Source organism: Loxodonta africana, chromosome 7 (genome assembly GCF_030014295.1).
Source record: "Loxodonta africana isolate mLoxAfr1 chromosome 7, mLoxAfr1.hap2, whole genome shotgun sequence".
In the NCBI taxonomy this organism is placed as follows: domain Eukaryota; kingdom Metazoa; phylum Chordata; class Mammalia; order Proboscidea; family Elephantidae; genus Loxodonta; species Loxodonta africana.
This window is the reverse complement of record NC_087348.1, coordinates 38,483,916-38,554,298: the sequence shown is the minus strand read 5'-3', so window position 1 is coordinate 38,554,298 and position 70,383 is coordinate 38,483,916. Positions and strand designations below refer to the sequence as shown.

Here is a 70,383-nt window from a genome sequence, read left to right as displayed (position 1 = left end):
GCATAGGTGCATGGGCCAGGAATTGAACCTGGTCTCCCACATGGAAGGCGAGAATTCTACCACTGAACCGTCAATGCCCTTCTGCCATTAGAATAACATATCCCAAATAGGGGCTAATTCTTCATCCTGAGTTTAGGAATGGCAAGAATGCATGGAGCAGAGCCTTAACTAACCCACAGCAGTCTTTATCTCCCATTTAACGTAAGTGAGAAACAAGCCTTTGTTGTTGTGAGCCAGCGAGATTTTGAGGTACTTTGTTACTGCTGCATAACCTCACAAAGGCTGACTAATACAGGGCTAAAGAGTAGCACGTCAGGCATAGTTAGGCAGGACTACTTCTTAAGTCCCTTCTAGCCCCTCCTTCTAGACTTTACGGCTCATTCTCAGTAAATGAGGCATGAGTCCTGAAAAGGAGGCACATTAGGGAGGCAATGTAGCGTATTTATTAGATGTTGGGGTCAGGCAGCCCTGGCTTACTCCCAGCTTTGCCACATACTAGCCGTGAAACCTTGATCAAATTCTTTAAATGCCCTGAGCCTTAGTTTCCTTGTCCATAAAATGGGAATAATAATTTTCCTACTTCGGAGTGCCTGTGTGAGGACTAAATGACATTACGCCAGTGCCTGGCTTGTAGTCGCCTCCCATCAGTAGTAGCTGTGCTACTAATGTCATATTCATACTTGTCTTTCACCTTTTGAAGGAAACTCCCCCACTACATGCTCCACCTTCCCACATTAAGCATCAGAACTCTAATTCCCAGCCTCCCGCAAAGCCAGGCTATAAGCAGGCGGCCTAGGCTCCTCCAGTCAGACACTCCCATGTGAGGTTTAGATGCAGATATGAGCACTGCAGGCAACAGAACTTAGAAGAGCTTCCATCCCTTGCTGGTAGGGCAGAGGCAGCTCACTGGTGCTGGTTTTACAAGGGTTGCCAAGTTGGTTTCCTGGGACAGAGAGGAGTGGGATGGAGGATGGTGACAGTGACAGTTGTCTCATTAGGCTGTGTCTTAGACTGGGCTCTCTAGAATAAGCAAAATCAGTAAGACCAAAAGGAAAAAAAAAAACCCAAACCTGTTGCTGTTGATCGATTCTGACTCATAGCGACCCTATAGGACAGAGTAGAACTGCTCCATAGAGTTTCCAAGGAGCGCCTCGTGGATTCAAACCGTGGACCTTTTGGTTAGAAGCCATAGCTCTTAGCCACTACGCCACCAGGGTTTTGCATACAATAAATATATAAAGATTTATATCAAAGAAATGGCTCATATGGTTGTAGAGGCTGGACTGTCCCAAGTCCGTGGGTCAGGATAGAGGCCTCTCCTGATTCACATAGCCACAAGGGCTGGCAAACCCAACATCAGCAGTTCCGGAACAGGGTTACAGGCTGTGAAGATTTACAAATCCCAAGATTGGCAGACAAGACCACAGGTAAGCTGCTAGCTCAAGTCCCCAAAACTGGAGGTCAGATGAACAAGAGCCAGCAGCAGGATCCAGAATGAGCAAAAGCCACAAGCCTTGCCAGAATGTCCACTTATATTCGATGCATCCCACACACCCAAGGAAACTCCCTTTCAACTGACTGGCTACTCACAGCAGATCCCATCATGGAGGTGACCACATTGTATCAGATCTTATCACGGAAGTGATCACAACATCATACGACTGTCAAACAACTGAGAATCATGGCCCAGCCAAGTTGACACACCTTAACCAACACAGGCTGGTTCTGCAGTGTAATTTGGGGCCTTATTCCTGGAAACCAAGCTTGAAGCTGACTCTCCAGCCAAGCCCAACCCCCACTCAGTAATTCAGAGGGCTGTACAGAAGCCTTTTTAATAAATGCGTCTGCTGAAACAACTAGAGTCCACTTCCTGTGCTTATAACTAATGCCTGTGGTTGTTAGTTGCCATCGAGTTGACTCTGACTCACAGTAATCTTACGTATAACAGAACAAAACGTTGCCCAGTCTTGCAACGTGCTCAGAATTGCTGGCATGTTTGAGTCCATGGTCTCAGCTATTGTGCAAGTCCATCTCACTGAGGGTCTCCTTCATCCTCTCTGGCCCTCTGCTTCACCAAACATCATGTCCCCTCCAACAACTGATCTTTCCCTGTGGCATGTCCAAAGTGAGCAAGCTGGGCAATGTTTATTGTGATCATACAAAGTTTTCATTGGTTAATTTTCTGAAGTAGATCACTAGGCCTTTCTTCCTAGTCTGTCTTAGTCTGGAAGCTCTGCTGAAACCTGTCCACCCTGGGTGGCCCTGCTGGTATTTGAAATACTGGTGGTATAGCTTTCAGCATGTAGCTACATGCAAGTCACCACAGCACGACAAACTGACAGACATGATAGCTAATGCCTACGGTAGTAACTATTATTATTTCATCACCATTAGTAAATGAAGAGTCTTCGGACGCGCTGGACCTCCAGGCGCCCAGAAGAACTTTAGGCCAGCTAGCATTGGTGTGTAAATCCTAGTTCTCTTGTCTGAGTCGGGTGCAGTGTCTGCAAATCAGAATGTGGTGTGCAAACCTAGTTCCATATCTGTCCTCGAATGGCCCTTGGGCCTGGCTCCACCTTGACTGGTGCGGTCCCTGTCCTGGGGCCTAAACTGACCTGAGGCCGTGAGGGATGAAGACCAGCCTTCCGTTTCTTGTCTCATTCCATTCTCTTCAGTGGCTGCACTGCATGCTATGGACACCAGAGGGCACTAGATGCTCATTTTGGAGGGAAGGGGCGAGGCGCTTCCCCCCCTCCAGCCCCCATTTCTGTTGGGGAAAGAAATGACTTGGAGACAACTAACTAATCCATTTTATAGCCCTAAACTGGCAGGTGTCCTGGGTGCATTGTCCACAGTTTACAGGTAAGGAAATAGACCCAGAGAGATGAAGGCTCTTGTCCGAGGTCACACGGCTAAACCCTGTCTCACAGAGGAGGGCTGTGCCTACATTTCAGGTTTCAAAGGGAGCATTGTAGAGGAAGGAAAGACAATAGAAGGGTGTGATGTCCCTGCGTTCCTGTCAAGGCCCGTATGGCACGGCTGGCTACTCAGAACACTCTCAGTGTGAATGACAATTCCACCAACATCTGTTGACCCCAGGATACCAAACTCAACTACCCACACAGATCAGGCAGGGAAGCCTGAGGGAAGCAGGTTGAGTGAGACAATAGGGAGTGGTGGGGACTGTGGCCCACTGGAGGGTATATGTTGCATCTGGCGGGGGGCGGGGTGGCCACTACTCAGGTCAGGGTGTTCAGATTTTCCTATTTTCAACAGAAGCTATAGATTTAAACGTTATTGTGAAATATCCTGATTTCTGAATGCTGGAAACCAATTCGAAATTGTTTTCAATTCACCTCCCGGAGCCTTGGTGTCCTCAATTGTACAATGGGGAGAATGTTTGTACAGTTGGCTTATTGGGCTAAGGTAGTGGCTTTTTTTTTTTTTTTTAATTATGTGTGTGTGTGTGTGTGTGTTTTAATCTCAGGCCCAATTCAGGGAAGGACCTCACACTGGTTTTGTGCAGCTCCACCGAATGGCACATGTGGGGGCCCCTCTTTCTGCTACCCAGGCACGCAGCAGATCCCATCCATTGCAGGGGCTTATGAGTATCCGGAGACACTGAAGAAGGCTTGTCCATAGAAGCCTTCTCTGTTTCCTAGTTCTTCTGTTCTAACCACTCTTCCCTGCGGGCGTGGAGGCCGTGGCTAGATGGTCTCCAAGATGATCTACGGGAATTCAAGGAGAAGATGATAGGACTGTTTATATTTACTTTTTTATGTATCAAGCCTTTTTAATAATTATTTTTATATCATCTTTTTAATTTTTTGTGTATGGTTTATGATATACAACAATATTAAAATAGCTAGTAAATAATAATAAAATGCCTAATAAAATAGTGCATACATATCCATTATAAATAAATAAACGAGCATATATTGAGGTATGGAAACCCTGGTGGCGTAGTGATTAAGAGCTACCGCTGCTAACCAAAGCGTCAGCAGTTCGAATCCAGCAGGTGCTCCTTGGAAACCCTATGGGGCAGTTCTACTCTGTCCTATAGGGTCGCTATGAGTCGGAATCGACTCGACAGCACTGGGTTTGGATTTTGGGTTTTTATATTGAGGCGTGGGCTGGTGACTATTTGGGATGTCCAACCCAGCCTTGAGATTGAGCTAATGCCCCAAAGGGGAACAAGACAGACGTTACAGGAATTGTGGAGAAGGGGAAACCATTGACTAGTTTTAAACAGTTACCCAAGTGCTGCAGTCGTAAAAGAAAAGAAGAAAAAAGCTTCATAATATGGAAAGCACTATGCAAATTCTAGTTATCAAATTAGTCAAATACACTTAAACTTAAAGCCATTTAAAAAAATTTCTGCACATAACTGGTAAGAGCTGCTTACTAAACAATGGCTGCTATTATTATTATTATTATTATTATTATTATTATTATTATTATTATAACCCTGGTCTGGTTAAAAGCTTGGTGGCTCGAATCCACCCGGAGGTGCCTTGGGAGACAGACCTGGTGTTCTGCTTCTGAAAAGTCACAGCCTTGAAAATCCAATGGGGCAGTTCTACTCTGCACACATAAGGTCACTGTGGATGAGCGTCAACTTGACAGCAACTAACAATGCCATTATTGTTATTGTCACCATTGTTGGTATTGTAACATTGCAGAGTGCCAAGCGCATTGGTTTACGGATCCACTACTCCTCTGTGCTAAAAGCCCCCTAAGGTTAGCTGGGCTGGAATAACCCCTGGACCTTCAGATGTAGCAGGGGCAGGGTGGGATCAGAGTAGGAGCCTAACAGATCTTGTTAAATGATGAAGATAGGAAGGAATCAATGGCTCTGTCTCTTCCGTGGGAACTTGGGCCCTGCCCCAGCTACAACTCAGCTATAATAGGCTTGTGTTCAGATCCCCCTGAAGTCCTTTTAGAGAAGAAAGGTTGTCTGGTGGCGCTGCTGAGCCCATTCAAATGCAGGAATCACTATGCTTAGGAAAAGACAGAAGCTTGAGAAACTGTTAACCACCTCCTGGCCATACTATAAACCCCACTGCCATTGAGTCAATTCCAACTCATAGTGCCCTCATAGGGTTTCCAAGGTTGCAAATCTCTGCGGAAGTGGAGCTAGATTCTACATCTTTCTCCTTGGAGCAGCTGGTGGTTTCGAACTGCCAACCTATTGGTTAGCAGTCAAACAGTTTAACCACTGCGCTACCAGGGCTCCTCGATATAGGGTCGTTAGGAGTCAGAATTGACTTGACAGCAATGGGTTTGGTTTTTTTGGGTGGCCATAGTATGCTGAGACTCAGTAGAAAGATCAAGTATGGAACAGAGTTGTGCCAAGCATGAACTGGAGCAAACTGGGTCCCTTCAAGACCCAGTGTGGGCCTGTAGGGGCAGACCGTGTGGTTCAGTGTTGGGTGCTCAGAATCAGAAATCTGGGTACCTTGGTCCTGCCCACCTTGGGCCTTTCCCCTGAGGCTCAGTTTCTGCAACTGAAAATTGGGTTGGCTGCAAATTGTCATTTAGTATTCCTCCACCACTGATTAGTTTTGTGACCTCAGGTAAGTTACATAACCTCTCAGTGCCTCCATTTTCTCATCTGGGAAATGGGCATAATAATAGTATGAACTTCATAGAGCTGTTTCGAGGATTAACCCAAGCCATAACCAGACTTTGTCTCAAGTACTTTGGACATGTTATTAGGAGGGACCAGTCCCTGGAGAAGGACATCATGCTTGGTAGAGTGTCGGTGAAAAAAGAGGAAGACCCTCAATGAGATGGATTGACACAGTGGCGGCAACAATGGGCTCAAGCATAACAGTTGTGAGGATGGCATAGGACTAGGCAGTGTCTCCTTCTGTTGTACATAGGGTTGCTATGAATTGGAACCAACTCGACGGCACCTAACAACAACATAGAAGTTTATAACGGTAAGGGAACTGTACAAGTTGAGGGAAGGGAGGTGTTTACTCTGAGGACTCTCTGAAGAAAGAAAATCGTAAACAACCCGCACACTCAGGACAGATTGTCTCCTGCTAGGCTTCTTATTCTTTGTGTACACATGGTGGTATGAGAAAGACCACATACTTTTTTTTTAAGCAACTTTTTTTAATTCAAACACTCAGCTCCCATCAGAGGATATTCTATTCCAGTCATTCTAAGATCCTACTTGTGGCAGATTGTGTTTTCCAAAGATGGCTGCAATGATATCTCCCATACCGCAAGCTTTTCTAGAACTTTCCCACTCCCCCATTAAGAGAGGGAGACTATACCCCTTTCCCTTTGAACTTGGGTGGGTCTTTGTGACTACCTCGACCAAAAGAACCAAGAGAAAGTAATGCTATATGACTACCAAGACTAGGTCATAAAAAGCCATATACTTTTATCTTGTTCTCTGTTTGCTCTTGAAACCCAGCCGCCGTGCTATGAGGAAGCCCAAGCAGCCTGTGGCGGGCCTACATGGAGGAGAACTGAGGTCTCCGGTCCACAGCTGTGGCTGAGCTCCAGGCTGACAGCCAGCATCAACTTGCTAGCCATGTAAATGCGCCATCTTGAAAATGAATCTAACCCCCAACCGAACTGCCCCAACTGCCCCCGCTGCTGCTGCTGCTGCTGTTGTTGTTAGTTGTCCTGCAGTCAGCTCTGACTCATGGTGACCTTATGTATAACAGAATGAAACACTGTCCAGTCCCAGGCCTCTTCATGGTCTTTGATATGTTTGAGCCCATTTTAGTGGTTATTGTGTCAATCCATCTCATTGAGAGTTTCCCTCATTTTTGCTGACCCTCTACCAAATATCAATGTCCTTTTCTAGTGATTGGTCTTTCTGACAATCTGTCCAAAGTAAGAAAGATGAAGCCTCACCATGTTTCCTTCCAAGGAGCATTCCGACTGTACTTCTTCCAAGACTGATTTGCTCTTTTCTTCTGGCAGTCCATAGTATATTCACTCTTCTGCACCAACGCCACAATTCAAACGCATCAATTCATCTTCTGTCTTCTTTTTTCACTGTCCAGCTTTCACAGGCATATGAAGTGATTGAAAATATCATGGCTTGGGTCAGGCGCATCTTAGTCATCAAAGTGACGTCTTTGCTTTTTAGAACTTTAAAGTGGTCCTTTGCAGCAGAGTTGCCCAATGCAATACATCATTTGATTTCTTGACTGCTGCTTCCGTGGGTGTTGATTGTTGATCCGAGTAGAATGAAATTGTAGACAACTTAAATTTTTTTCATTTATCCTGATGTTGCTTATCATCAGTTGTGAAAACTTTCATTTTCTTTGTGTTCAGGTGTAATCTATACTGAAGGCAGTAGTCTTTGACCTTCATCAGTAAGTGCTTCAAGAAGTCTTCATTTTCAGCAAACTCATCATGTATAAATCTTAAGAGTCCAAGAATTTAAATTTGAATGTGGTCTTCTTGGTCATTATAAAGAATACTTGTCAAGGCAGAGGGATAGATATATTTATTTTACAGCCTGTTAAATGTTTAGATGTAAGGTATGTGAACTTATATGTGCACTCTTAACTTGGACTTCACGTGTTAGGTGGGTCTCCCAGGCTATGAGCTCCTATAGGGAGACCCTCTTCCCCGGGCCTGCAGAGGATAGTGGGGAAGCTGCCTGCAGACATGCCCTCCATGTTACCACAGCTGCCTCCATCTCTAAACTGGAGTAGCAGAGGCAGGAATGGGTAACAGATGGGACTACTGTCAGGGCATTTCTGCCCAGGGGGAGGGGTGGCTGATGGGATCCAGCTGTTTTACCAGCTGCAAGGCACCATCACAAATGCCCTCAGCTTGGGGGTGGGAATGTGGAGCAGGGTGGAAGAAGAGGGTATTGTAATGCCCACTTTGCACGGGTTGAGTAGAGTGGGGAGCTGGAACCCAGCCCAGAAGAGTCTAGCACAGTGGTTCTCACTGTGTGGTCTCTGGACCTGTGGCAGCAACATTATACAGGGGCTTGTTAGGATCTTGGGCTTTTAAGGGATAGATGGTGTCCACTGAAGGACTTAAAGCATTCCCCAACCCCACTCCCTTAACTTGGTGTGGAGATTCTACGGAGACTTTACTAGAAAGAGAACGTTTATTGAACATGCACAGTGTCCAAGTACTTGGCCAAACACTTCACAAATACTATCACATTTAACCCTAAACGTCCACCCTCAAACTGGTATTACTATTATTGTGGTTGCTATTGTTATATAAAATTATTATTACTATTCCCTTCTTAAGGGCTCGTTCCAGAGAGGTTAAGTAGCTCGCGTCAGCTCACAAAGCCACCAGAAGGTTTCCTAGGTCTGTGTGATGGCCAGACTTCACCATTATGCTAAGTGGTGTTTCTCAAAGCACTTGGAGGCCTGGTTAGAACAGGTCGTCGGGCTTCTCCCCAAAGTTTCTGATTCAGTACTTCTGGAATGAGGCCCGAAAATACATTCCTAACAAGTTCCCAGATGATGTTGATGCTGCTAGTCCAAGGACCATGATTGGAGAACCACTGTCTGGGCTATGATCCAGCTCTTGCCCTACCTCACCCATTCAACGGGCGTAATCATAGCTTCCCCACAGTGGCGTTGTTGTGAGAAGCCAGCGAGATAATAGAGTGAAAGAGCACTGTCAGCTCTTTTAGGTGAACAGTTCTGCTCATTAACCAGGTAACCTGCCCAAGGTTAGTCCCCAGGGGTCTGGTGGTGCAGAGAGCTGGGATGCAAGGCGGGGGTTCAACAGCCATCTAGAGCTCTTTTGAAAAAAAAAAGCCCACTTTAATTCAGGACCACTTCTCAAAGGAGGAAGCCAGCAGCTCCTGAAGGCTCAGGTCAGCAGCTCCTCTGCCACCTCCTTCTTCCACCCACCCTTTCCTGCCTCACCTCAGGCAGCATGCTGGGCACTGCCCCAACCAGTACAGGCAAGCTGGGCAGCATCAAGCCAGTGATTCAGGGTCTGGGGCTGGATCCCGCTCACCACCTCAAGCGTGAGACTCAGAGCCCGTGATTTCCCTTCTCTAAGCCTTGGGTTGCTCATCAGTAATATGAGTGCAACACTGGTACCATGTGTTGTTGTGGGAGCTAAAAGGTGAGTACTTTTTTACAGTGCTTGACGTAAGGCCTGGCTCCTGGCAAGTGTCCAATAAATAATGTTTTGCTGTTAGGCGCTCCCGAGTCTGTTCCGACTTACAGGTGCCCTACGTACAACACAACAAAACACTGCCTGGTCCTGCACCATCCTCACAATCGTTGCTATGCTTGAGCCCATTGTTGTAGCCACTGTCTCATTCCATCTTGCTGAGGGTCTTCCTCTTTTTCACTGACCCTCTACTTTACCAAGCATCATGTCCTTCTCCAAGGACTGGTCCCTCTTGATAACATGTCCAAAGTATGTAAGACGACGTCCTGCCGTCCTCGCTTCTAATGAGCATTCTGGCTGCACCTCCTCCAAGACAGATTTGTTCATTCTTCTGGAAGTCCATGGTGCATTCATTATTCCTTGTCAACACCATAATGCAAAGGTGTCAATTCTTTTTTGGTCTTCCTTATTCATTGTCCAGCTTTCGCATGCATATGAGGCGACTGAAAACCCCACGGCATGGGTCAGGCACACCTTAGTCCTCAAAGTGACACCTTTGATTTTTAACACTTAAAAGAGGTCTTTTGCAGCACATTTACCCAATGCAGCATGTCATTTGATTTTGTGACTGCTGTTTGCATGGGCATTGACTGTGGATCCAAATAAGATGAAATCCTTGACAACTTCAATCTTTTCTCTGTTTATCATGATGTTGCTTATTGGTCCAGCTGTGAGGATTTTTGTTTTCTTTATGTTGAGGTGTAATCCATACTGAAAGCCAGAAAACCCGTTGCTATTGAGTCGATTCCGACTCATAGTGACCCTATAAGACGGTAGAATTGCCACAGTTTCCAAGGAGCACCTATCTTCCAAATTTCTTGGCATAGACAAATGAGCAATTCCAGTGTTGCATCTGTTTGTTGAAACACCTCAACTGGTATTTTGTCAGTTCCTGGGGACTTGTTTTTCGCCAATGTCTTCAGTGAAGCTTGGACTTCTTCCTTCAGTAACATGGGTTTTTGATCATATGCTACTTTCTGAAATGGTTGAATGGTGACCAATTCTTTTTTGGTACTCTGTGTGTTCCTTCCATCTTCTTTTGATGCTTCCTGCATCATTCAATATATTGCCCATGTAATCCTTCAGTCCCTGACGTGTCTGTCAGTTTGCCATACCGTGGGGGCTTGCGTGTTGCTGTGATGCTGGAAGCTATACTACAGGTATTCAGATACCAACGGGGTCACACATGGCAGACAGGTTTCTGCTGAGCTTACGGACTAGGAAGAAGGACCAGGCAATCTACTTCTAAAAAGCGTTAGCTAGTGAAAACCTTATGAATAGCAGCAGAACATTGTCTGATATAGTGTTGCAAGATGAGCTCCCTAGGTTTGAAGACTGGGGAAGAGCTGCCTCCTCAAAGTAGAGTCGACCTTAATGACGTGGATGGAGTCAAGCTTTCAGGACCTTCATTTGCTGATGTGGCACAACTCAAAATGAGAAGAAACAGCTGCAAACATCCATTAATAATTGGAACCTAGAATGTATGAAGTATGAATCTAGGAAAATTGGAAATCGTCAAAAATGAAATGGAACACATAAACACCCATATCCTAGGCATTAGTGAGCTGAAATGGACTGGTAATGGTCATTTCAAAATGGACACTCATATGGTTTTCTATGACAGGAATGACAACTTGAAGAGGAATGGTGTTGCATTCATCGTCAGAAAGAACATTTCAAGATCTATCCTGAAGTACAAGGCTGTCAGTGACAGAATGATATCCATATGCCTACAAAGAAGACCAGTTAATACGACTATTATTCAAATTTACACACCGACCACTAAGGCCAAAGATGACGAAATTGAAGGTTTTTACCAGCTTCTGCAGTCTGAAATTGATCAAACATGCAATCAGGATGCATTGATAATTACTGGTGATTGAAATGCAAAAAATTGCAAAAGAAGAAGGATTGTTAGTTGGAAAATACGGCCTTGGTGACAGAAACAATGCAAGATATCTATCGCATGATAGAATTTTGCAAGACCAATGACTTTTTCATTGCAAATACCTTTTTTCACCAACATAAACAGCGACTGTACATGTGGAGCTCACCTGATGGAATGCACAGGAATCAAACCGACTACATCTGTGGAAAGAGAAGATGGAAAAGCTCAATATCATCAGTCAGAACAAGGCCAGAGGCTAACTGTGGAAGAGACCAGTAATTGCTCATATGCAAGTTTAAGTTGAAAGTGAAGAGAATTAGAACAAATGGACAAAAGCCAAAGTATGACCTTAAGTATATCCCATCTAAATTTAGAGACCGTCTCAAGAATAGATTTGATGTGTTGAACACTAATGATCGAAGACCAGACAAGTTGTGGATTGACATCAAGGACATTATCCACGAAGAAAGCAAAAGGTCATTAAAAAGACAGGAAAGAAAGAAAAGAGCAAAATGGATGTCAGAAGTGACTCTGAAACTTGCTCTTGAAAGTCAAGTAGCTAAAGCAAAAGGAAAAAATGATGAAGTAAAAGAGCTGAACAGAAGATTTCAAAGGGCTGATCGAGAATACGAAGTGAAGTATTATAAGGACATGTGCAAAGAGCTGGAGATAGAAAACCATAAGGGAAGAAAACCCTCAGCATTTCTCAAGCTGAAAGAACTGAAGAAAAATTCAAGCCTCAAGTTGCAATAGTGAAGGATTCCATGGGAAAAATATTAAATGATGCAGGAAGCATCAAAAGAAGATGGAAAGAATACAGAGTCACTATATCGAAAAGAATTGGTTGATGTTCAACCATTTCAGAAGATAACATATGATCAGGAACCGATGGTACTGAAGGAAGAAGTCCAAGCTGCACTGAAGGCTTGGTGAAAAACAAGACTCTGGGAATTGATGGAATACCAACTGAGATTTTTCAACGAATAGATACAGCGCTGGAAGTGCACACTCATCTATGCCAAGAAATTTAGAAGACAGCTACCTGGTCAAGCGACTGGAAGAGATCCGTATTTATGCCCATCCCCAAGAAAGGGGATCCAACCAAATGCAGAAATTATCGAACAATGTCATTAATGTCACACGCAAGTAAAATTTGTTGAAGATCATTCAAAAGCGTCTGCAGCAGTATATCGACAGGGAACTGCCAGAAATTCAGGCTGGAATCAGAAGAGGACATGGAACCAGGGATATCATTGCTGATGTCAGATGGATCCTGGATGAAAGCAGAGTACCAGAAAGATGTTTACCTGTGTTTTATTGCCTATGCAAAGGCATTCAACTGTGTGGATCATAACGAATTATGGATAACATTGTGAAGAATGGGAATTCCAGAACGCTTAATTGTGCTCATGAGGAACCTGTGCATAGATCAAGAGGCAGTTGTTTGAATAGAACAAGTAGATATTGCGTGGTTTAAAGTCAGGAAAGGTGTGCGTCAGGGTTGTATCCTTTGGCCATACCTGTTCAATCTGTATGCTGAGCAGATAATCTGAGAGGCTGGACTGTATGAAGAAGAGCGGGGCTTCAGGATTGGAGGAAGACTTATTAACAATCTGCATTAAGCAGATGACACAACCTTGCTTGTTGAAAGTGAAGAGGACTTGAAGCACTTGCTGATGAAGATCAAAGACCACAGCCTTCAGTATGAATTAAACCTCAATATAAAGAAAACAAAAATCCTCACAACTGGACCAAAAAGCAACATCATGATAAACAGAGAAAAGATTAAAGTTGTCAAGGATTTCATTTTACTTGGATCCACACCACCACCCATGGAAGCAGCAGTTAAGAAATCAGGAGATGGGTTGCACTGGGCAAATCAGCTGCAAAAGACCTCTTTAAAGTGTTGAAAAGCAAAGATGTCGCCTTGAAGACTAAGGTGTGCCTGACCCAAGCCATGATATTTTCAATCGCATCTTATGCATGCGAAAGCTGGACAATGAATAAGGAAGACCGAAGAAGAATTGATGCCTTTGAGTTGTGGTGTTGGCGAAGGATACCAAATATACCATCGACTGCCAAGAGAATGAACAAATCTGTCTCGGAAGAAGTACAACCAGAATGCTCCTTAGAAGCAAGGATGGTGAGACTGCATCGTACATACTTTGGACATGTTATCAGGAGAGTTCAGGCACTGGAAAAGGACATCATGCTTGGTAGAGTACAGGGCCAGTGAAAAAGAGGTAGACCCTCAGTGAGATGGATTGACACAGTGGCTGCAACAGTAGGTTTAAGCGTTAACAACGGTTGTGAGCATGGCGAAGGAAGGGGCAGTGTTTCATTCTGTGTAGTACATAGGGTCGCTATGAGTTGGAACCAACTCGATGGCACTTAACAACAACAACAACCCTTCAATATTGCAGCTCCAAGATTGTCAATAAATAATAGCTGTGTTTTCGAAAAGCGTCTGCGCCCAGGCCTCCTCCTGATACAGGCCCTGACTTGGAACTCAAACCGTTCCCACGCCGTTCCCCGGATGTACTCGCCCTGGAACGCCAGGGTCGGGGCCTGGGCTGTCGCCAGAGATTGCGCGGGCAGTTTACCGAGGTGCTGAGGCCGAGAAGGGGCGCGCCTGGGGCGTGGCTTCAGCCTAGTCGGGCCAGGGGGCGGATCAGGCCCGGAGGAGAATGCGAGGGTATCGGGAAGGGTGGGCGGACCTGGGGAGCCGGGCCAGGCCAGGCGGAGAATGTGAGGAAGGTGGGGGGCGGTGGGCGGGCCTAAGGGGACAGTGGGGCCTCGGCGTCAGCGGCCTGGGAAGCGGCGGGGAGGTGCAGAGAAGCAGCGGAGGGGCGCGACTGTCAGGCGGGGCCGGGAGTGGGGCCTCCCTCCTAGCAGGGTCCGAGAGCGCGGCCTGGCTGGGCTGGGAGTAAGGCTTCACACCGACACGGCCCGGGGGCGAGGCTGGAGGGGCTGGGGGCGGGCCGGGAAAGCTTGGAGCGGCCACAGGGGGGCGGGGCTGGCGGACCTGAGTGGCGACAGGGGACGTGTCCAGAGCGGGTCTGGGGCGTGGCCTCCTGGGGGCGGGGTCTGGCCGGAGGCCCCTGCGTATCCCCGACGGCCGCCGGGAGGGGGCCTGTGGAGTGACTGAACCCTGCTGCGCAGTCCGACTCAGACTGGCGCGCTAGCGGGTGTCGCTGGGCTTGCAGCGCAGAGCAAAAAGCGGAGCTTACAGGTGAGAAGGGATAGGGGAGGCCAACCGGACAACCAGAAGCTGAGTTAGTTTTCGCTTCTGGGCAGGTTTCTGGGAACAAGTGACAGGTCGGCCGCGGAGGCAGCTGGGGGGCGAAAAAGAGCACTGGCCCTCAAGTTCTGACTCCAGCTCCTCGGCTCCGCCAGGCACCCACTGTGTGGCCCGGGGCGTGGGGAGGGCCGTCCCCGCCCGGTCCTGGAATTCTCGGGTTCCGGTAAAAGGACGAGGTTGAATCAGGTGAACCGTAGGCTCCAGTTGTCTTTTCTCTCTCAAATCCCGGAAGGTGAGAGCTGCCAGGTGAGAGCGGGCTGCAGCGCAGTCACAGGTATCCCGGGGCAGTCGCGCCGCCAGACCTCAGTTTCTCCGTGCGGAATGGGGCTGTGCAAAGCGAACTCTCCGGGACCGTGAAGGGAATTGCTGTAAAGATCATCCTAGTTTTTCGAATGGGGTTGAAATCCCCAAGTCCTGGGGAAGCAGAGCTCAAGCCAGGGAGGTTTCCAGCTCTCCACCCCAAGTCTTGAGAGCTCAGGCGAACTGGCCCCCTAAGACTTCAGGTCGGAAATTATCAGGGGCTTTTGGTTACCTCTAGAGGCTTTTCCTAGGAGGCCAGGGGGGAAACCAGAGGACAGGTTCTTATCAGGGTGAGTGGGGAGGAGAAAGGAAAACCCCACTGAACCTTGGGCCTGTCAAGGCCAGGGCCCAGAGGCTCTTGTCCGTGCCCAGGATTAGTTACTTGGGCTGGAGGGTTCTGTGCCCAGTGATGGTGTGTGGTGGCAGGTACTCCGTGCCAGGCCATAGTAACTGGGCAGCCTAGTTCAGTGGTTAGTGTTTTGCCCTTTGGGGTCAAACTCTTGGGTTCCACTCCCTCTCCAAACTTCAGTTTCCTCATCTGCAAAACAAGGGTAATGGCACTACCCGGTGGTAGTAGCAAAGACTGGATAAAACAGTGTCGTGTACCTCACTACATGACAGCTGCTCCGATGTTGATGGGCAGGTGACAGGCTGGCTTCCTGTTGGAGAATGAGCCCTTTTTTTTTTTTTTTTGGAGGGTGGGAGGTTGGCTGCAGCCTCTCTTGGCTTTGTGAGGGACAGCCAGAAATTGCCATCTGCCACCAGCATCACTCTGTCCATTTGGAGGGTGGGGAGTGTGTCACCTGGACCAAAGAGTGGCTGAGTTTTCTGTAATCTTACCTGAGGCTGGTGAGTGCTCAACTAAATAAACCACAAATGTGTACTGGGTACCTACTGCATACTAGACACAAAAAGAGGGGACACAGAGGTGAACTAGCCAAAGCTGGGCCCTGCCCTTGTCTTGCGTGGCTGACAGTGAGGGCTCCGCCAACCCCACCATGCCCCGCTGAATAGGGTAACTCACACCCTGGGCTTGGAGTCAGGAGGGATTTCATGGGTCTGTACTGCCCTGGTGGCTGGAATCCAGCTATTCCATCACATGCCTGGCTCGGGGTGGAGGTGGGGGTCAGTGTGGGCACCTGTTGTCTGTCTTGAGCGGGGCTAGGCACTGAAAGAGACAGAGGGTGCTGCCAGTCGGCACCCTGTGTCTTCTGGGAGAGGTGAGCCATGCACTTTAGAACCGGCTGGAAAGTACTGTGAAGACTGCCTTGTGGAGGAGACCGTGTGTGTGTTCAGAAGAGGTGAGACACTGGAGAACCAGGGTTGGGGGTGAGGGAGCTTCCTGAAGTCAGTGAGACTTGAGCAGGACTTTCTGCCTGGACCCCAAAGTACTAGTTAGGCTTGGATCAACTTGGGGCACTGAGTCCCCTCTCTGAGCAGCTGTGTGTGTAAGATTAGAGTCTGCTATAGAAGGGAGAGAAAGGGATCAGCAGGTGGGGCATGGGGTGGGGAGGAGAAGCAGTTCATGTCGAACAGTGCTTATTAAACATCTCATGGAGAGTCCCTCCCCACCACACGATGACAAAGGATGATACACTGCCCCCAGCCTCAAGTTGCTTAGCCTGTGGGAAGGGCCTTTGACAAGGAGACCAGTGACTCTTTACGTGATAAATGAAGCAAGGATTGGAGGGCTCTGGAAAGCTTCCTGAGATGGAGTTTTGGATGTGCCTTGAGGATTGGGAGGGTTTCGGCAGCCAAGGGGAAGACGGTGTTTCAGGCAGAGGAAGATACCTCCACAAAAGCAAGGGGGACAGAATGCTCAGGATTTTCAGGAAACTGCTAGGTAGACCAGTCTGGCCGAGAATTGGGGCTGTGCAGGGAATGGGAAATTAGAAGGGTAGGTTGGATCAACTCGTGGAGGGCTTTGAATCCAAGGCGAGGTGTTTGGATTTGGTTCGTGGACAGTGGGGAGTTATTGAAGGTTTTTGAGCAGGGGAGTGATGCAATCTAGATGTGCTAGAGTGAGGATCCAGTGGTCACAGGAAAATAAGCCAGTGGCTTCAGGGATGGGGAAGGAGGGGGCTGGGTGGCTTTGGGGACATCTGCAGCGGGGGGCTGAAGGAAAAGGCACTGGCTGGGGGGCTGGAAAAGGTGCAGTCAGAGGGAAGCCAGGGTGGCACAGGAGAGGAGCGTTCTAGTGTAAGTTCTGTGTTTCCTTCTATTCTGGCACCCAGCCTAGACTGTCACATATTGTGGTTGTTAGCTGCCATCTAGTCAGCCCCGAGTTCACGGTGGCACCATATACAATGGGATTGGACTGTTGTGATCCATGAGGTTGTCATTGGCTAATTATCAGATAGTAGGTCACCAGGCCTTTCTTCCTAGTCTATCTTAGTCTGGAGGCTTCACTGAAACCTGTTCAGCATCACAGCAACACTCAAGCCTCCACTGACAGATGGGTGGTGGCCGTGCATGAGGTGCAATGGCTGGGAATCGAACATGGGTCTCCTGCATGGAAGGCGAGACCTTTACCACTGAACCACCACTGCCATGCCCTGCCCCCCCCCCGCCCCCCGGCCCTGGCATGTGGAAGGGGCTAAAAACAGTGGCTGTGTTTGGAGGGAAGGTGTGCTGAAGACGGTGATGAGTGCTACAGAGTGATGGGGAGAGGAGCTCCAAGAAGGCCCTCAGGCTGGCCCATGAAGGGGAGCATCTTGGTCAAGTGGTGGGAGCTAAACCAGCCAGCAGTGGGTTTGGGAACAGGGTAGGTGGGAAAGTATGCCATAGGGTCTTCTCCCAGGCCTAGTCCAGCGAGGGCAAGGATGAGAGGTTAGCCATGTATTTTTCTCCCAGGGCATTGGGACAGCCAGCAGGGCACAAGTCTCCCACATTGGTGGGCAAAGCGGGATTTCCCATTCAGTTCGCCTGGGCTCTGAAGTTCCTGCAATACAGGGGCAGCCCCTCTCTCTCTTGAGGCCTCAGACCTTTGAGCCACAGCCTGGAAGCTCCTCCTCTCCACTCCCCCCTCACACACACTGGGACACAACCCTTTCCCCCTCCCCCAGGACAAGGTAGACCTCTCTGGTCAGGGCTCAGAGGACTAAAGCACTGAGGGCTTCTTTGGCCCTGGAGCGTCTGGGAACAGCTGGCACCCCCTGGTTTTGGCTTGGCCTCGGCCCCCTGCTCCAAACCGTTACACCCACTTCCTCTGCCCTACGGGAAGCTCTGGAGGGGCGGTTGTGGTTTAATCCGGAGGATCAAACGGTCAGGAGTTAGCTCTGAGAGAAGCAGGAAGGGAGGGAAGAGCCCCATCCCCTTGGCTTCTCCTGCCCCTCTGGGGGACAGGACGGGGCAAGCACTGGGGGACCAGGGTGTCTGTTTAATCTCAGCAGGAGCTGCCCTGCCCACCAGCTTCCCCTCCTCTAAGCCTGGGTCTGAGGAGCTGGCAGGGAAGCCCAGAGGTAAACACGGGCCAAGTGATATGTGCTGCTTCCCCCCTCCCTGACCCCCATGCCGCCAACCACAGACCCAGCAGACAGCCTTTGGAATCAGCCAGTTGACGTGTCTCAGGGGCTGCCTTGTTCCTGACTCACCCCTGGGGTTCCCCCACACCGTGGTTTTCCTGTCAGCAGCTGATTCACTCTGTGCTGACATAGATGAGCAGCTGAGCGCAGGGGAGAGGCCTGTCCTCTGGTTCTCAGAATTAGTTCCCGGCTTTCCTCTGGACTTGCTGTGTGACCTTACACAAATTCCATCTCCTCTCTGGGTTTCTCCTTCTGCTCTACCAGCGGCCCCTTCATTACTTAGCTCTTAGGGGCTTCTGCAACCTGAGCTCCGTCCTGTGTAAAGTGGAGCATGTGCAAGCACGGGTATACACACACACGATACAGTCTCAGCGCTGAGCAGGCAGCTGCCCTCAGACAAGTAGTACTTCGTCCCAACCCCTTACTCTTGCTTACCCTGTTTTTCTGCCCGAAGCACCCTCTCTTACCTTCTGTCTATCCACAGATTAGGAGCTGGCATAGCATGGTGGTGAAGAGCTGGATTCTGGAGTTGGAATCTTGGCCCTGCCAATTCCTAGCTTATGTGACGCTTTCTGGGCCTCGGTTTCTGAGTCTATTAATTGAGGATAACAGTGTAACTCGGTCAGAGGGTGACGTGAAGAAAACATGAAATAAAAAAATACACATGTAACGCTGAGCACTTTTATGCCTACCCAATCAAAACCAAACCCACTGCCATCAAGTTGATTCCAACTCACAGCGACCCTATAGGACAAAGTAGAACTGCCCCAGAAGATTTCTAAGGCTGTAATCTTTACGGGGAAACCCTGGTGGCAGCATAGTGGTTAAGTGCTACGGCTGCTAACCAAAAGGTCGGCAGTTCGAATCCGCCAGGTGCTCCTTGGGAACTCTATGGGGCAGTTCTACTCTGCCCTATAGGGTTGCTATGAGTCGGAATCTACTCGACGGCAGTGGGGTAATCTTTACGGAAGCAGATTGCCACATCCTTCTCCCATGGAGCAGCTGGTAGATTCGAACTGCCGACCTTTCCATTAGCAGCTGAGGGTTTAACCACTGTGCCACGAGAGCTCCTTCTTTTATGCCTAGCACACAGTAAACGCTCAATAAATGGAAGTTATTGTTATTTTTTGCACCTGGCTGGTATTTCAAGACTGCAGCAGTCTGCTTCTCAGGGCCCAGGGACGTTCCCCGGAGCACCCCTCTTCTGCCCAGGCCCTCCACGCCCTCTCCAACATTGTGTGAGTGCGCACACCCCAAGAAACTAGCCACTTCCGGCTGTGTGACCCCTGCTCTTCCTGGGGGTGGCTGGGTCTCTCCAATATGACTCTAAGTTTCCTGAGGGGGAAGTGGGTCTGAATGTGACGGCAGACTTTCCTCACATCCCCCTCCTTTCCCCGACCCTGTCCTCTTCCTCCCCCTCTTTCCCTTGTGGTTGTTTACCCCTTTGGTTGCTGTTTTGTGGTGTATGGAGTGTCTCTGAGAGCCTTCTTGGTAGGGACTGTCCTATCCATCTCTGTATCCTTGATTCCTGGCACAAGGCCTGGCACACAGAAGGCAGAGGGGAAATGATGGTTAAATGAATAAGTGGTTCTCAGGGGGCTCCCAGCAGGACCCAGCTCAGTGCCAGTCACTGGGGGACTCCTTGGGAAAGGCCAGAGGCAGGGTCTGGATGGGCCTGCCTGCCCCACTCCTGGAGACTAGATCCAGGGAAGTTGGAATAGAGTGGATGGCCTAGGATTGCTTCAGACAGCCCCTGGCCTTTCGCTTCCTGAGGGGAACAGCTCAACTTCCTCTAGCCCGTCTGGTGAGGGGCCACTCTGGCCTTTAGTGAACCCTGACTCAGCCAGAAAAGGCACCTTCAAGTCAGCAGTTACGTGTGGAAGATGCTGCAGCCCTGTGGGGCTCTGGCTCAGGGTGCAGGTGTAGATGGGGGAGAATGGGAAGGTGCCCTCTTAGCCTTCCCAGCATTAGCCTTCATGTAGACCACCTGGGGAGCAGCCCTGGCAAGCACCTCCATGTTCCCCCCTGACTTGTTTTGCTGCACTGGGGGCTTCAGCCCTTCTCTACAGCCCAACCCCAACTTTCCCTGCTGTGTTGGGTGATCTGGGCTGGGAGTTGTTCAGCATTCTGGGCCTTTGCCCATAGAGCCAATGTGGAGAAGTGACAAAGCAGTTGAGGCTGGGCGTTAGGAAGTCTGGGTTCAAATCCCGGCTCTGATGGGAGCCTGCAGAGTGGCCTTGGCCAGGGGGGTGACACTTCAGGCGTCATGTGTTCCAGAAACCTCCTTGGGCCCAAGAGAGAGAGGGAAGGAACTTCATGCAGATTTGTATGATGGTTAAGAGGTCAGACTACCTAAGGATTCCTGCCTCTGCTTCTTACTAGCTGAGTGTGACCATGGGCAAGTGCCTTAACCCGTCTGTGCACCAGCTCCAGCAGCTATGTAAGATGGAGGTGAGAACTGTCCTGACCTCATAGGGTTGCTTAAGAATTACATGAGTTAACACATGTGATGCATTTAGGACAGTGCCTGGCACATAAACTCAAACCCAACCCGCTGCTATATGTGGCCCAGTAAGCACTCAATCAATGTTCATTCTTGTTACTATCAAGACACCTTAAAGAAAAACCAAACCCACTGCTGTCAATTCTAATTCAGTGACACTATGGGACAGACTAGAACTGGTCCCATCGGGTTTCTAAGGCCGTATATCTTTACAGAAGCAGACTGCTACAGCTTTCTCCAGTGGAGCGGCTGGTGGGTTTGAGCCACTGACCTTTCGGTTAGCAGGTGAACACTTTAACCACTGTGCCACCAGGGCTGCTCACATAGGGCCCGGCACGTGGTAAGTCCTATATATGTATCAGCTGTTTTAAATCTTTAGGGGCAGAAGAATTCGGTGAATAGCTTGACTCTGGGGGTGGGGCAGGGAGGATGTCAGGAGACCTGAGCTCTGGCCCTAGCTCATCTTATACTCGCCATATGACCTTGGGCAAGTTACAGTCCTTCTCTGGATGTCAGTTTCCTTATCTGACAAGTAAACAAGTCAGGATGGGCCCCTGCTATCTATAACTGGGTAGCAAAACTCTAACTGTTATCCTGCATTTGCTGCACTGGGTTTTTGCAAGCGGGACACCTGGGATGCCACAGTGGATGGCCATAGGGTTTTATCCCGGGAAAGAACTTCTGGGCGCCTGGCCCCTTCTGCACTGACAACCGGGGAGGAAGACTGAATGTGGGCAGGTTGTGGCTGCTCCCTCGGGGGCACTGCAGACACTGAATGGCAGAGCTGCTCCCCCATGACAATACTGGGACTCCACAGGCCAAAAAGTAAGTGAATCAACTTAAAGGCACATATTACAGTGGGTTATGTAGATCAAATTACAGAAGACCTTTGCTATCTCTTTACTTTCTCCTATTTTCTGACTCTTCTGCAGTGAGCTTGTATTATTTTTATGCTCAAGGAAAAAGAACACACGCAGTAAAGCTATAAAAAACTTATTGTACATACTTAAAGATGTTTTATATGAACTGGGGATCATATGGAGATTTTGTTGGTAATAAATCATATTTTTTTTCAAAGGGGGTAAGGGTGTTGGTTTCAAGTGAATATTACTTTGTCAAGCCTCAGAGACTGCTGGAGCGTCTATGGCCATCAGCCTCACAGCCTGGGAGACAGGGGTCAGATACAGATAGATGTGTAATCCAGCTTCCATGATAATGGACACACCCTGAGTCCTGTAGGGGCTAGGGGATGTAGGCTGGAAAACTTTTCAACAGTAGTTGAAACCAAAGGGCTTATTAACCTTTCTGAACCTCAGCTTCCTCAACTGTAAAATGGGGATACTAATAACATCTACCTCAGAGGGGCTGCTGTGATAATAAAATGTGCTTATCATATGCCTTCTCCTTCAGAATTTGGAAGCAAGTGAAAACAAAACAGTTGCCAGAGATGGGCTCCAAACGGAAGCTTCATTCCTGAGAAGGCCAGCTGGAGAACGTGGGTCTAGATCCAGGGCCCAGAGGGCTTGCTAATTGGCAGAGTCCTCCCAGTGACAGGCAGCGCCGCGCCGGGCCAGGCTCCCTGCAGAACCAGCTGGAACAGCGCAGATGGAATGGTCGGGGCAGGCAGCTTGGATCTGAGGGAGGCGGGGCCTCACTGAGCGTGCCCGCGTGTCTCCCAGACCAGCCAATCAGAGAAGCCACTCGGGTTGGGGACGTGAAGTGCGGCAGGAGGGTCGGAGCCATGCCAGAGGTGTTCCAGGGTTGGAACCGAGCGGGAAGTAAAAGATCAAAGATCGTCCTCTTTCATATATGGCCCTTTGGGTGGTGCCTGGTATGCAGTAAAAAAAAAAAAAAAAATGCAGTAGGCGCTCAAAAAATATTCCTTTGCTGATGCTGATAATAATAACAGTAATTAATAATCATACTATTGCACTTGGAAAATCACTCTCCTACTCACTGCCTTAGTGGATTCTTGGGGTTTCCCTGGGAGATGGAGTATTAGAATGTTGTTGCTATGCGACCTGATGAGCCGCCATCATTTATAAGAGGAGAGAGAAAGTCGATGGGGATGGGAGAAGGGGAAGTGATCCATCTGTGCTGGTGTAGTAAGTGAGTTGCTGGCCGGATCTTGGGTTACCCTCAGTCATATAGGCACCCACTTCCTGACCTGTGCCCTATCCAAACATACAGTGGAGATGAAACTGGGACGAGGGAGGGTGCATTGTCTATGCTGGTACTAGACATCAAGGGTTCGTTTGAATGCCCCTCTGATCCCACTTCTTTCTGAGCCACACTCTCTCCTGGCAAGGTGAGGCAGCAGGCTCGTCTTTTACTAGGAGACAGTATAGCACGGTGCCATGTTTCTCAAACTTTGTACCTGTCAGAAATCCCTGGGGAGCAAGCTGCAAGTTGGGGGACACTGGGGTTGTGTTTGTAGCTTGGGCTTCTTCTGGCCCCTCAAGCTCTAATGTCAGCAAGACCCGAGCATGGGCCACCCCCACCTTGCACTAGCTACTTGCTGTTAGGCAAGTTTCTTAACCTCTCAGACTCTTGGTTTCCTTATCTATGAAATAGGGAATGATAGGGATATGAGATAATGTGAATGAAATGCTTAGTAGCAGGTCTGGCTCAGAGTGTGCCCCCAGTAAAGGCCAGAGGATGGAAAGGGTGATCATGATGAAGGCTGTTCTTGGCACTCTTTTGGGGAAGTAGCAAGGAGCCCTCCTCCCCAAAAGTTGAGGTTCTTTCATCTCGAGCAAAGGATTTTTCCAGGGCTCTTTGCATTTCTGGGGGTCAGGAGGAGGCTTAGGCCTCTGTTGTCTTCGTTCCCAGTCAGACCATCAGAGCTCAACCCTGACCCACGTGCTCTTGGTATAGAGTTGAGGGCTTGTGTCTAGATTCACAGGATCTTGGTGTTATAAGTAGCCTATAGTTCATTGAGTCAACCTCCCTACCCAGTTTCATCCTCTCAACAGCAGCCAGCCTTTGTTTGAACACCTCAAGACTTGGGGAACTCATTACCTTTCATCTCTAGATAGATCTGACCCTTATAAAATACAGTGTAGAATTTGAGCAAACCCATCCTCCCTTACCTTCTACTTATTGGTCCTGATCATGCTTATTGGGACCACGTGGAATGTGTGGACACTCCCCAGGGGGACCAATGCTCCCTTGTAGCAGGACCTCCCAAGCCAGTGATTCTGACATAGAAAAGAGACCTTTCTGCTGTCAAAAAAAACAAAAAAACTTTATCTCCATCTGAACCAAATGGCCACTTTAAAAAAATTTTTTTTCTTTTAAATTATTGAAGCTAATAGTTTTTGTGGAAAAATTTAGAAGATAAAGACAGATGGAAAGAAGGAAATAACTACTCAGAGATAACCATGGTGAGCCGTGGTGCTTTTGTCTTAAAAAAAAAAAAAAAAAAACACATATAAACCACTTCCTGTGCTGCTGGTCTTTGCTAACATTACATAGGGAGGGTTTTTCCATGTCATGAAATATTCCCCTACAGCATGCGTTCCAGCCCTGCGGCATCACACCGCATGGAGCTGGTGAAGCCCTGCAGTATCACACAGCAGGGAGCCACCATAACCTGGTGAAGCCTTCCCCTGCAGTTGCACACTTAGGCCATTTCGAACTTTTCATTAGTATCCACATTGCTGTAGTGATCACCTTGTCTGTACATATAATTTACACTGAACTCCAGCCATCTCTGCGAAGTGAATTCCCAGAAGTGGATTTCCAGTCATGTGGTTTTTAAACTCAAGGTCTGAGGATTAGATTGTCAGGGAAAAACCCTTTCCCTGGTACCCACCAGGGCATACCCCCAAATTTAGCTGCAGTCGCACTAGGAGGAAGGGGTACTCTCTGCCTCTTGGTGCTAATTAGCAAACCCGGGGAAGGAAGGGGGCAGGCTCTTGGGGTAAAGGAGACAGACATGTAGATATGGGGTCGCTTTTTCTCTTCAATTGTAGTCTGACTTCTGACCCTTCTCCTCTTTCCTTTCCAGGAGCCTGTGGTGTCATTAACTAATTATGGGATCTCTTAACTATTTAATGAGCTCTCTCTGACCTGACTCCTTCCTCCCCAGCAGCCTACTGGAAACCAGGGATGGGAAGATGAGTCCGTGGGAGGCAGTTTCTGCAGAGTAAGAGAGGGGGTCATGGGGCGGTACAGTGAATAGTTCTTAACCTGTCACCTGCAGCAGAGTCACCTGGAAGGTTTGTCAGAGCAAAGGATCGCTGGAGTTTCTCTGGGTCTAGAGTGCGTTTCTGATGCGATTTCTGATGCTGCTGCTGCTGGTCCAGGGACCACACTTCGAGAACCACTGAAGTAGTGAAATGGGGCAAGGGTGTTGTATGGTGAATTTCAGCTCCTGGGGCTGTTGACAGGAATTTTGTCTATTTAATAAAAGCTTATGTCTGTGAGGCCTGGACTCACTGCCAGCCCCCCTGCCCCCCAAATCCCCCTGCCTCCTTACTCCTTCTCCAGTATGTGCTCTGTATATATTGGGAATAAGGAGCCCTGGTGGCATAGCGGTTAAGTGCTCAGCGCCTAATTCAAAGGTTGGCAGCTTGAACCCACCAGCTGCTCCATGGGAGAAAGATGTGGCAGTCTGCTTCGTAAAGATTACAGCCTTGGGAACCCTACGGGGGCAGTTCCAATCTGTCCTATAGGGTCTGTATGAGTCGGAATTGATTCAACACCAAGGAGTTTGGTTTTGGTTTGGAAAGTACATAATGGCAAGACTCATCCCCACTGTACGGAAAGGAAAACTGAGGCTGTTTGGCTGTGTGACCTTGGGTAAATCACTCCCCCTCATGGGGCATCTGAGTCCTCTCTTGTCATAATGATACCTTGTGCTTTATAGCTTTTAGTAGTGAACATTTTCTCCTGTACTGACTCCCTCCAGCCTCCCAGCACCTTGTGACATAGGCAGGGAGGTTGTTATTACTAAGCTTATTTTTGCAGATGATAACAGAGGCAGTGAGTGAATTGCCCAGGGCCCTACAGCAAAGGAGATGCTGGAGCCAGGACTTGAAACTGTGTTGTCTTTGCTCATCATCCTGATCCTGGCCCATCACCCCAAGCTGCCTCCTCCCCTTTCTCAGTTTTAGGGTTAAGGATCTCAGACTTCTTAGCTGGGCTGCTGGGTTTTGGGTGTGAGGATCCCATGACCTCAGGAAAGGCTGGCTGGGGACATTGGCTCTGGGCCAGGAACCTGTGGGAAGGGAAGAAGCACTGCCACAGGGTGATCCAGGCTGTCCTTGTTACCAGCTCCTACCCAGGCCCTGCCATTCCAGCCCCTGGTAGGGGTAGGGACCTGGCTGAGGTCCACATTCCACCTCAGGGCCTGGTTTCTACTTGGGACTGTGTCCATTCCTCTAAACTGTGCAGAATTTTCCAGACTCTCATAGCTGGGTGCCTGGGCCCCGCACCTCTGTTTGGAAGGCCCTCACCTCCTCCCCTGTCTCCTGACCCGTCTTCCTCATTCTTCCAGGACAGGCTCCAGCCACCTTCCTCCCTCAGGGAAGCCTTCCCACCTGGTTCTCTGGCCAAGCCAAGTCAACCGTCTATCCAGGGGGAACTGGCTAACCGGGTTTATTAATTCCCCAGCTAGGCCATGAGGCCAGGGACTGTGGCTGTTGTGGGCCCAGGCCTTTCAGGGACTCCATGCTGGTAAGACCCAGGGCAGCAGGGTCTGTGTACACTGAGGACTGTGGGCCCACTTGGGGCCAGCTCAGACCTGTGACTCACACCATGCGACCTTGAGCAAGACACTTTCTCTGAACCCTGGCTTCCTTTTCCTCAAAATGAGAAAGTTACTTCTTCACTGACTTGGCTTGTGAGGCTTAACTGATGAGATCAAGTATGCAAAGCAGCCAGCGGTGATGTCTGATGGGTTCAAACTCTCAGGAAATGCCCATGCCCCCCCTTTCCTGCAGTGGGTGGCTCAGGCTGCATTCTGCCTCCACCCTCCCCTGCCCCCTTGATGGCGTGACTGGTCGAGCCTTGGTCAATGGTCTGCTCCAGGTAGAGGATGTTCTAGGCTGATAGTGGGGAAAGGATTGGGCCGAGGGATGGAGTCATCTCCAAACATGTTGTTAGTTGCTGTTGAATCAATTCAGACCCATGGCAACCCCATAGGTGCAGACTAGAGCTGCTCCATAAGGGTTTCCAAGGCTGTCACCTTTCAGAAGGAGATCACCAGGCCTGTCTTCTGAGGCGCCCCTGGGTGGGTTTGAACCACCAATCTTTCAGCTAGTAATCGATCGCTTAACCATTTGCACCACGCAGCTCCAAACATAGAGGACTTTAATCAGGCTCTGCCATTTTGCAAGCTTCAGACCCTGGCTCAGCGCTAACCTCTTCGAGCCTCAGTTTCTAGATCTACGGAAAGGGCACTGGTATCTCAGTGTTCTCAGGATGCACACTTGAGCAGACAGGAGGCTTCCTGGTAGAGCAGGATCAATGGTGTGAAATCCAGGTGATCCGAAACCCTGAGCACTCCCTCCTGGGAGCCTTGAGTTCCCCCAGTTGCTGCTCATTTACATATCTGCTTTCCTGCTGAAGAACAAACAGTCCCCTTTCACTCTGGACACTGGGAGGCTCACCAGGTCCCGGTGCTCTTGGCTCAGCCTGGCCTCCTGGGTTGCCCCAGGGAAGCAGGCTCTCTCAGCTCTTTTCTTCCTGTGGGAAGGGAGCCTGGGAGTCAGCCCAGGCTCGGGGCCTTAACACCTAGGTGGGATAGGCCTGGGGCCCTGAGACCTAAGTGGTGTCATCCGACATCCCTATGGGGTGGACTGTTGGAATCCCACACCAGGCCCCTGGGGCCCCCTGGGTGTACAGACCCTTCCTATAGGGCCAAGCACCTGTCCTTGTCATTTCTATCTGTCTGTTCAACCCTTCCCCACTAGCTCTGTGCAGCCTGGAACCTTTTCACAGTGATAAGAATCACCCCAATTCCCTTTATTATGCTAAAGTATTTTACTCCTCAAATCTACCTAACCCTCACACCTCCATGTAAGGTAGGAATGACCTGCTTTTGCCCCAGAGGGAGAAAAGAACCTGCCCAAGCCCCACACCTGGGACTCACTCCCCCCACCCCTCCCACTCCTCAGCTTCCAGTGGGTACAAGGATTCTTGGCTAAATTTTGCTTTCCAGAGGCCATACCTAGTCATACCCCTTGAAGCAAGGGTGGGAAGTAGGTTGGCCCCGGAAGAGACAGAAGGTGGCAGAATCCTGGGTCTCCCAGATTGGTGGCTCAGGGTAAAGGGTCTAGATTTCCACAAAAAAAAAAAAAAAAATTTTTTTTCTTTTTGGGAGCAGGCATAGGGACTGTCCCTAAGGCACAGATGGGAAGCTGAGGTTTAGGGAAGGGGAGTGTAGAGGATGGAACTGGCTGAGCTCCTCCCCTTCCTCCCCAGAGTAAGAGGGCTTAAGTGGAGGGGAGAAGATGGGGCTCTTTGGGAATCTGGGTGCTGGTTTTGACTTAGCCACTGCTGGCTGCAGCTAAGCCCCCTCTCCCTGTTTCAGATTCCTTAGGGGTCCATGGGTGGCTAGCTCAGAGTACTCCAGCACCCCTTCTGGTCTCTGCTCAGGAATCTAGGGGGAGGGGGTGTCCAGGGGATCGCCCTGCCTCTCCAGAATCTGAGGGAGGCCAAGGCTGAGAAGAATGGGCTGGGGAAGGGATGGGCCATCGTTGCCAGACAGCAGGGAAGAGGTGGGGCAGTAGTGGATAAGAATCAGAGGGCCATAGGTCCTCAGGGAGGCTGTAGCGGAGGTGGGGCTCTTAGCTACCAAACAGGGTGAGAGGTGAGCCTGAGAGCAGGCTTCTAGGTGGCCTGGGGTGGGAGCTGGGCTGCTTCCAGGGTGGGATCCTGACTGGGTCAGCAGACTGGAACCTAGGGCGCAAGGAAGCTCTGTCACCTGGGGTGGGCGCGGGGGCACCTGGGCAGAGTGAGGGCAAGAGTGCGGAGAGAGAGGTCTCAGCTGTGGCCACAGCAGAAGCTCTGGTCTCTGTGTGTCACTCTATCTCCCCGCAGTCTGCGTCTCCATGTCTCTGTCTCTTTCTCTCTGTTTCTTTCCTTTTGCCCCCCTCTCTGTCACTCTATCTCTTCCCTTATCTCTCTCTGCCTCTCTTTCTCTCCACCCTCACTTCCCAACCCTGCTCCCTCCATCTTCCTGCAAGCACCTCTGAAGCCAGGGCATCTCTTGAGGTCCAGGATGGTGCTGAGGAGGCAGTTACACCAGACAAGCTCAGCCGAGGATGCTGGAGGCTGCCTTGGCTTGTGGCTCCTCCGCAATCCCGGAGGAAATAGGGGAGGCCTGGGGAAGGAGATCCCACGGGCTGTGCCCTGTGAGAGTCTCCACTATCATGGTCTTCCTTGTCTGGACACCGGGCACCCAGGGCTGGGTAAATGGCCATTGCCTTGCCTGGGAACCAGGGGCTTGAGCTCTGCCCACTCTGTGGGAGGCACGGCCCTTTACCCTGCCTCTGAGGGCCCAGCTTCCTGCTGGTGGTAGAAATGGATTTCTGGGGCTGTTCCTCCCTGAACTCAGTGCTGCCACAGGAAACCGCTGGCTGGGCTGGAGCCCAGGGTTGCACCCTGGGTGAGGTCTCCCTGGATACTGCTAGGGCAAAGGCAGAGACTTAGAGAGATGGTGGCAGAGCTGGGAAGGCACGGGGCAAAGGAGGGGAGGCTCAGAGGAACCCAGAGATAGGGGCATACCCTGAAGGGAAGAGACAAATGAGCAAGGATGGGGGCGGGGGTGGGGTGGGGTGAGGGGGTTGAGGCCCCAGGGAGCCTTGCCCTCTTCTCGTCTGGGCTGAGCTGCCTCTAGCTGGGCCTTAGTCAGGAAGACCCATTCTCTGCCTCCAAGCTCTTGGAATTAAAAAACCTGTCCCTCCACTGTTATCTTTTCTGTGTTTTCGCTCATGATTCATGAGAGGGAGAACGCTGTGCCTGTGTGTGCAGCACCTTGCCTTCACCTGGCCTCTCACTAAGCCCCGCCCCCAGCTGTCTGTCTCTCATTCTCTATCAAATACCCCTAATACCATAACAGCTCTCAGGCCTAGGGAGGTGCTAAGACCTACAGCCTTGAGAGACAGAAAGTATTTGCTCATTTTACAGATAAGGGAACTGAGGCTCAGAGCAGTAAAGTGACAGTAAAGGGTAGACAGAGCCAGGGTTTTAATCTAAGTCTGATGCCCACCCTGACCACTCAGGCCAAGATAATTAGGGCTGCCAGATAGTGCTCCATGAGGGTCTATGCAGGAGGGTATTCTGGGAAGGCTACCTGGAGGAGGTGGCATTTCAGCTGTCCTTTCTCCTTCCTGAGCCTGAGCTGGGGTTGAAGGGTCTGCTTGCTGCCATGTGGCGTCCCTGATTAGAGTTCCCTTCAGTCTCTTAGGGACCCTGGGCCAGAGGTAAACCCTTTGTTAGTTACTTGCCCCCAGTTGACCAGATTCTGGGATGAGCGTGAGGCCTGGACCCTGGTGCCCAGTGTTGCACAGAGTGTCTTTTGTGCGTTGGGTTCGGAGGCTAGGCTGCAAAACTGGACGAACCCAGGTTGGACCTTGTGGGGCTGTTTTAGTTACCAGGCATTTATAACTCTATTCTTGCAGGCAGCGCAGCTTGACAGTGGGGTACCTCACTGCCGGGCTTCAGCTCCCAGCTCCACCAGCCGTGTGATCTTGGGCAAGTCCATTTCACACCTGGAGTCTGGGTTTCTTCAACTATAAAATGAGGTTAAGAGTATTGCTTATTTCTTGGGGTTGTTCTAAGGATCACCTGAGTCATGGAGCATTTTGCACAACCTCCGGCAGGTAGTAACTGTGCAAACATTTAGCTTTTATAATTGTTAAATTAGAATTGTTCAATACTGGGAGCTCTGTCCTGAAGCCCCCGCATTTCCCTCAGAGGGAGAGCTAGAGGTCAGTGGAGCCACTCTACTGCTTTTTAAGTACGTTGGTGTGTATAACTGCTCATTTTCGTGTCTGTGCTCTGAAAATGGACACTTCCTGAGGCCAGGGATGGATTTGATTCCTCTAAGTCCTGTGTCCAGCTCGTGAACAGCTGGGGGAGGGTGTTCGGTGAAGTGCAGTGGGCAGTGGCAGATGGAAATGCTGAATAGAATGGTCACTTGGGGACCCTCAGGCCAGGCAGCCCTGCAAACCCTCTGGGTCCAAGGGCTGGTCTAGAGGTAGGGCATGTTGTCCCCGTCCAGGTCACCCCTGAGGGTTAGGCCTGGGCTCACATCCTGTACTGCCATCCACGGTGGCCACCTCTGTCATTGCTGGCTAGTGCAGGGCAAGTGTCCTGAAAGACGTGTGTTTGTTAAATCTGCAGACGCGGGCCCCACCTGGGATGCTCTGGTCACATGTGCCTGGGGCTGGGGCATTGTGACTTTAATTCCTGACTTCAGTGACTCCACCATGAGAATGCTGGGATGGTGGGAAGCAGTATCACAAAAGAGGAAGGATATTAGGCTCAGGCGTCAGAGTGTCCTGAGCTCAAAGCTCAGCTGGGCATGTGACCAGGGCAAGTGCCACCCTCTGCTGAGCCCCCATGATCCTGTTTGTAAAATGGGGGTGACAAACCACGTTCTCTACCTTGCGGGGTGGTGTCGGGTCAAATGAGGTCCTACTAGTGAATACCAGTCACATGGTGGGTGCTTCCATCACCATCAGTTTTTTTCTTAGTCCTCCTCTGCCTGGCCCCATTTAAATTCTTGAGTGATGGTGACTTTCATGGAGCAGTTTGTAGGAACTCCTTGTCCCACACCTCAAGGGGACAGCTTTTTTCCCTTCTATGTGACGAGGGGACACTTCACCGTCAGGTCTAAGTTTATGTGAGGCTCACAGCTGGGATTTGGCCACTAATTCTGCCTTCTTCCCTGAGGTCCACATTTTACAAATGAGGACACTGAAGCTCAGAGCAGGGAGGTGACTTGCCAATGGTCATACAGCTCTGAGAAATGGGAGTGGAATTTAAGTCTCTCTCAGTTCAAAGTCCATACCATGACCTGGTTCATTTTCTTCTCTCCTGCCATGGGGCGGGGACAGGATCCTCAGAAAGTGGTTGACTCCAGGAATCCATTTGGGAATCATCTGGTCCTGTTGTTGGGGCCCCTGAAATCTGGGGCTCTAAGGCATCGTCCCAGATTGTCCCTAAGTGTCTCCCTAATTTAGAGCTTCCCAGCCAGTGTGCCTGAATGGGTTGCAGGTATGTCGAGACAGTCATTTCCCCTGCCCTTGGGGACAGAGCCCTGGGCAGTCACAGTCCTGTCTGTCCACCTCAGTGTGCTGAACAAGTATGTATTCTTCTCTACATGTGCCATGATGTCAAACAAGTTGGAAAGCACTGAGTGTACTAACAATCCCCTCTCTGCCCCCCAAAATATACCCTGAACACACACATTCTCTAGAAGGAGGGACCTCAGTCTTCTCATCTGAGAAATAGGACTGAGCTAGATAATGTCAAAGGCCTTTCTAGCACTGTGATTCTGAGTGCGTGAGCTTTGGAACTCAGCACTGGGAGGGGCGTGGGCTGCATGGGGCCAAAGCAGCCTTTTAAGAAGGCCAAAAACAGTCAAGAAAGGGAACCTTGGAGAGGAAGAGTTCAGTGGTTATGACTCAGCCTCAACGTGCACCTTTGGCTGTGTGTGGGCCAGGTGGGGTAGCTGGAGAGCTCCAAGTGTCTGTTCTTCCCTACTCTGTACCCTTCCATCAAAGCAGCCCCTTTCTTCATGCTAAAGGCCTTCCAATCTCATTGCTTGAGTTTCAAAGCAAAGCCTTCCGGGAAGGACCTCATCAGCCAAGCTGAAGTAACACCCTGGCCAGGGTTGGTGGAGCTGATCTTTTCCTTCCTGACAGGAAGCAGAGAGTCAGGCTTTCAGGGAGCAAGGGTAGGATGGGGGGTTGGGCAGGCTTCACAAGCCACCTCACTCAATCTGGCAACAAGTGAGGAGAAAAGAGCTCTGGTCTCAAGTCAGACCTGAATTTTAATCCTGGTTTAGCCACTTACTTGTGTGGCCTTAGGCAAGTCACTGGGTCTCAGTTTCCTCATCTGTTAAAACTAAACCCCACTGGTGTCGAGTTGGTTCTGACTCGTAGCGACCTTATAGGACAGAGTAGAGCTGCCCCATAGGGTTCCCGAGGAGTGGCTGGTGAATTCGAACTGCCGACCTTTTGGTTAGCAACTGGATGCTTAACCACTGTGCCCCCAGGGCTTCCATCTGTTATAGAGGGATAACAATATCTCAGCTAGTGGGGTTTATATGTGATGAAGTGAGATACAGTGAGTAACGGCATGATGTAAACTGTAAAGTGCAACCACCCCTCTGCTGTAGTCTGGCCAGGAGAGGCTGGTGGCCTTTATTCCTCTTCTATCTGCAGCTTCCTTCTCCCATATATGAGGTGTCCATCCCAGCTCCCAGCTTCAGAGTGTTAAGGTCCTCAGGAGAATGGGAACCTGTCACACCAGCTCATGGAATCATGTGACAGGGATGTTCCTCACCAGGCCTCGAGTTCCATCTGTAAGATGAACAGGAGGCCGTTTGGTCTTGAAGATCCTGTGGTTCCTGGGAGGGTGTGATGTGGATGTGTTTCTCCCAGTCCGTGGTGGTGGTGGTGGTCGCTCACCTGAGTTGCTCTTTCATGCCATATCACAGTCCCCCAACAATTCTCACCTGTGGGTCCTATCAGTGTCCCCATGCTCGAAATAACTTTGGGGCTCAGAGAGGTTCCTAACTCACTTGCTCAAGGAGGAAGCAGGGCTAGGTTTCAAACCTGGGTCTTAAGGAAACTCAAGATCTAATCATGCTTTGGAGCCTCACAATTTTCCTGTTGCCCAGAGTAACTGCCTTTTTCTTTCTTTCTTTTTTGGTTTTAACAACAACAATAAAGGTAAGAAGTGCGATTAAAAAGATAGTGGGGAGGTCAAAAAGCCAGCTCCTGGAGTCAGTCAGGGTTTCAGGAAATACATCACCTGTGAAACGTGAAAACAAACACAGCCACATGTGACCAGCCTCTTTCAGGACAAAGTCCAGAGAACCAGAGAATAGGGTGGCCAGGAACCAGCATGCAGGTGGGGTTGCCTTCAGCTGGGCTGGCTTCCAGAGAACAGTTAGGCTAGCTCTTCTCACTTCACTTACTGCCAGAGCTGGCAGGCTGAGCTCCCACGGGATCGGGTGCCCGGCTCACCAAACTGGCTGGACAGTAGCTCGGCTCAGAGGGCAGAGGCCCCACCCATCAGAGGGCCTGCAGCCTTCCTTGAGAGGCCCAGCCAAAGCTCATATCTGGAGGCTAGATCAAGCCTCCAGAGGGCTTCTGGCTTTTGCCCAGGAAATCAACAACTTCTGGATAATAATAATCAGAATTGGTAGCATTTATTTGACACTTACTTTATCAAATACAGATACCGAACCAAACCCACTGCCATCGGGTCAATTCAGACTCATAGTGACCCTTTAGAACAGAGTAGAACCGCCCCATAGGGTTTCCGAGGCTGTACGGAAGCAGACTGCCACATCTCTCTCCAATGGAGCAGCTGGTAGGTTCGAACGCCTGACCTCTTGTTTAGCAGCCAAGCACTTTAACCACTGTACTACCAGGGGTCTGCTACAGATACTAACTCATTTAGTCCTCACCATGACCCTTTATTAAATCCATTTTGCAGCTGAGAAAACTGAGGAACAGCGGGTGTCCGAGGCCACACAGCTGATAAGATGTGGCGGCTTCGGCGTCTTTAGGCAGGGAGAGTTGGAGGAGTAGGCCAGGAGACCAGCGAGGCTGAGCCCTACTAGGCATTAACCTGATCGCAGTTTCTCTGCACTCCGTGAGGGTTGGGAGGGTTTAGTATTCCTGTTCACTGATAAGGAAGCAGCTCTGTTATGTGGCTAACACATGGCAGAGCCAGGGGTAGGGACCAAGGGCTGGCTGGCTGTGTGACTCTGAGTCCAGTGCTCCTGATACCTCTCCATGCAAAGGGCCCAGTGAGCAGGACATGGCAGCAGTGGGAGAGAGAAGAGCTCTGGACCAGGCATCTCCAAGTCCTCCACTGCCCGCCCAGCCCCAATCTTGCTGTGTAACCTGTGGAAGGTCTCATGCTCCCTGTGCCCCTCTGAAAAATGCAGCGGTCTCAGAGGTCCTCTCGTGCACAGTGCTCTTGCTCTGGGGTAAATAACCCAGGGGGAATGAACTTCCAGGTACACAGGGTGGAGCCAAGGCACAGGGAGCTTCATGCGTCACAGTTTTCCAGACAGCAGGGCACCGGGCAGTCTCCAGGTCAGGCCCTGCTGCACCAGGAAACCCAGGCTTGCCTGCGCCCCAGTTGGAGGCATAGGGACTGGGCCATGCTAGGGACAGGAACTATGGCAGGGTGTCTCAATGCAGCTGCACTTTAGAACTCCCTGGGGAGCTTCAAAAGACTCTGCTGCCCAGGTTGTACCCCTGACCAATGAAATCAGGATCTCTGGGGGTGCAGCCTGGGGGTGCAGCATTTTTTTTTTAGAGATCCCCAGGGAATTCCAATGTGAGGCCAAGCTTGGGGACATTGCTGGGTGAACAAGGCATTTAGGAGATGGGGGAAGCTAGAACCTCCTGTCCCCCCACTCCCAGTGGGCTGCCCAGGGTCAGTGGCCCCCTGAAACTATGACTACAGGATGCCTGTTTGTGCATGTGCGTCTTTCCAGGGAGAGGGTCCACAGCTTCTATCAGCTCTGCTGACCCAGAGGAGGTTAACATCCAGTCTTGGGGGAAGCAACCCTCTACCCTACCACCCCACCCAAACCACGTGATTTCTAAGGCCTGAAGCCTGCTATGGCAGAACCAAAGTTGGTTTGTCTTGGCTCTTCCATGACCTCTCCAGACCCCGTCTCCTTTCATTCTTCCTACAGCTACATATCAAGCACTTACTATGTACTAGGTGCTGTTCTAGGCTCTGGAATGGGGTGGGTGGGGTGAACAAGACAGGCACAGCCCCTGCCCTCAAGGAACCTGTGTTCTAATGGGGGATACAGGCACACCAGTGACAAGCTAGCTGGAGTGAGCCGTAATAAGGGCTGGGAAAGGACATGCAGGTGAAATGACAGAACCAGGTGTCAAACCTGGCTGCTCCTTAACCGTCGCAGGGGAAGCCCCGCCCCACACTAAGTATTCTGCTGACCTGGTTGGTGCAGGGCGGGCCTGGCACTGGCAATTTTTGATTCTAATGTGCAGCTAGAGTTGAGGCTCACTGTGAAGATCAGGTGTTCATGGGAAGCTCCTGGAGGAGGGAACTTGGCCTTCTGGGCTGAGGCCAGAAGAGAAGGAGCCAGCCAGCCAGGGCGCTTTGGGGGAGGAGTGCTGAGGCAGGAAAGGGCTCAGGGTACAGGGACATTAGGAAAGAGGGCAGAATGAGTGTGCATATAGGGGCTGGGGGAGGTGGTGAGTAAAAACAACAGAGGAGGGCAAAGCAGGCAGGGCCCCGCCAGCCACATAGGAGTCAGGATTTTATACATAGGCTAGGTCACCACTGGAGAGTTGCAAGGGCAGTTTGCATTTTGATAGAGCCCTCTTCCCTGTTGTGTGGATAAGGGATTGGTGAGGGCAGGAGTGAAACCTGTGACCAGCCGAGAAGCCGTGCTTGTTCAGGAGGAGGTGGCGGCACGAGGCCCAGAGAAGTGGTGGATTGGAGATCCATTTTGGCTGTGTTGGGTGAGGAAGAGGGAGGCCCAAGTGTGGCTCTTAGGTGTTTGGCCTAAGCCATTTGGCTAAGTCAGGTCCAGGGCCACTGACTCCTCAATCTCTGATCCCTACAGCACTTAGAGCCCTGGAATGCCAGGCCAGGAGGGACCTTCAAGAGCCTTTGGTTTGGTGTTTCCTAAGATGTGTTCCACAGGGTGTTAATAGTTATTAAGTGGAAAATGGTTTCCCAGTAAGTTTGGAAACAATGGATCAGGACATCTCAGAGACTTTAATGGTCTCATGTGAGGCGGCTTTTGAGGAGAGGAGAATTGGTGCTCCACAAACTTGGTGACAGCAAAGCGTTTTGTTTCTAATAGTGTGTCTCCTGGGACTCGTGTTCTGAGGAACCGCTCCGGAAAACGCAGCGCTGGTCCAAGCCCGTCATTTGACAGGTGAGGAGGCAGGCCCAGGGAGGGCAGTCACCTGTGCTAGTCACCAACACCTGTCCTGTCAGAGCTGGGGCTACTGATTCTGGGCCAGGAGGTGCTGTGGCCCCTGCCCTACTCGGTTTCCCACGGCTACTTGGGAACTATAGGGTTCTCATATCAGGGTGCGAGGGCTCCTTCTCCATGCTCGGGTGCAGGTCAAACCAAGCCTCCTACTCCTCAGTTGCAAGCTCACAGGGGGATCCAACACAGAGATGGGGTTCTCTTGAAGAGACCAGGCCCTCCCCCAACCCCCCTACCTCCTGTACCCAGGGGGTCAGAGGAAAGATGTGGGAGGCTTGGCAGTGGGTCCTGGCATTCAGAGCTCACTCAGGGTACTCAGCCTATACATCCCACTCCACCACCCCTTGGCTGAGGACAGAAGAGGCCTGAAAATAGAACCTCATCCAATTCCGAGGCAGTAAATCTCAGACTCCCTTCAGATGGCTAATCAGTTGAAAGTCCTGGTGTTCTTTGTGGAAGTCCTTCCCTCCCTCCCCCTTACATTTCTCCTTTCTTCTACCCACCCATCCACTCATTTATCCACCCACCCATCCATCCACTCACTCATCATTCACCCCTCTGTCGTCCCCTTCATCCATCCATCCATCCATCCATCCATCCATCCATCCATCCATCCATCCATCATCCATCCCTCCACCCAATCCTCCAACTACCCACTCATCTACCGTCTACCCATCCGTCCATCCGTCCGTCCGTCTGTCCGTCCATCCAATCTTTCATTCAACAACATTCGTTGGGAGCCTACTTTATTCTCATAAACAACACATAGTCCCTCTTCTCGAGGTGTCACAGTCCACAGGGGAGATGGAAAAGTAAATAGAAATTTACAGTATAGCACATCGAGTTAGAACTGTAAGTGCCATTTGTTAAACGCCTACCATGGGCCAGGCATTTTACCCACATTATTTAATTTAATGCTTGGACCAATCTGCAAAATAGGTTTTATCTTCCTCATTTTACAGATGAGAAAAGTGAGGCTCACAGAGGTCAAACCATCTGTCTATAGTCACACAGCTAGGAGATGGTGGAGCAGAATTCAAACCCAGTCAGTCTGACGCTAGAGCCTGTGCTGGGAGCGGCTCCAGTATCCAATACTATCAGAAGGAAGCAGAGGAGTCCCTCTAACAACATATGTGCATATAGGTGGTTTCCTGGAGGAGGCGGTATCTGAGCTGAGTGTTGAAGGATAAGTAGAAATTAGTAAAATATTAGTATGATAATTTCATTGTACAAACAGATTTAGCATGAATTTATATATTTGGTCAGTTTAAGTTGTAGTTGCCTAGAAATGGCCAATTTACCAGCTGTAAAGTATAATATAAAGTCAGTGCCTCCATCCCTGTTGCTCACACAGCTAGCAGTGACTGTTCTGGAATTTTCCAAAAAGATGTGTTTGCATCTCACTCCCAGATTTTGTTGGCTATCAGCCAGGGCTTCAAACCAGTTTGGTCTGGTTCAACCCCCTGCTGAGAATTTTTGTCTCTAACAAGTTCCCTGCTGAGAATCTGCATTCCTAACAAGCCCCCCACACCCCCCGATGCTCCTCCACTGCCCACCCCCCAAGTTATATATAAGAATCCCCTGGGGATAGCAAAGCCCTACTGTGAGCATAGTCAAGCAGGAAAGCATGGGCGGACCTTCCAATGTTCACAGAAAATGTGATCAAGGAAGCATAATGTTGAAGGACATTCTTTTTGCTGAATTTCTTCTGCAAGTGTAAAGCTCACCTCTCACCCGTTCCACGAGTCCTGAGCCAACTGATGATGATGATAAAGATGCTAACCGCAGCAGCTCCCACTCACTGCATCCTGACTGGCTGGGCGCTGCATTATTTCATTCACATGACCTCACTTTCTCTGCCTAACAGTGGATGCAATTAGGAGTCCCATTCCACAGATGAGGAGAGTGAGGCCCAGGAAGTTCTTCGCCCACATCCGGGCTTTGGCAGAGGCCAAGTCTGAGCCGACAGGCAGGGATCCTATGTCTTCTCTCTCCTAATGAAGTGCCTTCAACTCCTGCAATCCCAACTCGCTGATTCTTCTCTCCCTCAAGGTCCCAAGTTAAGGGGGGTCCTGGCCTTCACTGCAGCCTGCCTCTTACAGATAGCTATGTGCACACCGTTTGATCCCCTACACCAGGGGCCAGCAAATGTTTTCTGTAATGGGTCAGATACAAATGTTTTAGGCTTTAAGGGCCATTCAGTCACTGTTGCAGTTCCTTGCCTCTGCCGATGTGGGGCATTGGCAGCCATAAACCACCAGCTATGAGTCAATTCTGACTCATGGTGACCCCTGGTGTGTCAGAGTAGAACTGTGCTCCATGGGGTTTTCAATGGCTGGTTTTTCAGAAACAGATCTCCAGGCCTTTCTTCCAAGGCACCTCTGGGTGGACTCCAACCTCCAGCCTTTCATTTAGCAGCCAAGCATGTTACTATTTGCACCACCCAGGTATAGCAGCTATGTTGTTAAGTGCCATCGAGTCGATTTCAACTAATAATGACCCCATGTGACAGAGTAGAACTGCCCTCATAGGGTTTTCTAGACTGTAATCTTTATGGGAGCAGATAATCAGGTCTTTCTCCCGCAGAGCCACCGGGTGGGTTCGAACCACCAACCTTTTGTTAGCAGCTGAGCACTTAACTGCTGCACCACCCAGGCTCCTAATAGCACTTATAGGTAATACCTAAACCAGTAGATGTGGCTGTGTTCTGATACAGCCTTATTTATGAACATTCAAATTTGAATTTCATGTAATTTTCATGTGTTACAAAATCTCCCTTTGATTTTTTTCCCAACTATTTAAAAATGTAAAAGCCATTCCTAGCTCGCAGGTGGTACAAAAAACAGACAGTGTGCCGATTTGGCACATGGGCCATAGTTTGTCAACCCCTGCTCTACTCCAACCCTTATTCCTGGCTCGTGGATGAGGACACGGAGGCTCAGACCCCTTCGCTGCAAGGGCAGAGCTGGACTATAACCCTGGGCCCTCTGAATCCAACTTTGGGGTTGGTGGTGGTTGTTGGTGCCTTGTTGCTGATGCCACACCCCACCACCAGTAGTCAGAGTGTGCTCTCAGCCTAGAACTGACCCCTGCCACTTGTGGGATCACCTGTCTTCTACAGACTGTGGACAAAGTTGTTCATTCCCCACTCCCTGTGGACACCAGGCAGGAATGTCTGCACTTGCAGGGAGAAAGGCTTTGTATCTGGGTCTGAAGGTGTTCTGGAGCCACCCACCCAGGCTCAGGTTCCCAGGACCTACTCCTTCCTCAGGCCATTCCCAGGTAGCCTCTGGGCTCATCCCGACTGGCTGAATTTCCTGCCAGTCCTGGGGCTGCCCAGGTCCTGTTTCAGCCTCTGAACTCACCCACCTGCCTCCAGTGTGGGATGGAGAGGCTCGGGTGGGGTGGACCTAAGGGCCAGGGCTCTGGGACCTGACAGCCGTGGCTTCTGGTCCTTGCTGTTACACTGGTAGGTGACCTTGGGCCACTTCCTTCACCCCTCGGTGCCTCCATTTGCTCGTAGAGTGCTGAAGGGCTTAGCCCAGTGCCTGGTACGATTTGTACGGGTGACATAGAGTCTGGGATATCCGGGGAGTAAAAAAAAAAAAAAATTTTTTTTTTTTTTTTTACCAGCCCAGCAGCCACTGCCTCAGGCCTGGCTTTGACCCCATCTAAGCTGCAACATTGGCAGTGAAGTTTCCTGGCCTCTTTGTTGCTCACCAAACCAGAACTCCTTTGAGCAGTCAGCTTGGTCTCACACTTAGCCTGGCAAAGCAACCCCAGACACACCCAGAGATCCCTCTGTAAAGTCTTGCCCACTCCCTGGGAGGCAGCACTTCACAGTGGAAAGATCCTGGGCTCTGGAGTGCAACTGGGCTGAAACCCAGCAACACATACAGCTGTGTGACCCTGGGCAAGTTACTTAACCTCTTTGGGCCCCGGCTTCCCCAGGGATAGGAATACCCATTTTTTAATGGGCTGATAAGGAGCCCTGATGGCACAATGGCTAAGTGCTTCGCTGCTAACTGAAAGGTTGGCGGTTTGAACCCACACAGTGGCTCCATGGGAAAAAGTCCTGGCAGTCTATTACAGCCTAGAAAATCCTATGGGGCAGCTCTACTTTGTCACACATGGGGTCACCAGGAGTCTAAATCAATTCTACTGCATCTAACAGCAATGGGCTGGTTGTGAGGGTTAAAGAGAAAAGATATGCAAACGGCCAGGACACAGTAGGTGCTCATAAAACCCATTGCTGTGGAGTCAATTACAACTCAGAGCCACCCTGTAGGACGGGGTAGAACTATCCTATAGGGTTTCCAAGACTATAATATTTACAGAAGCAGACTGCCCCATCTTTCTCCAGCAGAGTGGCTGGTGGGTTTGAACTACGAACCTTTCGGTTAGCAGTGGAGGGCTTAATACTGTGCCACTGGGATACCTTAGGTGCTCATAGCCGGTGCTGTTCACTGGCAGCCACTCCTTCTCCCTCAGCTGACCCAGTATTTTCTTTCTAAAAACTGCCCCTTTCTGAATGCCCCATCCCCTACGAGGTGGCTGAGGACACCCAGCCTAACCCCAGGATGTGTGAGCCGGGAAGTGTAGAAATCCCCTGGATTTTAGAAATCTCTGGAAGTGTGCAAGAGAGGGGGCCTGACGCAGAATTGCCAAAGGACGGTTTCCACACTTCTCCAATTTCACAGAGAAGGCAAAAGGCACCCTGCTCATGCGGCTGGCCGCTGGAGCTCATTTAGTTGCATTCTTCTGGTGGAGCCATGATTTATCTACAGGCTGCTTGGGGGCTGAGGCTGGGCGGGCCGTGGCTTTCACTGGGTGGAGACCCAGCCAGGCTGAAACAAAGCAGGTCGGTGTAGGAAAGACAAACACGCCCGGCTCTGTGAGTCTTTCCTCTCTCCCTGTTGTGTTCTGCACAAGTTTACGATGTGCCTGTGGTATGTCAGGCGCTGTGTGTTTGGGGGGGTGGGGGGCAGACTCGAGAAACAATAGCTTTCCTTTATGTGGCATGTCCTGGGGTGGGCCTCACCCGAGCCAGCCTGAGTTTGGGGATTTCGGATCTGTGGCTCTCCTGTCATGGGGTTCCTTATTTTTTCCTCTCCAGCTCTGGGGGAGGTCCCTGGGAGAGTTGCCAAGGCTGAACTTCTCCCTCCTGAGTCACTACTGTTTCTGCTGTTCCCAGACCCTTGTCTTGGACCCTGGGAAACACAAAGGGCCATTTAGTCTAATCACTCCCATGTAGCACTTTAATCCCCCCTAAGTATTTATTCAGACTTTGTTTCCATACCCCTTGTGACAGGGAGCTCATTACCACCCAGGCAGCCTTAGCCTTCTTCGGACAGCTTTGCTTCATCTTTATCCTGTATCTGACCCCCAAGAAGGCAGCTAAAGAAAGCCTTCTCTAACAGAGCTATCAGAAAGCTGAAATGGACTCCTTGAGAAGAAGTAGTGACATTTCCCATCCCCCTTCTCTGCTATAAAGTAGAAACTGAGTTCCTACTTTGACAAGGGTGGTAGAGAGAAGATTGCTAGCAGGAGGTCAATTTTGAGATCTTGTCCAGCCCTGAATTCTCATCTGGCCAGAGAAAGGTGGACAGATGAGCACATAGGGGAGCTTTGCAGGACTTTAGGACTGCCTTTCAGCCCTTGAAGGAGCCCTGGTGGCACAGTGGTGAAATGCCCAGCTGTTAACCAAAAGGTTGGCGGTTCGATCCCACCAGCCACTGGGTGGAGAAAGATGTAGTTGTCTGCTTCTGTAAAGATTTACAGCCTTAGAAACCCTATGGGGCAATTCTACTCTGTCCTTTAGGATCACTATGAGTTAGAATCAACTCGACAGCAATGGGTTCAGCCCTTGGTGAAGGAGGAAGATTGGAGGCCCATGCCTTGGGCCCTGGTTCCCTTCTGCTCTGTGACCTGCCTATCTCCCTCCCCCTCCATAGGGCAGTGGCAACCTGACGGAGCCTGGTGCTCCCACAAGCGTGGCTCTGCCCAGGCAGCTGTCCCAGGCCAGCTGTCCGGGCCCAGGTGTGCGGAGCTGGCTCCCCTTGTCCTACAGGGCCTGCAGCTGATGACTGTTATTCCTTGGTTGTCTGGTCTCAGTTTCCAGCTCTCCTCGTCCTCCTCCCCGCGCCTGGATCCTCTGGGGTGGGGGGCATGGCATGTCCAACCATGGCTTATCTCGTATCTGAAGTAGAAGTTATGTCACCCAGGGTCACTGAAAAATTGGAAACAGCCTGTGTGTCCAGTCTTAGAGTATTAGATAAATGCTGTGTGGTGTAGCTCTATATGGGACTTTAACCTGGGTCCTTAGAGTTCCTGAATGGGCTTCATGGGATCTGTGAATCCCCAGAAATTATTTGTAAAATGTTACCTATATGTACATTTCTGGAGGAGTCTGTATCCGCCCAAATGTTAGTAACAGTGATTAATAGGATGGACTCCTATGCAACATGTAAAATTATGGTATAAAAAGACATTTTATCAGCACACAAAACCATTGCCATCAAATCGATTCCAACTCATAGTGACCATACAGGACAGAGTAGAGCTGCCCTATAGGGCTTCCAAGGCTATAATCTTTACGGAAGCAGATTGCCACATCTTTCTCCCACAGTGTAGCTGGTGGGTTCAAACCCCTGACCTTTCAGTTAGCAGCCGAGCACTTAAGCACTGTGCCACCAGGGCCCCTTCACCAGTGTACAGAGATTTTCCTAATATATTGTAGAGTGGAAAAAGCAGGCTACAAAACACTCTACACAGTGTGTACGCGGCTTCCTTTAAAACCATTTGTTATACACACATGCACGCGCACACACACACAGAGGATGTATAGCTACGAAAATTACGAAAGTTTGCATCTCTGAGGTAGATGAGGTGATGGGTAATTTTTGTTTTATTTGTGTTTCTGTATTTGTTGAATGTAATAAGAAGGCTGGGGCAGGGGCCCTCGGCCCATTTTCTGAGAAATTCGGAGCTCTCGTGCTTGGTCCGGCAGCCCCTGCCCTTAGGCCCCACTGGAAGTCCATGAGCCTGTGGAACAAGCCACAGGTGTCACCTCAGTCTTGTCTGTCATTCACTAACTTCCTAACTTCCTTGTCTCCTGACTCGGACCAGAGCCCAGTTGGGTGAGTCTCAGAGCCCGGGTTGCGGAGGGGATGGTCTCCCTACATAATTTTCCTCCAACCCCAGGTCTGGTGGGGTGGCTGAGCCTGGACCGTACTAGGCAAGCATCAAGCCGACTGCTTGGAGGACCTCACTTCCTAGCTGTGTAACTTTGGGCCCACCATCTAACCTCTCTGGGCCTCAGTGCCTTGTAAATGGGAACAATGTTAGCACCTACCTTGTGGGGCTGTTGTGAGGGTGGACTGAGATGATTTGGGGCTGGCGGATGATGGATGCCCTCCCCTCTGCCTTCCCGGGCCCAGTCCCACGCCGCACTGACACTGAACCTACCTGCCTTCTTCTTCTCCCCAGGGAGCTCCAGGACCAGCAGGATGGGATCAGCCTGTATCAAAGTCACCAAATACTTTCTCTTCCTCTTCAACTTACTCTTCTTTGTAAGTATGACCAGCTCTGCCCCGACCACCCCAACAAAACTCTCCACCCAGGGGCATCACAGCCCGAAACCCTCAAATGTCCGGGCCGTGGGGGCAGGTGGTTAGGGTGTGGCTGGTGGGGCTGAGGACAGACCTTAGGATTGGATGGGGGTAGTGAGGAGATTCCAGAAGTTCCCACCTGGCTCTTTGGCAATGAAATGGGTTCCTCCCCTGGCCTTCCCCTCCCCTGGAGCACCAACGCCTGGGCTGGGCTGGGAAGGGCTGGAGGCGGTGTGGGGAGAGGAGAGCCCCTTGGGGGATCCCCCCAACTCATCAGCAGGAAGTTGTTGGGAAGAACCTCCTGGCATCTCCGAGAGATTCTGGAATCTCTCTGGTCCTGTCCAGATCCCCCCACTTTCCTCCCCCACCTCTGAACTTACCTGTTTCAGTTCTGACTCTCATCTGCCTCACAACATCCCTCCCTGCTTTGTGGGGAGGGACTCTGCCCGAGCTCTGATAGAGTGGGCAAGAGGAGGCTAGGCTCCAGGCCAGATGGGGTTCAGGGGAGCTCTTAGGGGGACACATTCCGTCTTCCCCAGACCCACCCTGGTAGGGCTCACTAGGGTCTCCCAAACTATGAGGCCATCCAGATGTCAGCTCCATAGCACATCTGGAGCTGGTTTTCCTGGGGCCTAGGTTTTCCTCTCTGGCCTGGCACCAACTGACTCCTGCTGCTTGGAGCTGCCAGGATGGTGTGTGTGTGGTGTGTGTGTGTGTAAGAGAGTGGGACAGACAGAGGCGGGAGGACTGGTCTTCATAGCCCCAGTGGTGTTGGGTGGTGGCCTCTCGTTACACGCACCCTGTGGCATCTCCGTGTCACTGGCTCACCCTATGCTGTTAAAAAAGCAGGTTATTCCATAGGGTGTTTATTATGACCCAATTCTATTTTAAAAAATTTTACACATCCATGACTATTTTTCGAGAGAAGAAAATACCCCAGGATGTTAGTACTGGGATTCCTGGGAGCTTTTATTCTTTGTGTCTCTGTATGTTCCCAATTTTCTACAATAGACATGAATTGCTTGTGAGATAACAGTTTTGAAATATAGGTTACATAGGATTAGAGAAAGTTCGGGAAATAAAGATCATCCTCACAGCCTCTCCCACCCCCAAACTTTAACCCAGCACGTAGATACTTACAGGTGTGTTCATGGGCTGTGCTGAGCCTGTACTGTGACTGGCCTTCCACAGGCCACGGCCAGGCCTGGAACCCACCCCAGGCAGGGCCTGGGCACTGGGACTTCTCCAGCCTGGTGGTCAAGCCCCTCTGGGATGGCCCAGGCCTCTGGGAAGCAGCTGCTCAGGCAGCCAGAGCCAGGCTTCTCCTGATAGGCCCTTGGCTCCGCAGCCAAGGCCCGGCTTAAAGGGCCAGCCACTAGGATGCGGGGGTGGGGGCCCCATAGCTCCATCCTGGGGGTTTAAGGACTGGAAAGAAGGGTTGGGCTAGGTGTCTAGGAGGCAGAGGTCTTTGGGTTCAGGGTCTAAGAGCCTGGATCCTCCCCCTCCCCCCATGCAGAGGAGAGGCCAAGACCTTTTGGAGAAAAGGAGAAGGTTGATGGTTTTGGCCAGGTGTCCCTTCCTGTCCTGCTCCCAGGCTGCCCTGTGGATCCAGAGACTGGAAAAGCTTCTCTCAGGCCAGCTTTGGGGGCCAGCCTGGGGCCCCATCCAGGGGGGCTCAACCAGTTCCTATTGGGGAACCCAGGGTGTGTGTGTGGGGAAGGGGGAAGCGTTTATTTAGCAGGGTGGTGGGAGGTGAGAGGGGTTAGAGGGAAGGAGTGTTAGAGGAAACTATGTGTATTTATTCATTCCACCATCATTCACTCAACAAATGTGTATTCAACATCTCCGTGGATTTGGACCCTGCCCTGGGTGCTGGGTAGACAGTCTCAGCCATGATTTCTGCTCCCATAGAGCTTATGTTCTGGGGTGGGGGTGGGTGGAGAAGGGGCTTAACCAAATGAATACTCAAAGGGATTATAAAAGTGCATTTGAGGTGAATGCTGGGAATGACAGCTGTGACCTCTAGGAAGGCAGATAATGAAGTGCTTGACCTCACGGGGGAGTCAGCAAAGGCTTCCCGGATGAAGGGGAACGCAAGGCAGGTGATGGAAGTGGGTGGTGGCATCCTGGGGGGCGGGGACACTCCACGTGGCTTATCTCCCAGGTGGACCCAGGCCAGGCCCCAGGTGAAGGCCAACCTCATGAGGGAATCTGTGCCTTCACCCAGACCATGGGTACTTCCCCGGCTTTGTGGGATGGTGGATCTTGGCTGGGGATGCACCTTGTGGACCCCACACTGGTTGGGGGGGGCGGGGAGGGCCTGCGCCAGTCACCCCTCATTCATTTGCCTTTCTAGTCCTGCAGTTACAGTTTGGTTCCCTAAAAATTAACCCACTGCCACCAAGTCAATTTCGACTCTTAGTGATCCTGTAAGGAAAGGATAGAACTGCCCCATAGGGTTTCCAAGGCTATAAATCTTTACAGAAGCAGACTGCCACATCTTTCTCCCTCAGAGCAGCTGGTGGGTTCGAGCTGCCAACCTTTTGGTTAGCAGCAGAGTGCTTTAACCATTGGACTACCAGGGCTGTTCTGTAAAACTTACAGCCTTGGAAACCCTATGGGGCAGTCTGACTCTGTCCTATAGGGTCCCTGTGAGTTGGAATTGATTTGAATGCACACAACAACAGGTTTGCCTGAGGGAGTAAGGGAAGGTTCCCAGAGGAGGTGGTCCTGGAGGTGAAGGACAATTTGGACTTGGAAGTTCAAGCCTATGGAGGTTCTTCCCTAGAAGCTGGGTTGTTTGGGAAGCTCACAGCCCCTGACCTGGGCTTGGCTGGGCTGGAGTGGAGGGAGTGAGCATGAGAAAGGGTCAGGAGACCCCTGGGCAGGGGGCTGGGCCCCGTGGAGCCAGTGGGCTCAGCTTGACCATGTGGGCAGTGGGTGGGCAGTGGGTGGGCAGAAAGGATGTCTGCCTATGACCCTCCTGCCCGGTTTGCTGGGTTGGTTGGGATTTGGGGTTTGGGGCCTGAGGTCATCCTGACCTCTATGGGCTAGGAAAGGATGGAGGTGTCTCTCTGCTTGTCCCTCCCTGGCCTGACTCGCAGGGGCAGCCGGGAGGGACCCTTGCATCCCACCCACTCTTGGACTCATTAAGCGCCCCTTCTCCTTCTAGATCCTGGGTGCAGTGATCCTGGGCTTCGGGGTGTGGATCCTGGTTGACAAGAGCAGTTTCATCTCTGTCCTACGTAAGGACCCCTCTGTGTCCCCTGCCGTCGGCCTGCTCTGGAGGGGAGGGTAGGGCCGCAGGCAAGGCCTCTCCCACAAGGAGCTTAGCCAGGTCCTGCTGCTTACCACCGCACCATGGGTCTTCTGCGGGGGATTCCAGAAGGAATTTTCTCTCCCTCTCCAAACAAAACTGCTGTTGTGTGGAGAACACTGAGTGGGGGGTGGGGGTGGTGAGGGAGACTTGCTTTCCCACCCTGGCCCCTTCCCTTGGCCCTGAACTTGAGAAAGTTTCTTATATTCTCTGTCCCTCCATTTGCCTGTTCAGCAAAATGTGGGCGACAGTCCCTTCCCTCCCCATTGTGGAGGGATAGAGGAAAGAGCCAGGGAAGGTGGACTGTCAGGTGTGGCTGAAGGACACCAGTGAGGTGGGTCGGGCATGTGCCTGGACAAGGAAGATGCCAAGGGCAGCTCCCGTTTAACCACACTTGCTGTGTGCCAAGCATGATGCCAAGGGTTTTGCATATATAAATAATCAATGAGATGAATTAACACCGTAGCTGCAGCAGTGGGCTCAAACATACCTACTACTGTGAGGATGGGATAGGACCAGGCCTTATACATAAGGTCACCATGAGTCGGGGCCGACTCGGCAGTAGCTGACAACAATAGTCCCACAACAGCCCTGTGAGGAAGGCACTATTCTATTCTACCTTACAGATGAATGAAGGAACAGAGGCTCAGAGAAGTTAAGTCACTTGCTCTAGTTCACACAGCTTCTGAGTGGTCAATGTGGGATTCAAACTCTAAAAGTTTTGGTCCTAAAAGTTGCATGTGGCAGGGTGAACCACGATGAGAAGCTCCTTCTCACTCTTTGGAGAAAGCAGGAAGGAGAGAAGCCCACGGCATTCCTGCTAGGTGATAAGAGCCCTTTGGGGTTTGCTCAGTCTCCTCCAGGCAGCCTGCTGGGCTTGCTGCACTGGTCTGTCATGGACTCCCAAGGAGCTCAGTGACGCCACTGCCCCATTCTTCACTTCCCCTCCCAGCAGCTGCCCACAGCAGCAGGTTTGAACTCAGGCCCATGACAGCTGCCTAATTTGAATAAAACGGAACCAGGCTGGGCATGGGTGAGAGAAGGGCCACACCTGTCACCCTGTCCCAGGGGATCAGGCCTCGCTAGCATGTGGTAGGAAACCAGGATGTTCCACCCTCCAGCCACATCCGATGTGCCCTGGGGCCATCAGTCCTGCCTCCCCTTCGGGGGCTGCAGATTGCACCCCCATTCCAGCGGTGGGGCTGGGCGTTCTGCCTCAGCTGGGTGTCTACTCTCCCTACACCCTTCTAACACGGAACTCACCTCTGGGCCCTGGCTTGGCTCAGGCTACCGCTTCCTGGGCCATGGCTCACACCCAGCAGGCCCTGCGCTACAGGGCAAAGTCTAGATGCTCAGCCTGCCCATCCGCATTTCTGCCCTCTGCGCCCCAGCCTGCCCTTCTCTGGCCTGCTGACTTTGCGGGGCTGGGAATCTGCAGCTGGCCAGGCCTTGGAGGCCCCCTAAGTGCACTGGATGCTTTTTACAAATTCCTTGGGCTCTACTCCATCGGGCCCGATTCCAAAGGCGTGGGTGTAGGGCCTGCCCGCTGGTGTTTTTATCTCTGCGTGAATCCCCAGGCAGCCAGGTTCAGAAACACAGACCTGCTAGCCCACTTACTACACACCTGGTAAACTAAGGCTCATGGAGGGGAGAAATGTCTCGCTAAGAGTCATACAACAAGTGAGAGTTGCAACAGGGAACCCAGGGCTCCTGACCTTCTATGTGCTGGTTCTATGTGACACAGCTTCTTACCTTACCTAACTGAATTCTCATTGTGAGTCCGTGGGGCTAGGTGTTATCCCCATTTTAGAGAGAAAATTGAGGCACGTAAAAGTCAAGTAAGTTATCCAGGGCACATAGCTAGAAGGTGGGGTTGCTGGGACTCAAACTCAGGTGAGTGGCTTCCTCTGCTGCATGCCACATGTCGGCGCCTTAATGAAAGAAAGCAAGAGCACAGGCTCTGGACTCAGGGTTCAAATCCTGGCTCTGCTACCAATTAGCTGTGTGACCTCAGGCAAGTTCCTTCACCTCTCTGTGCCTCAGTTTCCTCATCCCTAAAAAGGAGATAATAAAATCACAAGGTTATTGTGAGACATTAAATGAGTTAATATCTGAAAAGAATTTAGAACAACTCCTGATGAATAGTAAAATAATTAAATGAATTATATAAAATTTAATCCTTTTAGCATCTTTAAGCAGTAGGAATTATTAGCCCCATTTTACAGAGAGAAATAAGAGGCCCAAAAGAGGGCTTGCCCAGCGTCAGAGCACGTTAGCAGCAGAACTCGGATTAGAACCCCCTTCTCTTGGGCCCAGGCCCTTTCGGTATGGGCCACTCCCACTCTACCTTCCTGGGCCCTGCTCGGCTCAGCAAGACCAAAGGGATTTGGCTGCCATCCCCGGTGGGTGGGTACCCCAGGATATGCAGCTGCCCCCGTCCTAGGTCAGGTTGCTCAGATTCGGGGTAGGCGGAGACCCTGGGTGAGGACAGGGGCTGGTGTCAACAAAATGTTCTGAGACGGAGACCCGTGCAGGTTGGCTGGCCCACAGGGAAGGATGGGAGCTGGGGCCTCAGCCCCTGGCCTTGCTGCTAGACACCTTGGGAGCTGGGGCCTCAGCCCCTGGCCTTGCTGCTAGACACCTTGGCGTCTCTCAGCCTCGGGGTCCTTATAGACGAGTCAGAATGTGAATTTCACCCTCATAAGGCTATTGTGGAAAGTGACCTGGACAGCTTGGATATAGGGCCTGCTTCAGGCTGGCACCCAGTGATTTCTAGGCAGTGCTACTTCCTCTTTCTGGGGAGACTTGCAGGAACCCAAGCCCAGGAAGCTTTGGAAAAATAAAACTTGAGGGCCTCCCTCTGCCTGTGAAGATTGCTGAGAGTCAGGGGAGTGAAAGCCTGGGAATGAGGAGATTGGCAGCGCTGCCCCTGTGCCCTGAGACTGGAGGTGGGCCCGCCAGAGCTCTTCCTGAGCTCCAGAACATTCTGTCCAAGTCCAGGAAGTGGTGCTAGATCATACACCCTCCTTCCCACCCCCTCCAGCGTTACTAAGGACTCTAATGCCCCTCGTGACCAAGGCAGGATCTCAGCCTCAGGTCCCCTAGGGAGTCAAGACCACCCAGATCTGTGTTCTCCCTGCTGAAGGTCAACTGTCAACCCTGGCAGTGCCTTACTCCTTAGGGGAGCACATTAGAAATGCAAATACCAGGCCTTCTCCTGGGAGAGCCTTTGTGGTGGGCCCAGGAATCTGCATTGCAGCCTTCTGAAAACATCCATCCCTAGCCGCCTCCCAGAGCATTTGGGACTGCAGCTGCCTGTCTGTGCGGAGCACGTCCCCCTCAACCCTCAACACCCCTAGGGGTACAGCATCCCCCCTTCCCAGGGCTGGAAACTGGCCTGAGCTTTACCTTCTATGATCTGTTGGACTTCTCGGAAAATACTGGGCAAGTGTCCTGACGGAACTGCTGACCCCACCCACCCGGGGGGCTTGTTCCTCAGCAGCTTAGCCACAGCCTCTAAGCACAGCCATCGCCCTTCCATTCTCTCACTCACACCTGTCCATTCTTTTTTGTCTTCTTTCCATTTTCCAAACTTACCATGGTGGCGTAGCGGTTAAGTGCTATGGCTGCTAACCAAAAGGTCAACAGTTCCAATCTGCCAGGTGCTCCTTGGAAACCCTATGGGGCAGCTCTACTCTGTCCTGTAGGGTCGCTATGAGTCAGAATTGACTCTACAGCAGTGGTTGGGTACTTGGTGTTTACTCCTTCCTAGGCCTTTCTCTGCTGTTCCCAGTGCCTGCAGGCATTCACAGAGCACCTCGTGTGCCAGGCCCGGTTCCTGGAGTTGGGGGTCCAGCAGGAACAAGTCAAGTCTCTGCCTTTCTGCAGCTCACATTCTTGTGTGGGAGGCAGACCAGAAGCAAGATAAACCAGTGAAATGCAGAGTCTGTTCAGTACTGATGAATGCTAAAGAAGACAAATAAATCAGAAATGGAGTAAAGAAGTGGCAGGGGCTGGGCTGGGTCACAGCTTTAGACAGGTGGGCACATCCAGGGTAGGCAGCTTCCAAAGGTGAGAGGGACCAGGTTTCTTGTTGGGTGGCAAAAAGCCAGCAGGGAAAGATGGCTGACCCTCACACCCTGACTCTGAGAAGGGGCCCTGCCCCAATTCTGGACTTAGTGAGGCGGGCAGGCTGGCCGGAACAAATGGCCTTCTCTCCTTTCCCTTCAGAGACTTCCGACAGCTCACTCAAGGTGGGGGCCTACGTCTTCATCAGCGTGGGGGCCGTCACCATGCTCATGTGCTTCCTGGGCTGTATCGGTGCCGTCAAAGAGGTCCGCTGCCTGCTGGGGCTGGTGAGTACAGACCCTCCCCTGCCGCCCGCCCAGCCATGGCCAGACTTCGGGGTGGAGAGCAGCTCCTAAGGGGAGAGGGATGGGTGCAACTGGTTGGGGAACCCACAGCTGACTCTGCCTGCTCTGTGTCCCCAGTACTTTGCCCTCCTCCTCCTGATCCTCATTGCCCAGGTGGTTGCTGGGACCCTCTTCTACTTCAAAATGGGCAAGGTAAGCACCCTCATCTTCCACCTCTCCCCCTCGGGCTGGACCAGCTACACGGGGGATTGGCACTGGGGGTGGGGGATAGACAAGAAGCCTCTCCATTGTCACACACAAACCCACTAGGTACCAGGGCAGCCTCCTAGACAGACCCCATGTCCCTTGTTAGCAAATGGTAGACTGAGAGAAAGCAGCATGTCTGGGAGGAGTCTCAGCCTGAGTGGGCCTGAATCTCAGCTCTACCCCTCAACTTTCTAGCCATGTGGCCTTGGGTAAGCTGCTTGCCTCTCTATGCCTCAGTTTCACCGTATGTAAAATGAGGAAAATAATAAAACTTAACTCTCAGGGTTGCTGTGAGGATCCAGTCAGATTATCTTAGTGAAACACTTAGCCCAGTATGTGGCCCAGTAAGCAGCCCACTAAGCACTCAATAAATGCTCATTCTTGTTATTATCAAGAAGCCTTATTTAAAAAAAAAACAAACAAACCACTGCTGTTGAGTTGACTCTGACTCATAGCGACCCTACAGGACACGGTGAAACTGTCCCGTAGGGTTTCCAAGGCTGTAAATCTTTATGAGGCCAGGCTGCCACATCATTCTCCCACAGGGAGGCTGGTAGGTTCCAACTGCTGACTTTTAGGTTAGCAGCCGAGTCCTTTAACCACTGCACCACCAGGGCTCCTTAAAGACACTTTAGCAAATATTAAATCCATCCATAGACAAGGCCCAGGGAGGAGACTGATAACACAACATTAGTCCTGTGTCAGTGGGAAGAGGGCCAGCTTTAGGGAATAGAAAATCAGACTGACTATGGCTGAAACTCTGAGGACATTTGTTGTTGACTTAACCGAAAGTCTGCTTTGGAAGCTCAGAGACCTGGGCTCTGACTGTCTGTTCAGCATCCTCACTGTGACAACTTTTCTGTATCATGGCACTTACCTCATGGTCACAAGATGGCTGCTGCAGCACCAGACATGACATCTGCACTCCTGTGGCCAGAAGAAGGGGAAAGAGGCAATGTCAACCATGGCTACCCCTTTTATCAGAAAAACAAGCCCTCCAGCAGACTTTCCCAGATGGGATCACAGGGACATCTCACTTTCAAAGGAGGCTGAGAAAATGAGTATTCAGCTTCCAGACTCTAAAGACAGAGGCACAGAGAGAAGGGAGCTGAGAAGGTCTGGCTGACAGTCAGTGGTGACTGTCACATTTATCATTCATGGAACACCTACTATGGGTGCTCGCTCTAGAAGCCCGACATACATTATCTCGTCCTCACAGCAGCTCTGCGGTGTACATGTTACGCTGCCAGCTAGGGGAACAGACGCTCAAAGAGATGAATAACAGTATCATCAATCATAGCAACTAAAACCCCCACCATCCCAGCAGTTGACTCAGCACACTTCATCTACTGAGTACAGCATTGGACTTTGCTTTCAATCTTTCACTGGTTCTTACTGTGTCCTCACATGGTAGTATGGGAGTCCCCATTCTGCAGGCGAGGTGGGGGAGGTCAGTGGCCACACCATGGCGAAAGCCCAGAAGCCCTGACTCAAAGCCCAGAGTTCACCCTCCTACCCTAGACCCCTGCACATACCTGTGGCCCCGCTGAGCCTTGGGGCCATGCCTTCTTCCAGTGCTATGAGTTCTTGTCCACTGGTGGGGTCGGCAGGGCCAGCAGCCAGGTGGGCTCTGGGCAGGTAAAGACACAGAAGCTTCTTTCCTGAAATTCCTGCATTTTACCACTTGAAGGCCAAGTTGTCTCAGATTGCTCTTGGAAGGAAGCTAATAAAACATAACAACAACATCAACAACTAACAACTTAGAACATGTTTGGTACTAAGTGTTCCTAACATACTGTCTTAGTTATCTAGTGCTGCTGTAACAGAAATACCACAACTGGATGACTTTACCATACAGAAATTTATTCTCTCACAGTTTAGGAGGCTAGAAGTCCAAATTCAGGGCACCAGCTCCAGGGGAAGGATTCTTCTCTGTTGGGTCTGGGGGAAAGTCATTGTCATCAATCTTCCCCTCGTCTAGGAGCTTCTCAGTGCAGGGACCCTAGCCCAAAGGACACACTCTGCTTCTGGCTCTTCTTGCTTGATGGTCATGAGGTCCCTCTCTCACTCTGCTACCTTCTTTTTTATATCTCAAAAGAAATTGACTCAAGATACAACCTAATCCTATAGATTATGACCTTCCTCATTAACATAACTGCCTCTAATCCTGCTTCATTAACATCTTAGATGTTGGGATTTACAACACGTAGCTAATGACACCAGATCACGAAATGGAGGACAACCACACAATTCTGGGAATCATGACCTACCCAAGTGGACACACATTTTTGAAGAACACAATTCAATCCATAACACATATTTAATTATTTGTTTCTCACAACAATCCTAGGTCAGTGCTATGAATTCCCCCACTTTCAGATGTGGAATCTGAGGCACAGAGAAGTTAAGCAACTTGCCCAAGGTCACACAGCTAGTATATGGCAGAGCCAGGATTTGAACCCAGTTGCCTGGCTTCTGAATCTGTGTCGATGAAACTTTCATTGTGGTGGTTCCCACCAGAGTCTGCTTTACTTATTTATAATCCACACCCAGCCTGTTTCCTGGGAGAAATGTTTCTGGCTCCCAATGTAGGTATCAGATAACTAAAATCAAAATGAGAGAGATCAGAACCCACACTGAGAAAGGGAAGTGCCATTTTTTCTAAAGCCAGAAGACAATATAGATACAGCAGCTGAAGGCTAATTTAAGTGCTGAGCTTCCTGGAAGCCAAGGCAAGAGAGGAAACTCTGGATTCCATAGACAAAAGGAAGTTTGATTGGCTATTAAACAGGAAACCAGTGGTTAGGGAAGGCAAGTGAAGCATCTTCCCAAGTGAGAGGGTTGTGGGTCAGGTCGTCGTTTCTGCGCAACATCTTCTGGGACTTCTCTGGAGCCCAGTCCGTGGTACCTCATGATCACGGTACATAAGAACCAGACCCCAGTGAGCTGCTTTCTTTGACTCAGGAGTTCGTCATCTCTTTGGGAGTCTTGGGCAGTCCACTCTCTTACCCCTTGAATTTTGCCACTTAATAATAAAGCTCCTCCCCCACCCCCCCACCCCCCACCCCCGCCATCTGTTTGATGCCAACCACATGCTAGGAGCTGAACTTTATACACATTTCATTTTTATAACCATATTCCAGTTTAAGAAACAGGCCCAGAAAAGTGAAGTGACTTTGGCCATGGTCTCATAGTTGGCATGCATCAGAGTGGAGATTTCCACCTTGATTCCTCTGACCCAGGGCCCGTGCCCTCCCTCTGCATCACAATGCCCCTGAGCCCCCCCCCTCCCCCATCCACACACACGGGTTGGTAAAATCTCTGCTTGACTGAGGAACCAAGCTCTGGAGGAGTCCCACAGCCCTGGAGCAGGGCTTGTCTGGAGAATCAGGTCTCCTGACTCCGGTCCAGCTTCTGTCCCTTGTACCCTGCTGCCTCCTCCTCTGCCTCCCCCACCACCTACAGGCTCCACACCTCACATCCCTGGTCCCAGCCCACCTCACCTGAGCCCATCTCCTTTTCTAGGAGGCTAAGGGAAATTTCCTGGCTTTGCTGGGGAAGTTCTGGCGCCGCTCTATTGCCTGAGTTGGAACAAATGATTTATTTTTTCTTTCCTAACACATTGTAAATCCTCATGGAAGAATAAACACGCCCTTGGTGGTATCTATTCCTGAAGATGAGGCCTGGCTGGGGATGCGGGGCTTGTTTGAGCCTGAAGAAGAAAGGTCTTTAGAAAGGAGCTGGGCCCCGCTCTCCATGCCTTCTGGGCAAGCGGGTGCGAGTGATCCCTGGGCTCTTCCTAAGTGGTCTCTGAGGCTGCCCGCCGCCCTTCCTAGCCCACCTCCCAGGACAGGGCAGCAGCGGCTGCGGGAGGCTGGTGGGCCTTGGGCAGGGCACGTAGTCTCTGAGCTTGGGTTCCGCTTCTATAAATTTAGGAGAATAAACCTGCCCGACCTCCCACCTCCACCCAGGGTTGACGTGAGCTCAGACTGCAATACTTTCATAAAATAAAGTTAGCGTGGGGCCTCAATTCTGGAACCAGTGGGCCTGCGTTGGAACACTTGCCCTCAGACTTTGGGCAGTTACTCAGCCTCTCAGCGGCTTCATTTGTCAAATGATAACACAAACGAATAATTTCGTGAATAAGAACCGCACAAAGCTGGTTCCTAGGAGGCGGAGGTGAAAGTATATCCCCGCTTTCCAATTTCTCCATTGTCTGACACCAACCTCTCCCTTCTCCCCCCACCCCCATTTGTCTGCTGAGTTCCATAATTCCCTGCAATGTCACACAGAACTCAGATTAAATACATACCATCATGTGGTTTATTACGGTAAAGGAGTAACATGGAGAGGGACTCAGGTGAAGTTTGGAAAGGTCCCGGATGCAGAGGGCATGTTCTTCCACCGGAAGCTCTCCTTCCAGGGTTTTCCCAGCTCAGGAAGCCTCACTGAGCGTTTGTGTTTCATTTGGGGTCTTTTATTGCCAATCTGCACATTCTTGATTGGTTACCGGGTAGGCTTCCAGACTGGCTCCTACTCATTAATACAAATCCTCAGGTGTGGCTAACATAGCCCAATTCTTCTAAGCGCTATTTCACAGAGGCCAGGGGTAAAGGTCAAAATGCTTGAGGTAAAGTAACTCTTAACTCCACTGTCCCTTTTTTGCAACTCTGAAATTAAAAAAAAAAACAAAACAAAGTTTGGAAAAGAAAAATATCATTTACAACTCATTTGGTGGCAAAATCGAACCTGAAACAGAAGTGAGACTATATATAGTCTTCGTTTACCCCCACTTAGTGTCCCCTTGGGAAATATGAATGGTAATGATTGTAGGGTGCTGCTCCAGACCCCACTGGGGTGTGACATAATAACCCCAATGTCTTTCTAAACTCTAAACGTGTGTCATTGCTGGAGCATGTTGACCCCAGGGCGCCACGGTGAGAATTCAGAGCGTTAGTTGTCTGGGCAGCGCCTGGCTCAGAACAGATGTTTACTGCTATCATTGCAAGTGTTTATTATTATTGGCCCCGCTATTAACTTCATTAAAGTTCCCAGTAAGGGCTTAATAAATGGCAGCTGTTCTTATTGTCCTCCATATTAATATTGGTATTAGCAAGGGCTGTGGGAGCCAGAATTTGGGTGTGACGCTGAGATTCCTCTGGCTGTTTCCCCGTCTGATTGTCATCTAGCCTCTGCTTAGTGGGTAGAGTTCAGATCTGGGATTCAGGGGCCGTGTTCTAGTGGGCTCTCCGACCAATTGCTTTGTGGCCCTGGACAAGTTGCCCAGCCTCTCTGAGCTTCGAGTGATCTCTTGAGCCAGCCCTGACACTCTGGGATTCTGAGTTGTTCTCTCTGGTCAGTGGAGGGTGGGAGGGGATCAGAAGGGAGGAAGTGTTACATTGTTTTCCATGATATGCTGGGCACTGAGCTAGGTGCTGGCACAGGCCAGGAAGCTAAGCCTCCCAACAAGCTGTACAGGTGAGCTGCTGGGGCTCCGAGGAGTTAGATCAGGGGCTCGAGGGCACATGTGGAGGCACTGAAGCAGAAAGCTGGGGGGCTGAGGCTTTGGAGGGGAAGGGCCTCCCTCGGCCTGGGTGGAAACTGTGTGTGGGGAAGAAGGTGACAGTGGCTTGGACATGACTGCTGTATGCTCTCCAGAGAAGAGGCTGGTCAGAATGGCACTTTCCTTTCTCTCCCTTCCCTCTCCCACCTAAGACGCAGTGCGCATGCCCTGGTGGCACAGGAGGTGAAACGGGTTTCTAAGAGGACAGGTAGCTCTCTGTGAGGTGGTTTCTTGCTGTGGTGGAAACTTTCAGATTCACTGGCTTGGGTTTCTATGGGGCAGGGAGAGGTGACCTTTCTCATCCCTTCAGGGAGGAGAGACTGTGGCATCCAGGCTATCCATCTGGGGAGGGGTCATGGAGAGAAGCTGGTGGAAGTCTCCAAGCCTTCGCCAGGTGCTTGGCTCTGTGGCCCTGCCCTCAGGAGCTTACAGGTGGTTGGTGGGACATGATGAAGACCCCTGCAGAATTCTACAGTAGTTGACTATGAGGATGGCATCTGGGCTTCAGGAAGGACTCTGGTGATTACTAAGGGGCGACACGCCCACCTCTTCCACATTTGTCACGGCAAAGGGTCCCCATTTCCTGTGAGGACACCAGAACAAAGTCTCAGGCCTGCTGTATCTGCGTCCAGCAAAATCTATGGCAACATGTCTCATGAGAACCCTGGGGAGAGGACAGGACGATGGGGTCCATCTCTGTGTGTTTGGGGTACCTTGTTATAAGTGGAATATGACACATCAGAGTAAAAAGCGTGGAGTGGGCAAAGGGACTGGGAAAATTACCCTGGAGAGGTGGGGGTGTAGGGAGACATGATCTGGTCATAAGTATCTGAAGGATATTTGTTCTGGGAGAGAGAGATTTCGTTTGTTCTGAGGCCCCAGCCAGGACTGGGGGCTGTGTAGAGGGGGTAGGAGAGGTAGCCAGGGAGGATATGATCTAATACAAATGGGTAAAAGTCATTTGGGCCTAATTTAAATTAATTGCTTCTTTCAAGAGCCCCCTCACCCCTGGCACGTGCTATTGTGTGAGGTACTGAGTTCCCCGTCACGGGTAGCATTTAAGCAGAGCCTGGGAAAGTATGGGAGGATTCTTACATTTAGATGATATGCTGGGCTTAAAGGTCTCCTCTAACTGTGAGAAGTCACACTACAAAGTCAGACCTGATCACATCATTGTGGTGGGGATGGCAGAGAAACCCAGAACACCGTGGGTTCCCAGGTAAGGGGGAGACAGTGGTGGCTTGCCAAGATGGAGATCACAGGGCTCTGACATGAGACCAGGGTTAGAGCTGTATCTCTGCTGCTTGCTAGCTGTGTGATCTTGGGCAAGATGTTCCAATGTTCTGAGCCTCAGTTTTCTCTTCCGGAAATGAGTAGGACCGGGGTGGCTTCATAGGCATGCAACCTGTGCAGTTGCCTAACAACAACAACAAGCAAAAAAAACGTCATTGCTGTCAAGTCGATTCTGACTCATAGTGACCCTATGGGACAGAGTAGAGCTGCCGCATAGAGTTTCCAAGAAGCAACTGATGGATTCAAACTTTTCGTTAGCCACCAAGCTCTTAACTACTATGTCACCAGGGCTCTTGGTACAGTTGCCTAGGGTCCCACATTTAGAAGGGTGCCATGCTCAGTTTTATGCTCTGCTATTGCTGTCTTGACATTCTTAAAATTTTTTTAAACAAGGGGCCCCATATTTCCGTTTTGTACCAAAACCAAAAACCAAACCCGTTGCTGTCGAATCGATTCCAACACATAGCAACCCTACAGGACAGAGTAGGACTGCCAGCCAGACCTTGTCAACTATACAGCCCACCTGGGCAGGTCTGTTCATTGCACGTGACAGCGACTCAACTGACACTGACCAGAGCTGGCTGGAAGCTCAGCTGGCTCCAGACTTCCAAAGCTGCCACCAGGACTCTGTCCCCCTCTATCCCTTGGCCTTAGTCTCCTCTGGGTGACTCCCTTCTCCTCTGAGTGACTCCCTTCTCCTTCAGGTGGCTGTCCCCAAGGGAGACCGAGGTGGCCACCAGCAAGCAATGTGGGCTCTGGTCCCACCAGCTTATTGGGAAAGAGAGGGCCAGTTTGGGGTACCACTCGCTGTGCCCATGGTGTGGAAGGCACTAAGAGGCCGACCTGGGTCTTATGCCCACCCATGGCAATGAGGGGGCAGGGCTTCTAGCCCTATGGGGTAACTGAGGGGGAGTCCCCCCAAGGAAACAAATTGCTCTTTCAATAAGCAGGGAAATGGGTGCAGGGCAGGCAGAAATAACAGAGGCCCCTGCTGGGGTGAGTGAGATACTGAATGCCTGCTCACTCCCTCTCCCGGTCACGCTTGACTCAGTAGCTGCCTGGTTGCCAGGGTGACCTCCCTGGACTCCCAGCTCAGGCCTCCTGGGCAATGCGATCCCAAGGCAAGGCGGAGGCTCCAAGCTGAGCCAGCCGTGTGACCACAGTCCCTATGGCCTGGCTCAGTCAGGCTCTGGGCTGGAGGATGGTGTGGCATTTCTGTGGAAACCACCCAGCCTCAGTGGAAACCACCCAGCCTATATCAGCTTCGCATCACAGGGGCCCGGATGGGAAACAGGGAAGTTGGGGCTGCTATGGAAATTGCATGGGGCATAAATAGAGGCTGAGGTTGGTGGGGAGGCTGGATGGGTAGCACAGGATGTCAGAGAGGCAGCTCTCCACGCAGATGCTTCTGGGGAACCCCCTCCTCTCCACACCTTCAGGACCCTGCCATCTCTGGGGAGCCAAGGTGCAGCACAGATGCTTGGGGCAGAAAGACATAAGATGTGCAGACAGCCAGCCCCAGCTGTGTGACTTGGGCCAACTCCTTCCTTTCTGTGGTCCCCATTAAAGCTGCTCTGGCCAACCTTCAAGGTATGGGGATGCAGTTTAAATGCTGATTGAGCTTCATGGGGAAAAATCTGGATTCCAGAATCAGACAAAAACCCCAACACCAAACTATTGCTGTAGAGTCGATTCGAACTCATGGCGACCCCTTGTGTCAGAGTAGAACTGTGCTCCATAGGGTTTTCAGTGGCTGATCTTTCTGAAGTAGGTTGCTGGGCCCTTCTTCAAAGGTGCCTCTGGGTAGATTCCACGAGCCTGAGTCCAACTCTCAGCTTTTCTACGTGTTGGCTGCGTGACCTCATACAAGTTAATTAACCTCTCTGGGCCTTGTTTCCTGCATCTCTAAAATGAGGGGACCAGGTAAATACCCGTGTCATAGGTTGCCTGTGAGGATTAAATGGAAATAATACATTAGAAGTGCTTAGCAAGGCACCTGGGACAGAATAAGTGTTGATAAGAGTTAGCCACCATTACTGTTGTTGTGATTAGTTGCTGACAGGAAACCTTTGTAAATTGGAGAGCTCTGTAATGAGGGGAGAGGGGAGAATCATGCTCAGAGCCTTATTTAGGGGAAGAAACGCAGAGTGCGCTCACAGGGTGGCTGATTTCCCTGGGGCAGTTAAGGGAGTGGGGCCAGGAGCCAGGGCTACAGGTCCATCTGCAGGATGTGGGTTCTCTGAGCGCAGCACCGAGGCAGAGAAGGGAACCCAGGCTGCCTGTGGGGAGCTGGAGGAATCCCCCCACACACGGCCTCCTGAGCTAGCCTCTGAAACCCCCTGCCTGGAAGTACCTGCCCATCTCTCCCAACTCCTCTTTCTCAGGAACCAAGGGGCTGGTGTGTGGCCATCCCCTGGGACCCCTGCTCACTCTCGGGCCTGCTGGTATTCCTGTAGCCACTGCAGGTGATGGTGACCAGCTTTTCCACACGTGTGCCCCAGGAAGGCCTCTGGGCAAGGTCCGCAGGAGAGGCCAGGAGCAGCGAGTGGCCAGGCAGGGCTGGTGTAAGATGGCAGCACCCATTTGTGGCAGGGCTGCCTGTACCAAAGGAGGGAGGCCTGGCCTTAGTGCACCAGGCAGTTTCAGGTTTGCCTCACTTTGCACAGCAGACTTGTTCTCGAAAAGCTGCAGTAAGTAGGACCCTTTGGGGCTGGATCCTTTTGTTCCACGAACTCCTTTTTCAGCCCTATTCGTAAGCCAGTGTTTTCTCTATGAAGACAGCCAGGAGACCAGTGTCATTGAGGCAGAGTAAAAACGGAGGAAACAAAGCCTGGCAGGAGCAGGGGCCTTATAGGCCACTGAGAGGACACTGAGGGTGGTGGGAGGCTGGGGGAGGGGGGGGGTGCGGGGAGGTGCGGCAGGTTCTGCAGTGACGGAATGAGTCCTGGTGAAAGGGCTGCTGAGTGCAGAATAGACTGCAGGGGCCAGCAGTGGTCAGCACTGACTGCATGGAGCTGGCTCCCCAGTCTGGTTCGAACCCCTGAAAATTTACGTTTCTAACAGGGGTTCCCGGGAAGTTATACATAAGAATCATCTGGGGATCTTGTTAAAATGTAGATTCTCTCCAAGGACATCTAGGTCCATTGGCAGAACATAGTTCATAAAGAAAATGTTCTACACCGTACGTTGGTGGGTAGCATCTGGGGTCTTCAGAGCTTGCGAGCGACCACCTAAGATATATGTATTGGTCCCATCCTGTCCAGGGCAAAGGAGAATGAAGAAAATGAAAGACGCAGGAAAATATTAGTCCAGGGAACTAAGGCACCACATGACCCACAGCCTCCTGAACCCAGAAGAACTAAGCCTAGAACAGCTACATGGTGCCTGGCTACTACCACCACTAGCTCTATTGTGATAATAGAGGGTCCTGGACAGAGCGGGAGAAAAATGTAGAACAAAATTCAAATTCATAAAAAACACCAGTCTTACTGGTCAGATGGAGACTGGAAGGACCTCTGAGACTATGGCCCCCAGACACCCTTTGAACTCAGAACCGAAGCCACTCCTGAAGTTCACCTTTTAGCCCAAGATTAGACAGGCCTAGAAAACAAACAATAACATGCAGGAACATGCTCCCTTGGATGAATCAGGTATACAAGACCAAATGGGCAACACCTGCCCAAAAGGAAAGGCGAGGGCAGGAAGGGACAGGAAAGCTGGATAAATGGAAATGGGAGAACCAGGGGTAGAAAAGGGGGAGCGTGCATGGCAACCCAGGTCCTGAAACAATTGTGTACAATTTTTTGAATGAGAAAAAAAAAAAGTAAGTTCTGATTCAGTATATCGGGTGGAAATGTAAATTAATTCTTAGCAGGGAGCTTTTTAGAAATGCAAATTCTCAGCTGGGGTTTGAGCCAGAACGAACTGGCCAGGGGAGGGGTTGTACAGAAACAATTGAACACCCTGGGGCAGTGACTGTACGTCCCCAGGATGGCTGTTGGAGAGGGCAGTTTCAGTAGGTGTGGCCAGGCGTGGGCTTCAGGCAGTCTGAGCCAGGTCCTTGCCCTGCCCTCTGCAGGTGAAGCAGGAGATGGGCAACGCCGTGATCAGCCTCATCCGGGACTACAACAGCAGCCGGGTGGATAGCCTGCAGGACACGTGGGACTACATACAGGCACAGGTAAGGCAGGCGGGGACTTGGGCTGCAAGGAGGGCTCTCTGGCCTGTGTGTGCCTGAATATTTGAGTCTATGTACTCCCGTGCCCGGGTCCGGTTGTCCCTGGTGCCTGTGTATGCCTGACAGTCAGTGTATATCTGCTGGGGCGTGGGGGGCTTCTGATCAGCCCCCTCCCGGGCATCCCGGCCAACACCACGGTTCCTCACTCAGGGTCCAGGGTCTCAGAGGCAGCTCCTTGGCTTGTGCTGTTGTTACGTGCTGTCGAGTCGGTTCTGACTCATAGCAACCCTATGCACAACAGAACGAAACACTGCCCGGTCTTGTGCCATCCTCGCAGTCGTTGTTATGCTTGAGCTCATTGTTGCAGCCACTGTGTCAGTCCACCTCATTGAGGGTCCTCCTCTTTTCTGCTGACCCTGTACTTTGCCAAGCTTGATGTCCCTCTCCAGGGACTGATCCCTCCTGACAACATGTCCAAAATATGTAAGACACAGTCTCGCCATCCTTGCTTCTAAGGAGCAACCTTGGCTTGTGGTGCCCCTATTTGTGGCAAAGAGAGGGCAGCATGGCACCTTCTCAGCCCAGGCCAGCCTGGGAGGGTTGGGAGCTCCACCCTGGGTGTTAAGAAACTGGTGCCAAGGCTGATATGCTGATAGAAGTCTGAGTGGAGGCTGCCCCTGGGGAGGGGAGTGACTGGGGAGGTGTCCGAGGGAACCCTCTGGGGTGACGGCAATGTTCCATCCAAATCTTGATCTGGGTGGTGGTGATGTCAGTATATACATATGTAAAAATTCATCAAGCTGAACTCCAGATTTGTACACTTTACATGTTTGTATTACATCTCAATTAATTAAAGAGAGAGATGGACAGATTCACCAGCTGACTGACTCACTGACTGGTTGACAGACCGACAGACTCACCGGCTGACTGACTGACTAGGTTCCCGGCCGGCCTTGATAGTGAACCAGTCATCACACACAAATGGCCATGATGGTTGGGTCCCAGTGTCCTTCTTATCCTGGTCCTTGATGCTGTATGTCCTTGGCTGGGCCCCGCCCTCTCTCGGCTGCAGCCTCCTCCTGTCTCCTGTGAGGGTGCTGGACACACTGGTCACTTTGGACCTGCTGGACTGACCAACTGCTGCCTTGGGGGAGAGGGCTGTGGTGTGTGGTGTGTGAGGGGCGGGGACGGGGCATCAGGAGGAAACCTGGCTCTGAGGCACCAGGATAGTTTGAAGATGGAGGTTAAACCAGGTCCAGGTGGCAAGGGCATGTCCCTTCTCTGAGCTGTGAAAAGAAGCGGGGATGTTTTCTGGCCTACGTACCTCACAGACAGGGGTGGATTATCCAATAGGCAAGGTAAGCACGGTGCTTACCTTGCTTACCAGATCATTTGTAGTGAACAGTTTCACGTTTTTTTCACCATGTCAAAGATTCTGCTTCTAGGTATGGCTGGCACGTGTCTCTCTCCCAACCCCACAGCATCTTCCTACAGAATTAAAGCCTCTTTTTCAAATTTATAATCCCTGACAGGGACAGATAACCCAGTCAGTGAGGTAAGCGTAGGTTTGCATGTGCTTAACTTACTAATCTGTAGTGAACAACTTCAGATGTGGTGAAACCCATGTGAAATCGTTCACTACAGATTAGTTAGTAAACACAAGTAAGCCCGTGCTTACCTTGCTTATTGGGCCATCCACCCCTGCTCACAGACTTTGGTAAGGATCAGAGGAGCTCAGGCCTGGGGAGGCGGCTGTGTCAGCTCGGTGCACATGGGAACTATCTCATGACACTGTTAGTTTGAGCCACGATTGCTGAGACCCTTTGCTAAGCTTAGAGGGAGACGGATGTCCCAGGATGGACGAGTGCCACCCTTTAAGGAGCCTGGTGGAGAGAAGGGGTCCCTTGGGAGGTAATTGACCAGATGGGAGGTAGCAGAGGGATTCCTGCACCAGGCACATGTGCAGCCCCTGGAATCTCAGTCCCAATCCCCTGAGGACGCTTTTGTCGGGAGTTCAAACCCAGATATGATCCGATACCTCTGGAGGCCCCTTCAGGAGCCCCACGGAGCCCAGAAACACTTTCTTCTCCTCCGAAACTTCAGCATTCTCTCCTCTAAAAAGATGGAATTGACTATGTCTCTCTTTTCATCTTGGCAACTAGGAAGCTCAGAGCCACATCACAAGTCTAGCGGGTACTCAGTGTCTAAAAGTGGTACTGGTGGCTCTGGAGAGCTTACTGTGCTTTGCAGACTCGTGTGGGCTGCTTTGCGTTCGGCATCCCGTGCAGTTCTCCCAGCAGCCCTGCGAGTTAGGAACCTTTATTGTCCCCATTTTGCACATGAAAAAACTGAGGTCAGTAACTCGACTAAGGTTACTCAGCTGGGAAGTGGCAGAGCTGGGATTTGAACCCAGGAGCCTGACTGCAGACTGTACACCTTTGACCGTATACCCTCTGCCCGCCATGTGTCCAGCACACCTATGTTCTGTCTCCAGACTTGAACACATCCCTTCTTCTCTGAATTTTTGCAGGTCCTGATTTTTGATTTCTGCTCTACGTTTTTGGCAGTCGTTTTCTGAAAGGAGTTGCTGTCAAATTGACTGCTGCTCATGGCTCCATAGGGTTTTCAGTGGCTGGTTTTTTGGCAGTGAATCACCAGGCCTTTCTTCTGAGGCATTTCGGGGTGGACCCCAACCTCCAACCTTTCAGTTAGCAGCCAAGCACGTTAACTGTTTGTACCACCCAGGGACTCCTGGTTTTTAGGTGTCTGTTTCCTGAAGGCTCCTTTACACCCCTTGTAGCTCATGGAAGCCACAGTGAAACCTAAACTCTGATCCTGGAGGCGGGGCTGAGATCAGAGGGGCTGGAAGTGGCAGAAGTGAGCCTCTGTCCTGGGGACGCCCCACTTCTGCCAGGAGGGCTGACAGCCTGAGGTGGGCGTGGCCATGAGCTCCTGTCCCCCTCTGTGCCCAGGTGGGGTGCTGCGGTTGGGTCAACTTCTACAACTGGACAGAGAACGCTGAGCTTATGGATCGCACCAACATCACCTACCCCTGTTCCTGTGAGGACAAGGGGCAAGAGAAAGACAGACCTGAGAAGGGCTTCTGCGAGGCGCCCAGCAATGCCACCCTGACTGGCAACAACCCTGAGTACTGGCCCGTGTACAAGGAGGTATGTGGAGGGATATAGGGCCAGGGGTGGGCTCTGAGGGCTTTGGGGGCCTTTTGGGCTCAGGGACACCCTGTGGGTTTATGTACTCAGGCCAGCTAGGCTTGCCAGGACCACAGCTCAGTCCTCCCTCCTTTCCTTTCTCCCACACCCTCCTTCCCCTCCTCCCTTCCACTTCTTCCCTCCTACTTCCTCCTTCCCACTTCTTCCTGCTCCCTCCCCCTCCTTCCCTTCCTTTCTCCTACCCCCTTCTTCCCCTCCTCCCTCCCACATCCTCCTTCTGCCTTCCTCCCTCTCACTTCCTCCCTCCCACTTCTTCTCCCTTCCTCCCTCCCTGTTCCTCTCCATCCTCCCTCCCACTTCCTCCTTCTCCCTTCCTCCCTCCCACTTCCTTCCTCCCTCCCATTTCCTCTCTTCTACCCTCCCACTTCTTCCCTCTCCATCCTCCCTCCCACTTCCTCCTTCTCCCCTCCTCCCCCCCACTTCCCCCTTCTATTTCTTCCCTCTCCATCCTCCCCACTTTCTCCTTTTCCCTTCCTCCTTCCCACTTCCTTCCTTCCATTTCTTCCCTCTCCATCCTCTCTCCCACTTCCTCCTTCTCCTTTCCTCCCTCCCACTTCCTCCCTCCCACTTCCCTCTCCATCCTCCCCCTTCCTCCTTCTCCCTTCCTCCCTCCCATTTCCTCCCACTTCTTCCTCTCTCACTTCCTCTTTCTCCCTTCCTCCCTCGTACTTCCTCCCTCCCACTTCCTCTCCCTGCCTTTCTCCCTCCACTTCCTCTTTCTCCCTTCCTCCCTTTCCATGCTCCCTCCCACTTCCTCTTTCTCACTTCCCTTCCTCCCTATTCCTTCCTCCCTCCCATCTTTCCTTCTCCCTCCTCCCTCCTCTGCCTCCCGCCTTCAATTGTTTCTTCCTTTGATGTATTTTTTCCTTGTCATTTGATCCTTCATCTCCTCATTTGTTAATGTATTTATTCAAGAACCACACAGACCCCTCTATGCAGGCCTTTTGGGCCCCGGTGACTCCTGGGGTTCTTCTGCCAGATGGTGGGATATGACCCAACATGGGGTGACATGGGGTAACTTGCATATATTCTTCCCTGCAGGGCTGCATGAAGAGAGTGCAGGAATGGCTGCAGGAGAACCTGGGCATCATCCTGGGCGTGTGTGTGGGCGTAGCTGTCATTGAGGTCAGGGTCCCCTCCTCTCCAGCCCCTCCCCATGCTCTGTCCTCCCTGATTGTCCCTGCTCCCTGTTCGGGGCCAGTAGCCCTTCAGCTTTTAGAGACCCCACTGCAGCCTGGGTGGAGCACTGCCCGGCTTTGTGACCTTGGGGAAGATGCTGTCCCTCTCTGGGGTTACCTCTGCTGCCCACATCAGTGGATGAGTTGAGGATCCATTTAATCAGATCAAACCTGTGTGTTGCGCTGGACAGTGAGATCTTCCCAGCCTCCTGGCATGGCTGGAACGGGGGAGGGGGCTGGGCGGGCCCACCTTCCATCTCTCCCTTCCTGACTCCCTTCTCCACCACAGGTCCTGGGCATGCTTCTGTCAATCTGCTTGTGCCGGCACATCCATTCCGAAGACTACAGCAAGGTCCCCAAGTACTGAGGCACTGCTGTCCCAACCTCCCTGCCGATTCCTCCACCTCAGGGCTCCTAGGAGTCCCCCTGGCTCCCCCTCCAGGCCTGCCTCCCACCTTGCTGCCAAGTCCCTTGCCCTTCCTGTGCTGGCCGGAGGTAGGGGGCTTTCTGAGGCGTGGACACTTCTCCCTGCTGTTGTCCCACCAGCTGGGCCCTGGCCTTCTGTGGTCTCTCCACCACTGCTCCCAGGGTTCTCTTAGCAGTGACCCTGCCCATCAGGGTGGGCCAGCTTTCCCCACCCTCAAGGCGATGTATATTGTATAAGGGAAAGCATATTAAACAATTGGGGGGAGGGGTTACATACAGCAACACCCTGGGCTGTCAGGGGACTGCCCACTACTGGGTGGGGGGGACTTTTTTTCCACTGTGAGGCTATGTCTTTGGTTTTTACGTTTTTACATTTTTATTAAGGGCAGTGGGAGAGGGCAGGCGTACCTGACATTTAAGGGGCAGTATCCCTTCCCCTGGCCTGCCCTGCCCCAGCCCTTATCCAGGCAGCTCAGATCAGCTGGTGCCAGGCAGGACCCAGATGGACTGGGTCTAAAAGGGGTCTGTGGACTCACCCTGGACTGCTTAGGGGGCTAGAGAGGTAAGCCCTCAGGGCCTGGCCCAGAGCTGCCCCTGCATCCCCTGAGATCCTGAGCCATCCAGGGGGTGGGGTTGCGGTGGGGGAGACGCTCTCTCCTGGGAGAAGCTGGCCTAGACTTTAAGAGGCAGTTCTCTGTCCCCCGGGAGTGGAGTGGGTGAGGCTGTGCCTTGTCAGGGAAGCGGGGTGGGGTTCTGCATACGCAGTTCTGTAAAACATTCTGTGAAGACTATTAAAAAGAGGATTTGTAACAACCCAGCCTGCCACAGGGGGGCGCTGCTTCATGGGGTCACTGGATCGGCTGGGAAGAATGGTGCGCTCCTTGCTGCTGTCCCCCAGGGAACGATGCTCTCTGGCTGTGTCTCCGCCCCTGCTCCGCCTGGCACACTCCGGAGAGGGATGGGCCGGATGGGCCGGGCTTGGGGGTGGGGGCTGCCTGTCTTCAGGGACAGCTGGAGTGTGACTTAGGTGCTGAGACAGGTGTAGACCATACCTCTGGGCTCCTGCTTCTGAGACCAGGGTGCAGGTGCCCCTGGAAGAAGTGGACTGGTGAATGGATTCAGAGAAACCACAGGATAAATTTGACCTGTCTTTCTAGAGCGTTCTATTTTTTGCTAAGATTTGTGGAGGAAACATTTTCAAATTGAAGACATAGGATGGAGTAAGATGTGCAGAATTCGGGGAGGTGTTTAAGGTGAAATATAAGACTTGAAAGGAAGTTTGTACCTGTGCACAGCTCCAGTGGTTGAGGCTCCCGCGCCCCCCCCCCACACCCACCCACCCCTGCCCATCCTTTAGGCGCAGATGAGGTGGGAAGTCCCCCTGGGCTCTGGTGGGTAAGGAAGGCGAGGGGGAAAGGTGACCTAGGAATCTGCTCCTTTCCCACTTCTCCAAGTCTCTGGAGGGGCAGGAAGGGGTAGGGTGGGGGTATTCTTTCCCCTCATCCCCCGTGGCTTGGGCCCACCTTGCCTCCCTCCAGTGGGGCAGGCAGAGCAGTGGATGGGAGGTGTTCCAGCAGGACCCACCAGGTGGCGCTGCTACCTCAGCCTAAGAGCGCAGCAGAGCCCTAAGTCCTTTCTGTGGCTACTGCAAGCACCTCAGCAGCCCAGGCCTGTGGGTCTCACACACTGGGGGGAGCATTTGTGAAAATGCAGATTCCAGGGCCTAGGAATTCTGATGCAGAAGGTGTCAGGGGAGGGCAAGGAATCTGCGTTTTTAGCAGACCCCTGAGGTGATTTCAGACTCAGAGGGGTTGGGTTTCTCAGACCTAGGGAAGATGCAGCCACAAACTGGCTCCCCAAAGAGATGATGGGGGTTGGGGGGTGGCTCCTGGCCAGAGAGCCTGTCCTCAGCAAAGAGGAGGCACACCTAAGGGACAGTCTAACTTTTGATCTGAACCTAACTAATTTTTTGCAACAGATTTTCAGTGGCTGAGGTATGGGCAAACCCACTTTCAGGACTGTAGGAGGCACTAGGCCCAGTTCTGGGGTCGAAGAAGCCTTAGCTCCAGGGGGGCTTTACTCTGTCTCAGTCAGGGATCTCCCTGCAGCTGCTTACTGTGCTCTGAGGGCTGCCTCT

General features: G+C 51.3%; 1 protein-coding gene across 2 annotated transcripts; it reads left to right on the top strand.

Moving 5' to 3' along the window:
* The first annotated feature begins 14,124 nt into the window (after nucleotides 1-14,124).
* CD82 (CD82 molecule) lies at nucleotides 14,125-69,063 on the top strand. Of its 2 annotated transcripts, XM_023550694.2 has the most exons (10): nucleotides 14,125-14,255; nucleotides 36,703-36,777; nucleotides 44,323-44,405; nucleotides 47,617-47,689; nucleotides 51,991-52,115; nucleotides 52,251-52,325; nucleotides 63,314-63,415; nucleotides 66,385-66,582; nucleotides 67,684-67,767; nucleotides 68,110-69,063. In XM_023550694.2, the coding sequence occupies exons 3-10, from the start codon at nucleotides 44,343-44,345 to the stop codon at nucleotides 68,185-68,187; spliced, it is 798 nt and encodes a 265-aa protein (XP_023406462.2). In that variant the 5' UTR covers nucleotides 14,125-14,255; nucleotides 36,703-36,777; nucleotides 44,323-44,342; the 3' UTR covers nucleotides 68,188-69,063. The 2 variants fall into 2 exon arrangements, with proteins under 2 accessions (XP_023406462.2, XP_064144326.1); XM_064288256.1 differs by lacking the exon at nucleotides 36,703-36,777 and having other exon boundaries at nucleotides 14,141-14,255.
* The last annotated feature ends 1,320 nt before the right edge of the window (nucleotides 69,064-70,383 follow it).

What these genes read in the sequence shown, in the direction of transcription:
- CD82 (XM_023550694.2), top strand. Translation starts at nt 44,343, where the DNA reads ATGGGATCAGCCTGTATCAAAGTCACCAAATACTTTCTCTTCCTCTTC. An exon ending in CAGTTTCATCTCTGTCCTAC is followed by an intron (nt 47,690 to 51,990) that starts GTAAGGACCCCT and finishes CTTTCCCTTCAG; the next exon opens with AGACTTCCGACAGCTCACTC. An exon ending in ACTGGCCCGTGTACAAGGAG is followed by an intron (nt 66,583 to 67,683) that starts GTATGTGGAGGG and finishes TCTTCCCTGCAG; the next exon opens with GGCTGCATGAAGAGAGTGCA.